This window comes from Zea mays, chromosome 10 (genome assembly GCF_902167145.1).
Source record: "Zea mays cultivar B73 chromosome 10, Zm-B73-REFERENCE-NAM-5.0, whole genome shotgun sequence".
In the NCBI taxonomy this organism is placed as follows: Eukaryota; Viridiplantae; Streptophyta; class Magnoliopsida; order Poales; family Poaceae; genus Zea; species Zea mays.
This window is the reverse complement of record NC_050105.1, coordinates 82,697,520-82,769,608: the sequence shown is the minus strand read 5'-3', so window position 1 is coordinate 82,769,608 and position 72,089 is coordinate 82,697,520. Positions and strand designations below refer to the sequence as shown.

Here is a 72,089-nt window from a genome sequence, read left to right as displayed (position 1 = left end):
TTATTCTCTAAGTTCTTTGTAAAGCTAGCAAGAAACACCTAAGTGTGTGGTGATCCTTGCAGGGTCTTAGTAACCCAAGTGATTAAGGAGAAACCTCGACCGGTCTAAGTGGCCGATTGAGAGAGGGAAATGGTTGGAATAGACCCGGCCTTTGTGGCCTCCTCAACAGGGACTAGGTTCTTTGGAACCGAACCTTAGTAAACAAATCACCGTGTTCACTTGTTGATCTTCAATTGATTTGTTTCCCCTCTTTCATCTCTCTAAAAGTTCCCTTGCTCATATTGATTTGAGTTTGCTCCCAAACGTTATCCGCATTGATTGAGTAACTCTAAGCAAGGAGAATTTTCTTCTGTGCTCTGATTTAATTCCAACACTAACCTCGAGCATAGTGCGTGTTTAAAGTTTGTAAATTTCAGGTTTCGCCTATTCACCGCCCTCTAGGCGACTTTCAATTGGTATCTGAGCACGGTGCTTCATAAAGAGTCTAACAACTTGAAGTGATGTCGAGAGATCACGTCAAGAGGGAGATAGTCACCGGCGACAAGGACGAAGGATCAAGAAGGAAGAACAATGAACGGACTCCGTCAAGAGAGTCCGACGACAAGTACAAAGAGGAATCTGCTTCCTCCATCAAGTCACATAGGAAGGGTGACAAGAAGAAAAAGAAAATGAAGAAAGTGGTCTACTACAAGACCGACTCTTCATCACCTTCCACATCCGGCACCAAGTCTACTATTTCGAAATGCCAAGAGCGTAAGAAGTATAGTAAGATGTCTCTTCACTATACTCGCATTTCAAAGTGTGCTCCTCTACTTTTCGTACCCCTAGGCAAACCACCATATTTTGATAGTGAAGACTATTGTATGTGGAGTGATAAAATGAGGCACCATCTAACCTCACTCCACGAAAGAATTTGGGATATTGTTGAGTTTGGAGCGTAGGCAACACAAGTGGGCAACAAGGACTACGACTCGGATGAGGCCACCCAAATTAGGCATTTTAATTCCCAAGCAACTTCTATACTCCTCGCTTCCTTATGTCGAAAGGAGTATAACAAGGTGCAAGGGTTGAAAAATGCCAAAGAAATTTAGGATGTCCTCAAAACGGCGCACGAAGGGGACGAGGTGACCAAGATCACCAAGCGCGAGACGATCGAAAGAGAGCTCGGTCGATTCATCCTCAACAAAGGAGAGGAGCTACAAGCAATGTAGAACCGGCTCAAAACAATGGTTAATCAAGTGCGCAACCTCGGGAGCACCAAGTGGGATGACCATGAAATGGTCAAGGTTATTCTTAGATCTCTTGTTTTTCGTAATCCCACTCAAGTGCAACTAATCTGTGGAGATCCTAGATATAAACAGATGTCTCTCAAGGAGGTTATTAGCAAGTTTGTGAGCTTTGAACTTATGATCAAAGACTCCAAACACATTGTCAACTTGGAGCAAGGCGCCACCTCCACACCTGAGGTGCAACTCATTGCATTCAAAGCAACGGAAGAGAAGAAGGACGAGTCTACAACAAGTAGACTCCCAATCAACGCCTCCAAGCTCGACAACGAGAAAATGGCTCTTATCATTAAGAGCTTTCGACAAATCCTCAAACAAAGGAATGGGAAGGACTACAAGCCCCGTTTCAAGAGGGTGTGCTACAGGTGTGGTAAGTCCAGTCACTTTATTGCTAAATGTCCATATACAAGTGACAGTGACAGGGACGACAACAAGAAAGGAAATAAGAAATTGGAGAAGAAAAGATATTACAAGAAGAAGGGTGGCGAAGCGCATATGGGGCGGGTATGGGACTCCGACGAGAGCTCCACCGACTCCTCCTCCAACGAGAATGCCGCCAAAATCGCCGTCAACAAAGGACTTCTCTTTCCCAACATCGGCCACAAATGCCTAATGGCTAAGGATGGCAAAAATAAGAAGGTACATTCTAGAGATACCTGTTGGGGGCCTTCGGCTTACGAAGGTCCTCAAAAACAGGATTTGACAGTATTTCTGGAGTATAATGTGTGAACAGGTATCTTCGGACTCAAGTCGGTATCACAGCGGACCAGAATAATACGAAGGTTGGTACAGCGCCGAAGGTGTGAGCAGGAAAGCTTCGGCGTGATAGCAAAAAATGAAACCGACTTAAAGATGAAAAGGCTATTCAGACCTCGATAGATTACTATAGAATTATTATCAAATGTAAAGGGCATAAATGTAATTTTGTATGGGCTGTGTCCTGTGCCTATAAATAGGTGAACAGTACCCCCGTACTGTTCACGCTGATCTGACAATCACTTTTGCGTCACGCTTGTACTTTCATCTCCTTCAAGCTGAAGGTACATTTGTAATTCGATGTTATTTCTGTTTTTACATAATAATAATGCAAAGATAAATTAATAATAATAATGTGTAATTGTCTATGATATTCTTTACATTCCTTATAATTCATCCTCTGTCATTGTATTTATAAAGGTACACCCTTCATGACCTTCGTCCAAAAATCATTATATCCTGAGAGGAATAATGCTTCGAAGGACGAAGGACTTTAACGATTAACATTTTTCTATGTTGCCTTGTTCTTAACTCATAGCATTTGAGAACAAGTCTCCAACATTGGCGCCCACCTCCGGTGAACTCACTTCCACTCTTTTGAGTTTTTGAACACCTTCGGCGATCATAAACCTTCGCTATGGCGCCGAAGAAAGCTTTAGCAACTGGGGCTGCAGCTCTGCAACCACTGGACCACAATCAGGAGACTGTCTCCCTTCGGGAGGCCCAAAGCCAGAAAAGGAAGGCTGTTAGCCCGACACCGCCAGAGGATGAGATAGACCAAGAAATCAGAGACATGGAGATACTTCATCAACAGGTGCAGAGGAAGAAGGAAAAGATGGCCAGGCTAGCTGAACTGCAAAGGCAGATAGACGAAGCCTCTGAAGAAGTTCGTCATCTTACTCAGGATGAGCAACACCGAAGGCCTCAACACCAAGACTTTCATCAGGAGGGTTTTCTCAACGAAGATGACTGGTATGACAATTTCCATCATGGAAATTTTGTTTTTGATGATGCTTCTCCTCTGTCCGCTGAGCTGCAGGCTACACCTTGGCCTCCGTCCTACAAGCCGCCTCAGCTTCCCATATTCGATGGTCATTCAGACCCGAAGCAGTTTTTGATGAGTTACGAAGCAACAGTATCTTCGTATGGTGGCAATGCTGCAGTCATGGCCAAATCTTTCGTTATGGCCGTCAGAAGTGTTGCTCAAACCTGGTATTCCTCTCTTCGACCAGGAACGATTACCTCATGGCAAAAGCTGAAGGACATGTTGTTAACCAGCTTCCAAGGGTTTCAGACGAAGCCGGTCACTGCTGAGGCCCTGTTCCAGTGCACACAAAATCACAAAGAATACCTTCAGGCGTATGTCCGGAGGTTCTTGCGTTTGAGGGCACAGGCGCCAACGGTGCCCAACGAAATTGTTATTGAGGCCATGATCAAGGGACTTCGGCCTGGACCTTCAGCTCAGTACTTTGCTAGGAAGCCTCCTCAAACTTTGGAGAAGCTGCTTCAGAAGATGGACGAGTATATCCGTGCCGACAATGATTTTCGCCAAAGAAGGGAGGAGGCTTTCAGGTTTTCTGAAATGACCAGGGGCTTCGGAGGGAGGTTTTATCCGAGGCACGTTAGATCAATTCATAACTCTACCCAAAATGATGATAGAGGGAGCCAGCAGCAAAGGCCACAGTGTTCCTCACAAGCTTCGGGGCAACAGCAAGGCTCTTTCCGACCACCAGCTCCGAGGGGCAGAGGCGCCAGGGGCTTCGGCGGAAGAATTGGTGATCAACCAAGAAGAATCTTTTGCTTATTCTGTGGTGAAAACAAGGGCCATACTACCAGGATGTGCCATGTTACCATCCAGAAGCAAAAGGAGATAGCCGAAGCTGCAGCACAACAAGCTCAGCCGAAGCAGGTCATGCATACTGCTTCGTACCATTCGCCTTACATCCCAGAATATGTAGGCAACCACCCTGCAGTTTCTGTTGCTTCGGCGAGTCAACCTCAAGCTTCCTGGCAACAGCCTCCACCACCGCTGCAACAAGGACAACAGCCAGAAGGGGGCCAATATGCTCCACATCAAAGGGACTTCAGAGAACAATCCGAAGCTCGCACAGTCAATAGCACTGTGCCAGAGTCGAAGCATATCTATTGACAAATATCCTACCTCGACAGCAGTCTTTTCTATTCAGTTTTATTTTCTGTGTAGTAAAGGACACTTTTTAAATTTCAAGTAATAAGTTTTGTTGTCTGCCGCAAGGAAAACATATCTTCTACACAGGCTTAAGTTGTCAAAGCTTGAGAATTTGCAATAGCAAAGAGGACCTTCGGATAATTAATTTACAATAGACACGGTATGAATTCTACGAAGCAATAAAAAGTCGTTCTAAAAAGAACGCAGTGTAAGTTTTTTGCTCCAAAGACGTTCCTAAGGGAATGCAGAGCTTACAGCGAAAAGTCAACGCTGATTCCGCCGAAAGTAAAAGGCGAAGAAGCTCCAAAGACGTTCCTAAGGGAATGTAGAGCTTACAGCGAAAAGTCAACGCTGATTCCGCCGAAAGTAAAAGGCGAAGAAGCTCCAAAGACGTTCCTAAGGGAATGCAGAGCTTACAGCGAAAAGTCAACGCTGATACAAAAAAGATTATGTATTTTATTGCAGGGATGTGTGTGTGAAGCTTCGGAACGAATACCTTTTTCTCATGGCATAACATCATCACATCATTTTGCATAGCATAAGCATCATACATCATTCATTCTACATAAGGCACAAAGAAGGGGATACAATATTGATTTTCGGAATGTAGCTTCGGAAAATTTTTTCACGAAGTTTGGATGATCTTCATCAGAACACTGGTATTGTTGCGATAAATGAAAATTCTTCTTCACGAAGCATGAAAAGAAGGGAAGGTGTTTTTTTTAGTCAAAGACTCAAAAACGGTATATATGTAAGATTTCATGCATCGTAAAGAATTAAATCATAAAAAACAAGTTTATTACATTCAACGTTACAAGATATTACATATATTACATTTCAGAAGTTTTTTACAGTGGCACTCAGTCTTCTCCAAGTACTACTTCTGCAGCTTCGTTCAGGAGTCGATCGACAACTTGATCCATGATAGCTTCAGCCATCTTTTTAATTTCATCGTCATCTTTCGGGGAAGGACCCGGAGATGCTTTAGTAGGATCTGAGGAAGGACAGGATATGACTACATTGCTATTACAAGTTGCGAACGAAGTTAAAAATTAAAAATTACAACATAATAAAAACCACTAGTTAATACCTATTTGCCCTTCGGGCTCTGCGCTCTTCTCAGCAACCTCTGCTACTCTTCTAGCGTCATGAATGCCCTTTTCGCTTCTTTGGATAATTTCTCGGGCCATTTCTCGACCACCGTTGTCCCAGATATCGGTGAAAAATTTTCCACCGGCCATGCTAGCTTCGGCCGAAGGATCCTTTGCATCTTCGGAGAGCAGGGTGGCTTCGGATCGCGCCAAAATCTTTACATGTTCACAGCCCTTTTTCTCCAAAATGGTAGCAATTCCCCTGGCACCCGAAAAAGCACATATATCTCCACGGCTATTTAAAATTTCTTCGAAGGCCTCAGCTTCGTGGCTAATCCATTCAATAGGGCCTTCGGGGTTGCCTCTCGTAAAGTTTTCTTCACTTGAAAATGTGCCAACACTGGCGAAGCTAGCTTTCAACTTCTTTACACACTCCATAGATTTATTATAACATCTTTTCTTGGACGAACGAAGCTCTTCAACAGTTCCCTCTAAATGATTTGCCCATTGGTCGCTAATTTCTCGTTTTGTTTCTTCAAGCATACGTTCCTCTTTGGCTCTGGCCAGTTGTCTTCGAAGATCTTCGATTTCAAGTTTCTGAGCTTCAGCTTGATTTTTGAAGGTAGCTTCGTCTTCTTTTATCCTATTTATCAATGAGTGTAATATTTTATCTTTTTCGAGACCTTCGTTCCTTAGCTCAATTACTTCGGAACGAAGGTTGCTCAGGGCTATAGCGCACCCTTCGTCTTCGGCATCTTTTTGGGCCCTGAGGGCATTGCTAAGTATAAGGCCCTGCAGAGAAAAATGCGTGTGCGTCAGTAGATTTAAGCAAACGGAAAAATTTTGGTCTCAACAAAAAATACGAAGGTCTAAAAAATTTTTGTACCTTTAAACTATTGTATGCCAAGCTGTCGGCCAACTCGTCTTTCGACAGCACCGAGAGCCCGTCTTCTAATGTTGGGAATCCGAAGCTCTTGCTTATCTCCCGACAGACAGAAATCTCCTTGTTGTCAGGGAGACAATACAAAAAGTCTTCTTCTCCACTGCCATTGAATATTAGCGCCCACTTTGGATACTTCAGTTTTTGCGCGTAGCGTTGGGCCTCTTGCTTTTCTTTTTCTGATAATTTTTTCCCCGAAGCATGACGAACAATATAATCAGAGTCTTTAGGGGATGCTTCGGGGGCAATGATACTGATTTCTTCAACAAAAGTTGGCTTTGTTATTTTTTCTTCCTCGGTTTCCAAGGATTTAATCTTCGTAGGCTCTGAGGACCCAGCTCCGGCTTCAGTTTCTTGCTCTGGAACTTTAATATCAGAAATTTCAGTTTTCGCTCCGGGAATGGCAATAGTTTTCTTCGGAGGAGTTCTTGAAGATTTAATTGTTTCCAGAACATCTAGCACATTAGCCATTCTCTTTCTCTTCGGAGTCACTGCTGGCACCTTTTGATTTTTTACTATCTCAACATTTGCTGAAGGGCTCAAAACTTCTGATGTTTTTTCCTCAGTTGGTTTTTTCACTTCTTCCATTTTTTCTGTGGATGGCGCTTCGGCCATCTCTTTTGTTTCTGGTAACAAAATCTTCGGTTCTTCTAATTCTATCCTTGTTGGCATTTCGGCCATTTCTGCGGCTTCTGGCAGAAAGGTCAGTTTGGTTGGCTTTTCAGCTTCGGTGGCCGAAGAAGTTTCTCCGGTGAACTCAGGCACCGAAGCTGGTTCAATATAGCGCGGCCGATGTGTAAGGACCTTTATCCTCTTTCTTTTCGGCTCGGGCTCGCTAGTAGCAGTTGCAGCTTCTTCTTTTGCAGAGGTTGTGTTTTTTCTTTTCTGCCCTCGAATGGGATAACGATAGTCAGGGTAGACGAACCCGATTGCATCAAACACCCGATTCAGCCTCTTCTTTTTTCGGCCTCCGAAGGCTGCTGACAGTGCAGTATCTTCGGCCTTCGAATAAGCCCCAAGCAGTTCATCACTTAAATTTTCAATACTTTTTAACCAGTCGTCATCTGGCTCAACGAATTTATCTCCGAACTTAAAAGTATATTTCAGCCTCATAAGTCCACCTTCGTCGGTTTCTTTTATGGTTTCTTGCGGCATTTCCCATTTCTCCGCGAGCGGCCATACCCTGAAGGCAATATGCTCTTGTACTAAATCTCTCGTCCCAATAAAAGAATAGATAACGCCGAAGGCTCTCTGCATTCTTCGGCAGCTTCATTCATTTCAACCTTCGGCCTCCGAAGGCCGAAGCTTTGCCAGATAGGGCGCATAATTATACCTTTGATATCTTCTCGTACTGTCAGGTCATTCTTCACATAAAACCATTCTGTCATCCAGTCGCCGGGCCACCTCTTCCGAAAGGTTGGCATGGGGCAACTTGACCCGGATCGAGAAACGAAACTGTAGCAGCCAAAATTATTATGGTACTGTTCTTTACCCCAAGGTTTTGTTTCGTATGATAATTCGTGTATATTGCAGAAACTTTTTGCATCAGGCTTCAGACCTTGGCTTCTCACGGCCCACACGAAGATATTCAGCCTTATGATTGCCTCGGGGGTAAGTTGGTGAAGATAGACTTCGAATATTTTCAGCACCTCTACAACAAACTCGCTCAGGGGAAATCGTAGTCCAGCTTTCAAAAAGCTTCGGTACACTACGACTTCATTCTCTTCAGGGTGTGGACAAGTTTTTCCCCTTCGTCGGCCCTCACAATGGACAAATCCCGGAAATACCTTCCTCTCATGTTAACAAGATGATTTTCTTTGATAACTGATTTGCCGAAAACCGCATGGCTTGGTCGCCAAGGGCGATCTTCGGAGTCTTCACCACCACTGTCCACATCATAACTGTCGCTGTCACCAGTATCTTCAGACAAACCTTCCAGAATCTCATTGGTGATTTTTTCTGTATTCGTCTTCGACATCGCTATAAGAAATCCCAAGTTCTTCTCTTCGTCGAGACTCAGCTTCATCTCAGCAGCAGCTTTCTTCTCTTCAGACATCTTCGGAAACGCTAAAAAACTGTTTTCAAAGCCGAAGCTTTAAAACTAAATGCTCAGCAAATTTTAGTGCGCAAGAGCTAAAAATTGAGTGAGCGGGAGCAGATGGCAAGAGAGCGTGCCAAATGAGTTTGCGGTATGACTGTATTTATACGCTCAGTGCGTTGAAAATTGAAAGGCCCCACTTGTCAGAGAATGTTGCTATTCTAGCAAAGGGAAGGTGTTTTTTCGGACCTTCGGCGTAAAGCCTTCGTCCATGTCGCAATCTAAATTTATTATTTTAAACAAATTAATATTGCGAGGGGCTACTGTTGGGGGCCTTCGGCTTACGAAGGTCCTCAAAAACAGGATTTGACAGTATTTCTGGAGTATAATGTGTGAACAGGTATCTTCGGACTCAAGTCGGTATCACAGCGGACCAGAATAATACGAAGGTTGGTACAGCGCCGAAGGTGTGAGCAGGAAAGCTTCGGCGTGATAGCAAAAAATGAAACCGACTTAAAGATGAAAAGGCTATTCAGACCTCGATAGATTACTATAGAATTATTATCAAATGTAAAGGGCATAAATGTAATTTTGTATGGGTTGTGTCCTATGCCTATAAATAGGTGAACAGTACCCCCGTACTGTTCACGCTGATCTGATAATCACTTTTGCGTCACGCTTGTACTTTCATCTCCTTCAAGCTGAAGGTACATTTGTAATTCGATGTTATTTCTGTTTTTGCATAATAATAATGCAAAGATAAATTAATAATAATAATGTGTAATTGCCTATGATATTCTTTACATTCCTTATAATTCATCCTCTGTCATTGTATTTATAAAGGTACACCCTTCATGACCTTCGTCCGAAAATCATTATATCCTGAGAGGAATAATGCTTCGAAGGACGAAGGACTTTAACGATTAACATTTTTCTATGTTGCCTTGTTCTTAACTCATAGCATTTGAGAACAAGTCTCCAACAATACCCCCAAATATACTACATCCAATGATGAGGGTAGCTCTAGTGATAATGAAGATGGTTTAACTTCTCTTTTTGCTAACCTTACCAAGGACCAAAAGAAAAAGATAAATGAATTGATAGAATCCATTAACGAGAAGGATGATCTCTTGGAATGCCAAGAGGACTTGCTCATGAAGGAAAATAAGAAATTTGTTAAATTGAAAAATGCTTATGCTCTAGAGGTAGAGAAATGTGAAAATTTATCCAAAGAGCTTAGTATGTGCAATGATTCAATTTATTGTCTTAAAATTGAGAATGATAATTTGATTGCTAAGATTGAAGAATTGAATGTTTGCAAATCATCTACATCTATTGTTGAGCATGTCCCCATTTGCACTAGATGTAGAGATGTTAATATTGATGCTATGAATGATCACATTGTTATGATTAAGGAACAAAATGATCACATAGCTAAATTAAATACTAAAATTACCGAGCATGAATTAGAAAATGAAAAATTTAAATTTTCTAGAAGCATGCTTTATAATGGGAGATACCCTGGCATTAAGGATGGCATTGGCTTCCTACAAGGGAGCCAAAGCAGCATCAAAATTAATGCCCCCAAGAACAAACTCTCAAATTTTGTTAAGGGTAAGGCTCCCATGGTTCAGGATAGAGAGTGTTACATTTTATATCCTGAAAACTAACATGAGCATAAGATTTGGAGAATTCATGCTAGAAAACCTCATAATGTTTCTCATCATGCTTTTATGTATAATAATGAGGCATCTAGCTCTAGGCATTCAACTCATAAAAAATGCCTAAAAAGAAAATTCCTAATGCATCAAATGAACATTGCATTTCATTTAAGACTTTTGATGCATCTTTTGTGCTAACTAACAAATCAGACAAAGTAGTTGCCAAATATGTTGGAGGCAAACACAAGAGTCCCAAGACTTGTGTTGGGGTACCCAAGGTGCTTATTTCTAATGTGAAAGGACCCAAAACCGTTTGGGTACCTAAGAAAAAGACCTAAATTTGTTTTGTAGGTTTATGCATCCGGCGGATCAAGTTAGATAATCGATAGCGGGTGCACAAATCACATGACAGGGGAGAAAAGAATGTTCTCCTCATATGAGAAAAATGAATATCCCCAAAGAGCTATCACATTCGGGGATGGAAATCAAGGTTTGGTCAAAGGTTTGGGTAAAATTGCTATATCTCTTGACCATTCCATTTCCAATGTTTTTCTTGTAGATTCTTTAGATTACAATTTGTTTTCAGTTTCTCAATTATGCAAAATGGGTTACAATTGTCTGTTTACTGATATTGGTGTTACTGTTTTTAGAAGAAGTGATGATTCAATAGCATTTAAGGGAGTGTTAGATGGTCAGCTATATTAGTTGATTTTAATGATAACAATGCTGAACTAGACACTTGCTTAATTGCTAAGACTAATATGGGTTGGCTCTGGCATCGCTGACTTGCTCATGTTGGGATGAAGAATCTTCACAATCTTCTAAAGGGAGAACACATTTTAGGACTAACAAATGTTCATTTTGATAAAGACATGATTTGTAGTGCATGTCAAGCAGGGAAGCAACTTGGAGTTCATCATCCACACAAGAACATCATGACGACCGACAGGCCACTTGAGCTACTCCACATGGATCTATTCGGCCCGATCGCTTATATAAGCATCGACAGGAGTAAGTATTGTCTTGTTATTGTGGATGATTATTCTCGCTTCACTTGGGTATTCTTTTTGCAGGAAAAATCTCAAACCCAAGAGACCCTAAAAAAATTCTTGAGACAAGCTCAAAATGAGTTCGGATTAAGAATCAAAAAGATTAGAAGTGACAATGGAACGGAGTTCAAGAACTCTCAAATTGAAGGATTCTTGAGGAGGAAGGCATCAAGCAAGAGTTCTCTTCCCCCTACACACCTCAAAATGGTGTAGTAGAGAGAAAGAATAGAATTCAATTGGACATGGCAAGAACCATGCTTGATGAGTACAAGACATCGGATCGGTTTTGGGCGGAGGCGATTAACACCGCTTGCTACTCCATCAACCAACTCTATCTTCACCGAATCCTCAAGAAAACATCATATGAATTCCTCACCAGTAAAAGCCCAATGTTTCTTATTTTAGAGTTTTTGGGAGCAAATGCTTTATTCTTATTAAAAGAGGTAGAAATTCTAAATATGCTCCTAAAGCAGTAGAAGGTTTTTTACTTGGTTATGACTCAAACACAAGGGCATATAGAGTCTTCAACAAGTCCATTGGATTTGTCAAAGTTTCTTGTGACATTATATTTGATGAGACTAATGGCTCCCAAGTGGATCGAGTTGATCTTGATGAATTAGATGATGAAGAGGCTCCGTGCATAGCGCTAAGGAACATGTCCATTGGGGATGTGTGTCCAAAAGAATACAAAGAGCCTCCACAAGCACAAGATCAACCATCATCTTCCATGCAAGCATCTCCACCAACTCAAGATGAGGATAAGGCTCAAGAAGAAGAGGATGAAGATCAAGACGATGAGCCACCTCAAGAGGAGGACATTGATCAAGGGGGAGATGAAGATGATCAATACAAGGAAGATGATCAAGAGATTCAAGATCAAAGACCGTGAAAGTCGCCTAGAGGGGGGTGAATAGGTGAAACCTAAAATTTATAAACTTAAATACACACTAAGGTCGGGGGTTAGCGTTAGAGTTAAATTCAAGACCGAAGAGAGGGGAAAACAAATCAAACAAGAATCAAGGCGAGTGAACACGATTATTTGTTTTACCGAGGTTCGGTTCCAAAGAACCTAGTCCCCGTTGAGGAGGTCACAAAGACCGGGTCTATTTCAACCCTTCCCTCTCTCAAACGGTCACTTAGACCGAGTGAGCCTTCTTCTTAATAAATCGGGTCACTAAGACCCCGCAAGGACCAACACACACTTAGGTGTCTCTTGCTTTTATTACAAGTCACTTGAGAACAAGAATGAGAAAGGAAGAAAGGAAATCCAAGAAACAAGAACGCAAAAGAACATGAACACACTCTCTCTCAAGTCACTAAATGGTTGAGATGAATTCTAGACTTGGAGAGGGTTTGATCTTTGTAAATGTGTCTTGGAGTGAATGCACTAGCTCTTGTATTGAATGTGATCTCTGAAAAACTTGGATGCCAAAGGTTGTGGTGGTTGGGGGGTATTTATAGCCCCCAACCACTTTGTAGTCGTTGGCCAAGGTTGCTGGCGATGGGCACACCGGACAGTCCGGTGCGCCACCGGATAGGTACTATGCATTGTCCGGTGCGCCACCACGTCAGCCAACTGTTAGGGTTCGGAGCTGGTCGACCGTTGGAGACTTTGTCTTCTTGCGGCACCGGACAGTCCGGTGCCACACCGGACAGTCCAGTGCCCTCTGACTTTGCTGCTCTGACTCTACCGCGCACTGTTCACCGTGGCAGGCGCTTTTGCAGTCGACCGTTGGCGCTGGATAGCCGTTGCTCTGCTAGCTCACTGGACAGTCCGGTGAATTATAGCGGAGCGAGCCCTGGAATTCCCGAGAGTGGCTGATTCGAAGTTGTACGGTCCTGGTGCATTCTCAGTTGTACTTTTTAATCTTAGAAATTAAATTAGCATTCTTAGTTCTAAGACTAGAAATTGAATCATGACAAATGCTAAGCTCCTTAGTTAAGTTTTCACATTTTTCTACTTCCTGAGCATAAGCATTTTTCAACTTAACAAATTTTTTGTTCTCTTTAATGAGGAATACCTCCTGGCTTTCCAAGAGATCATCTTTTTCATTAATGGCTTCTATTAATTCATTTATTTTTTTCTTTTGGTCCATGCTAAGGTTGGCAAAGAGAGACATTAAATCATCTTCCTTATCGCTAGAGCTACCCTTATCACTAGATGTTGTATATTTGGGGTGGGCTCTAGAGTGTACCTTCTTCTTTGTTGCTGTCCTTAGCCATGAGACACTTGGGCCGACGTTAGGGAAAAGGAGGCCCTTGTTGATGGTGATGTTGCTGGCGTCCTCGTCGGAGGAGGAGTCGGTGGAGCTCTCATCGGAGTCCCATTCCCGGCATATGTGGGCATCGCCGCCCTTCTTCTTGTAGTATCTCTTCTTCTTCTTCTTCCCCTTCTTGTCCTTGTCTCTGTCACTTTCACTAGACATTGGACATTTAGCAATAAAGTGATCGGACTTACCACACCGGTAGCACACCTTCTTGGAGCGGGACTTGTAGTCCTTCTCTCTCCTATGCTTGAGGATTTGGTGGAAGTTCCTGATGATGAGCGACATTTCCTCTTTGTCGAGCTTGGAGGCATCGACTGGAAGCCTACTTGGTGTAGACTCCTTCTCTTCTTCCGTCGCTTTGAATGAGACGGGTTGCACCTCGGGTGTGGAGGTGGCGCCTTGCTCCAAGTTGAACAATGTGTTTGGAGTCTTTGATCATTAGTTCAAAGCTAATAAACTTGACAATAACTTCCTTGGGTGACATTAGTTTGTATCTAGGATCTCCACATATTAATTGAACTTGAGTAGGATTACAAAATTCGAGAGATCTTAGAATAACCTTGACCATTTCATGGTCATCCCACTTTATGCTCCCGAGGTTGCGCACTTGGTTCACCATAGTATTGAGCTGGTTGTACATGACTTGCGGCTCTTCTCCTTTGTTGAGGACGAATCGACTGAGCTCCCTCTCGATCGTCTCCCGCTTGGTGATCTTGGTCACCTGGTCTCCTTCGTGCGCGGTTTTGAGGATGTCCCAAATTTCTTTGGCGCTCTTTAACCCTTGCACCTTGTTATATTCCTCTCGACACAAGGAGGTGAGGAGTATAGACCTGGCTTGAGAGTTGAAGTGCCTAATTTGGGTGGCCTCGTCCGAGTCGTAGTCTTTATCTCCCACCTTTGGTACCTGCGCTCCAAACTCAACAATATCCCAAATGCTTTCGTGGAGTGAGGTTAGATGGTGCCTCATTTTATCACTCCACATACAATAATCCTCACCATCAAAATATGGTGGTTTGCCTAATGGTACAAAAAGTAATGGAGAACGCTTTGAAATACGGGGATAGCGTAGGGGCATCTTACTATACTTCTTTCACTCATGGCACTTATAAGTAGTGGATGACTCGGAGCTTGATGTGGAGGGTGACGAAGAGTCAGTCTCGTAGTAGACCACCTTCTTCATCTTCTTCTTGTCACCTCTCCGATGCGACTTGATGGAGGAAGAGGATTCCTCCTTGTGTTTGTTGCCGGACTCCCTTGAGAGAGTCCTCTCCGAGCTTGCGGCCTTTTTGCCAGTCATGATCTCCCTCTTGGCGTGATCTCCAGACATCACTTCGAGTTGATTAGACTCTTAATGAAGCACTGGCTCTGATACCAATTGAAAGTCGCCTAGAGGGGGTGAATAGGCGAAACCTGAAATTTATAAACTTAAATACACACTAAGGTCGGGGGTTAGTGAAAGGGATATAGGCTTACACCTATTTCCTAATTGATTTTGGTGGTTGAACTGTCCAACACAAATAATTGGACTAACTAGTTTGCTCTAGTCTATAAGTTCTACAGGTGCCAAAGGTTCACAAAAAGCCAATAAAAAGACCAAGAAAAGGGTTTAACAAAAAGATCAAGGGATAACCGAAGTGTGCCCTGGTCTGACGCACCGGACTGTCCGGTGTGCCACCGGACAGTGTCCGGTGCTCCACCGGACAATGTCCGGTGCTCCAGGGAACTCCAAGCTGAACTCAACACCTTTGGGAATTCTCAGAGGCGCTCCGCTATAATTCACCGGATTGTCCGGTGTACCACCGGACAGTGTCCGGTGCCCCAAGGGAGAGCAACTCTAAACTCGCCAGCTACGGGAATCCGCTCCGCTAAAATTCACCGAACTGTCCGGTGAGTCACCAGATAGTGTCCGGTGCACACCGGACTGTCCGGTGTGACAGTGGAGCAACGGCTACTTTGCGCACAACGGTCGACTGCAACGCCTTAAATGCACGCCTCCGCGCGCAGAGGAGCAGTGCACGCACGGGTGGCACACCGGACAGCCTACAGGGCCTGTCCGGTGCACCACCGGACAGCCAGGCGGGCCCACAAGTCAGAGCTTCAACGGTTAGAACCCAACGGCCTGGTGACGTGGCTGGCGCACCAGACAGTGTCCGGTGGCGCACCGGACTGTCCGGTGCGCCCGTCGACAGCAGCCTCCACCAACGGTCAAGTTTGGTGGTTGGGCTATAAATACCCCAACCACCCCCACATTCAAGTCATCCAAGTTTTCCACTCTTCTACACATTACAAGAGCTAGCATTCAATACAAGACACACCAAAGAGATCAAATCCTCTCCCAACTCCACACAAAGCTTTAGTGATTAGAGAGAGTGATTTGTCGTGTTCATTTGAGCTCTTGCGCTTGGATTGCTTTTTTTCTTTCTCATTTTTCTTGCGATCAAACTCATTTGTAATCAAGGCAAGAGACACCAATTGTGTGGTGGTCCTTGTGGGAACTTTGTGTTCCGATTGATTGAGGAGAGAAGCTCACTCGGTCTAGGTGACCGTTTGAGAGAGGGAAAGGGTTGAAAGAAACCCGGTCTTTGTGACCACCTCAACGGGGAGTAGGTTTGCAAGAACCGAACCTCGGTAAAACAAATCATCGTGTCTCGCTCTTTATTCGCTCACGATTTGTTTTGCGCCCTCTCTCTCGGACCCGTTTATATTTCTAACGCTAACCCAGCTTGTAGTTGTGATTAAGTTTGTAAATTTTAGATTCGCCCTATTCACCCCCCCCCCCCTCTAGGCGACTTTCAATTGGTATCAGAGCCACGGTGCTTCATTAGAGCCTAACCGCTCGAAGTGATGTCGGGAGATCACGCCAAGAAGGAAATGGTGACCGGCGAGAAGCCCGCTACAAGCCACGGGAAGGCTCCATCGGGAGAATCCTACAACAAAGGGAAGGGGAAGGAAAAGGAATCCCTTTCACACAAGTCACGTCGGAGCGGTGACAAGAAAAAGAAGATGAGGAAGGTGGTCTACTATGAGACCGACACCTCATCGCCATCCACCTCCAGCTCCAACACACCGTCCGTCACTTCTAAGCGCCATGAGCGCAAGAAGTTTAGTAAGATCCCCCTACGCTACCCTCGCATTTCTAAACATACACCTTTACTTTCCGTCCCATTAGGCAAACCACCAACATTTGATGGTGAAGATTATGCTAGGTGGAGTGATTTAATGCGATTTCACCTAACGTCACTCCACAAAAGTATATGGGATGTTGTTGAGTTTGGTGTACAGGTACCATCCGTAGGGGATGAAGATTATGATGAGGACGAAGTGGCCCAAATCCAACACTTCAACTCCCAAGCCTCAACTATACTCCTCGCCTCTCTAAGTCGAGAGGAGTATAATAAGGTGCAAGGGTTGAAAGGTGCTAAGGAGATTTGGGACACGCTAAAGACCGCGCACGAAGGAGACAAGGTGACCAAAATCACCAAGCGGGAAACGATCGAGAAGGAGCTCGGTCGCTTCCGACTTCTCTAAGGGGAGGAGCCACAAGACATGTACAACCGGCTCAAAACCTTGGTGAACCAAGTGCGCAACCTCGGGAGCAAGAAATGGGATGACCATGAAATGGTCAAGGTTATTCTAAGATCCCTTGTTTTTCTTAACCCTACGCAAGTTCAATTAATTCGAGGAAATCCTAGATATACACTAATGTCTCCCGAGGAGGTAATTGGGAATTTTGTGAGCTTTGAATTGATGATCAAAGGCTCAAAGAAGATCAACGAGCTTGATGGCCCCTCCACGTCCGAAGCACAACCGGTCGCATTTAAGGCGACGGAGGAGAAGGAGGAGGAGTCTACATTGAGTAGAACACCCATCGACGCCTCCAAGCTCAACAACGAGGAAATGGCGCTCATCATCAAGAGCTTCCGCCAAATCCTCAAGCAAAGGAGGGGGAAAGATTACAGGCCCTGCTCCAAGAAAGTTTGCTACAAATGTGGTAAGCCCGGTCATTTTATTGCAAAATGTCCACTATCTAGTGACAGTGACAGGGGCGACGACAAGAAGGGGAGAAGAAAGGAGAAGAAGAGATACTACAAGAAGAAGGGTGGCAATGGCCATGTTTGCCGGGAATGGGACTCCGACGAGAGCTCCACCGACTCCTCCTCCGATGAGGACGCCGCAAACATCGCCGTCACCAAGGGTCTTCTCTTCCCCAACGTCGGCCACAAGTGCCTCATGGCAAAGGACGGCAAAAGGAAGAAGGTAAAATCAAGATCCTCCACTAAATATGAAACCTCTAGTGACGAGGATAATGCTAGCAATGAGGAGGATAACTTACACATTCTTTTTGCCAACCTAAACATGCAACAAAAGGAAAAATTAAATGAATTAATTAGTGCTATTCATGAGAAGGATGATCTCTTAGACACCCAAGAGGACTTCCTTATCAAAGAAAACAAAAAACATGTTAAGGTTAAAAATGCTTACGCTCTAGAAGTAGAAAAATGTGAAAAACTATCTAGTGAGCTAAGCACTTGCCATGAGACTATTGACAACCTTAGAAATGAGAATGCTAGTTTGTTAGCTAAGGTTGATTCAAATGTTTGTGATGTTTCAATTCCAAATCTTAGAAATGATAATGTTGATTTGCTTGCTAAGATTGAAGAATTGAACATTTCTCTTGCTAGCCTTAGAAATGAAAATGAAAAATTGCTTGCTAAGGCTAAAGAATTAGATGTTTGCAATGCTTCCATTTCCGACCTTAGAAGTAAAAATGATATATTACATGCTAAGGTTGTAGAATTAAAATCTTGCAAGCCCTCTACATCTACCGTTGAACATACTACTATTTGCACTAGATGTAGAGATGTTAACATTGATGCTATTCATGATCACATGACTTTAATTAAACAACAAAATGATCATATAGCAAAATTAGATGCTAAAATTGCCGAGCATGACTTAGAAAACGAAAAATTTAAATTTGCTAGAAGCATCCTCTATAGAGGGAGACGCCCTGGCATCAAGGATGGCATTGGCTTCCAAAGGGGAGACAATGTCAAACTTAATGCCCCTCCTAAAAGATTGTCAAATTTTGTTAAGGGCAAAGCTCCCATGCCTCAGGATAACGAGGGTTACATTTTGTACCCTGGCGGTTATCCCGAGAGCAAAATTAGGAGAATTCACTCTAGAAAGTCTCACTCTGGCCCTAATCATGCTTTTATGTATAAGGGTGAGACATCTAGCTCTAGGCAATCAACCCATGCTAAATTGCCTAAGAAGAAAACTCCTAGTGCATCAAATGATCATAACATTTCATTTAAAACTTTTGATGCATCTTATGTTTTAACTAACAAATCCGGCAAAGTAGTTGCCAAGTATGTTGGAGGCAAACACAAGGGATCAAAAACTTGTGTTTGGGTACCCAAAGTTCTTGTGTCTAATGCCAAAGGACCCAAAACCATTTGGGTACCTAAAGTCAAGAACTAAAATTATTTTGTAGGTTTATGCATCCGGGGGCTCAAGTTGGATCATCGATAGCGGGTGCACAAACCACATGACATGGGAGAAGAAGATGTTCTCCTCCTACAAGAAAAACCAAGATCCCCAATGAGCTATTACATTCGGGGATGGAAATCAAGGTTTGGTCAAAGGATTGGGTAAAATTGCTATATCTCCTGACCATTCAATTTCCAATGTTTTTCTTGTAGATTCTTTAGATTACAACTTGCTTTCAGTTTCTCAATTATGCAAAATGGGCTACAATTGTCTTTTCACAGATGTAGGTGTTACTGTCTTTAGAAGGAGTGATGATTCAATACCATTTAAAGGAGTGTTAGAGGGTCAGCTATACTTAGTAGATTTTGATAGAGCTGAACTCGACACTTGCTTAATTGCTAATACTAACATGGGCTGGCTCTGGCATCGCCGACTGGCACATGTTGGAATGAAGAATCTTCACAAACTTCTAAAGGGAGAGCACATTTTGGGACTAACAAGTGTTCATTTTGAGAAAGACAGGATTTGTAGCGCATGTCAGGCAGGGAAGCAAGTTGGTGCTCATCATCCACATAAGAACATCATGATGACTGACAGGCCACTCGAGCTCCTACACATGGACCTATTCGGCCCGATAGCTTACATAAGCATCGGCGGGAGTAAGTACTGTCTAGTTATTGTGGATGACTATACTCGCTTCGCTTGGGTATTCTTTTTGCAGGAAAAATCTCATACCCAAGAAACCTTAAAGGGATTCTTGAGACGGGCTCAAAATGAGTTCGGCTTAAGGATCAAGAAAATAAGAAGCGACAACGGGACGGAGTTCAAGAACTCTCAAATTGAAGGCTTCCTTGAGGAGGAGGGGATCAAGCATGAGTTCTCTTCTCCCTACACCCCACAATAAAATGGTGTAGTGTAGAGGAAGAATAGAACTCTATTGGACATGGCAAGAACCATGCTTGATGAGTACAAGACTTCGGATCGGTTTTGGGTCGAGGCGGTCAACACCGCCTGCTACGCCATCAACCGGTTGTATCTACACCGAATCCTCAAGAAGACATCATACAAACTCCTAACCGGTAAAAAGCCTAATATTTCATATTTTATAGTCTTTGGTAGCAAATGCTTTATTCTTGTTAAAAGAGGTAGAAAATCTAAATTTGCTCCTAAGACTGTAGAAGGCTTTTTATAAGGATATGATTCAAACACAAGGGCATATAGAGTCTTTAACAAGTCCTCTGGACAAGTTGAAGTTTCTTGTGACATTGTGTTTGATGAGACTAACGGCTCTCAAGTAGAGCAAGTGGATCTTGATGAGATAGGTGATGAAGAGGCTCTGTGCATCGCTCTAAGGAACATGTCCATTGGGGATGTGTGTCCTAAGGAATCCAAAGAGCCTCCAAATGCACAAGATCAACCATCCTCCTCCACGCAAGCAGCTCCACCAACTCAAAATGAGGATGAGGCTCAAGTTGATGAAGGAGAAGATCAAAGAGATGAGCCACCTCAAGATGACGGCAATGATCAAGGGGGAGATGCAAATGATCAAGACAAGGAGGATGAAGAACCTAGACCGCCACACCCAAGAGTCCACCAAGCAATCCAACGAGATCACCCCGTCGACACCATCCTCGGCGACATTCATAAGGGGGTAACCACTAGATCTCGTGTTGCACATTTTTGTGAACATTACTCTTTTGTTTCCTCTATTGAGCCACACAGGGTAGAGGAAGCACTTCAAGATTTGGATTGGGTGGTGGCGATGCAAGAGGAGCTCAACAACTTCACTAGGAACAAGGTATGGCATTTGGTTCCACGTCCTAATCAAAATGTTGTAGGAACCAAGTGGGTTTTCCGCAACAAGCAAGATGAGCATGGTGTGGTGACAAGGAACAAAGCCCGACTTGTGGCCAAAGGATACTCTCAAGTCGAAGGTTTGGATTTCGGTGAAACCTATGCACCCGTAGCTAGGCTTGAGTCAATTCGTATATTACTTTCCTATGCTACTTACCATGGCTTTAAGCTTTACCAAATGGACGTGAAAAGTGCCTTCCTCAATGGACCAATCAAGGAAGAGGTCTATGTTGAGCAACCTCCCTGCTTTGAAGATAGTGAGTATCCTAACCATGTTTACAAACTCTCTAAGGCGCTTTATGGGCTCAAGCAAGCCCCACGAGCATGGTATGAATGCCTAAGAGATTTTCTTATCACTAATGGTTTCAAAGTCAGAAAAGCCGATCCTACTTTATTTACTAAAACTCTTAACAATGATTTGTTTGTATGCCAAATTTATGTTGATGATATTATATTTGGGTCTACTAACAAATCTACTTGTGAGGAATTTAGTAGGATCATGACACAAACGTTTGAGATGTCTATGATGGGGGAGTTGAAGTATTTCTTGGGATTTCAAGTAAAGCAACTCCAAGAGGGCACCTTCATTAGCCAAACGAAGTATATTCAAGACATTCTAACCAAGTTTGGGATGAAGGATGCCAAGCCCATCAAGACACCCATGGGAACCAATGGGCATCTCGACCTCGACACGGGAGGTAAATCCGTCGATCAAAAGGTATATCGATCGATGATAGGCTCTTTACTCTATCTATGTGCATCTCGACCGGATATTATGCTTTCCGTATGCATATGTGCAAGATTCCAAGCTGACCCTAAGGAAGCTCACCTTACGGCCGTAAAACGAATCTTGAGATATTTAGTTTATACTCCTAAGTTTGGGCTTTGGTACCCTCGGGGATCCACATTTGATTTAATTGGATATTCGGATGCCGATTGGGCGGGGTGTAAAAATAATAGAAAGAGCACATCAGGGACTTGCCAGTTCTTGGGAAGATCCTTGGTGTCTTGGGCTTCAAAGAAGCAAAATTCCATCGCTCTTTCTACCGCCGAAGTCGAGTACATTGCCGCAGGCCATTGTTGCGCGCAACTACTTTGGATGAGGCAAACCCTTAGGGACTATGGTTACAAATTAACCAAAGTTCCTCTTCTATGTGATAATGAGAGTGCAATCCGCATGGCGGATAATCCCGTTGAGCATAGCCGCACTAAACACATAGCCATTCGGTATCATTTCTTAAGGGATCACCAATAAAAGGGAGATATCGAGATTGCATATATTAACACTAAAGATCAATTAGCCGATATCTTTACCAAGCCACTAGATGAACAATCCTTTAACAAACTTAGGCATGAGCTAAATATTCTTGATTCTAGGAATTTCTTTTGATATCTTGCATACAAAGCTCATAACTATATACCTTTGATCATGTCTCTTTCATATGCTATGACTAATGTGTTTTTCAAGTGAATTTCAAACCAAGTCATAGGGGTATTGAAAGGGAATTGGAGTCTTCGGCGAAGACAAAGGCTTCCACTCCACTCCATAACTCATCCTTCGCCGTCGCTCCGAGCAACTCTCCATCTTTGGTATAATCTTCACTCATGTTTTATTTGCCAAAGGGGAGAAAGTAGTTCCAAAGGGCTCTAATGATTCCGTTTTTGGCGATTTATGCCAAAGGGGGAGAGAGCATGAGCCCAAAGCAAAAGGACCGCACCACCACCAATTTCAAAATTTTAGTCTTTCAATTTGGTTTTAAAGAAGGATTTTCAAATTGGTATCTTATTTGTGATGTAATTTCAAAGTGGTATACCCTCTTGAACACTAAGAGGAGGATCTCATTAAGGGGGAGTTTTGTTTAAAATCAAAGGAAAAGCATTTGAAACAGGGGGAGAAAACTTCAAAACTTGAAAATGCTTCTCAAAATCTTATTCATTTACCTTTGACTATTTGCAAAAGAACTTTGAAAAGAATTTACAAAAGACTTTGCAAAAACAAAACAAGTGGTGCAAGCATGGTCCAAAATGATGAAAATAAAGAAACAATCCATGTATATCTTATGAGAATTTATATTGGCTCAATTCTAAGTAACCTCTGCACTTACAATTATGCAAACTAGTTCAATTATGCACTTTTATATTTGCTTTGGTTTTGTGTTGGCATCAATCACCAAAAAGGGGGAGATTGAAAGGGAATTAGGCTTTCCTAATTGATTTTGGTGGTTGAATTGTCCAACACAAATAATTGGACTAACTAGTTTGCTCTAGTCTATAAGTTCTACAGGTGCTAAAGATTCACAAAAAGCCAATAAAAAGACCAAGAAAAGGGTTCAACAAAAAGAGCAAGGGATAACCGAAGTGTGCCCTGGTCTGGCGCACCGGACAGTGTCCGGTGCACCAGGGAACTCCAAGCTGAACTCAACACCTTCGGGAATTCTCAGAGGCGCTCCGCTATAATTCATCGGACTGTCCGGTGTACCACCGGACAGTGTCCGGTGCCCGAAGGGAGAGCAACTCCGAACTCGCCAGCTTCGGGAATTCGCTCCGCTAAAATTCACCGGACTGTCCGGTGAGTCACCGGACTGTCCGGTGCACACCGGACTGTCCGGTGTGACAGCGGATGTTGGGTCTATGCTTCGTCGCCGAAGGTCTTATAAAAGGAAGTGATCCTCGGATGAAGCTGTTTGTATAAGATAGCCGAAGGTTCCTAAAAGCTTCGGCATTGCAAACCGACTTAAAGATAGAATGACCTTTTAGTCCATAAAGGTCTGAGTCAATGTTGTAAGTTTTTATAAGGGGCATACTTGTAATTCCTCACAGGCTGCGTCCTGTGCCTATAAATAGTGAACAGTATTCCGTTTCTGTTCACGCATTCTGGTATATGCAATCGCATCTCTCGGAATACAATCTTTGTCAAGGCATAGGTATCATTGTATTTAATGATTCAATATATTAAGTGAATATAATATGATACATCTGTGATTCATTCATCTATTTTGTACCTTTTATTCTACATTATTTTACAATGGTTATTGAAAGTTTATTACGAAGGTTCAACTTCGTAATAATACTCTCATCAACCTTCGTCCAAGACCCATTATCCTCAAAGGAATAATGCTTCACGGACGAAGAACAGCATCATTTAACATTTTATGTTGCCTTGTTCTTAATTCATAGCATTTGAGAGCAAGTCCCCAACAGCGGAGCAACGGCTACTTTGCGCACAACGGTCGACTACAATGCCTTAAATGCGCGCATGCGCGCGCAGAGGAGCAGTGCACGCGCGGGTGGCACACCGGACAGCCAGGCGGGCCCACAAGTCAGAGCTCCAACGGTCAGAACCCAACGGCCTGGTGACGTGGCTGGCGCACCGGACAGTGTCCGGTGGCGCACCGGACTGTCCGGTGCGCCCGTCGACAGCAACCTCCACCAACAGTCAAGTTTGGTGGTTGGGGCTATAAATACCCCAACCACCCCCACATTCAAGTCATCCAAGTTTTCCACTCTTCTACACATTACAAGAGCTAGCATTTAATACAAGACACACCAAAGAGATCAAATCCTCTCCCAACTCCACACAAATCTTTAGTGATTAGAGAGAGTGATTTGTTGTGTTCATTTGAGCTCTTGCGCTTGGATTGCTTTTTTTCTTTCTCATTCTTCTTGCGATCAAACTCATTTGTAATCAAGGCAAGAGACACCAATTGTGTGGTGGTCCTTGCGGGAACTTTGTGTTCCGATTGATTGAGGAGAGAAGCTCACTCGGTCTAGGTGACCGTTTGAGAGAGGGAAAGGGTTGAAAGAAACCCGGTCTTTGTGACCACCTCAACGGGGAGTAGGTTTGCAAGAACCGAACCTCGGTAAAACAAATCATCGTGTCTCGCTCTTTATTCGCTCACGATTTGTTTTGCGCCCTCTCTCTCGGACCCGTTTATATTTCTAACGCTAACCTAGCTTGTAGTTGTGATTAAGTTTGTAAATTTCAGATTCGCCCTATTCACCCCCCCCCCCTCTAGGCGAATTTCAGTTAGCGATTGAGAGAGGGAAAGGGTTGGAATAGACCCGGCCTTTGTGGCCTCCTCAACGGGGACTAGGTTCTTTGGAACCGAACCTCGGTAAACAAATCACCGTGTTCACTTGTTGATCTTCACTTGATTTGTTTCCCCTCTTTCTCTCTCTCTCTAAAAGTTCCCTTGCTCATATTGATTTGAGTTTGCTCCTAAACGTTATCCGCATTGATTGAGCAACTCTAAGCAAGGAGAACTTTCTTCTGTACTCCGATTTAACTCCAACACTAACCCCGAGCATAGTGCATGTTTAAATTTTGTAAATTTCAGGTTTCGCCTATTCACCCCCCCTATAGGCGACTTTCAGTTTGGGTACCTGCTCCATGCGCCTAGAGGTCCCTTTTATAACCCTAAGGAGCCTAGGAGCCATTAGTTCTTCATTTGGCTACTCTAGATTGCCTTGTGTCCGTGGGTGCACCAGACCATCCGGTGCACATCGGACATTGAACAGTCAGCAATTTGTTTCCTTCTACTGCCAAGCCGACCATTGCACGCCTTCAGCCGCCTAGCACACCGGACAGTCTGGTGGCACATCGGATAGTTCGATGCAGCATTGAAAGGGAAATGTGCCCTTAGGCCATTTATATAAATGTTTTGGTGATTAGATGCCCAACACATATTGTTTTGGTTGATATGTGCTAAGTGTTAAAGAGATGCAAATCAAGAATCAAGGTATGACTCTAGCCTTAGTGAATTGTTTTTGGGACTAATATATTCCTCTAAGTGCTAGGAACCTTGTCAAATCAAATGAGATTGGATTGGAGAAGTTTGGCTAAGTCCAGCCTGACTTGCACCAGCCTACGTTGCACCGGACTATCTGGTGTGCACTGGACAGTGTCTGGTGCCTAGGCTGGCTCAGCGACGAACTCGTTGCTCTCCGGAATCGCCAAGGACTCTACGGCTAAAATTCGTCGGACTGTCCGGCGAGCCAACAGCGCCCGCGCCAACGGTCGGCAGCGCGATCAACGGGCGACGTGTGGCCAGAGCCAACAGTCACTAGGCCACGCTGGACAGTGTCCGGTGCGCCAAGTGGACCGAGGGTTCAACGGTCGGCTTCGCCAAAGAAGGAAAGAAATCGTGCACTGTTCATGTCCGGTGCGCCAATGGACAGAAGGCAAGAATTTCCTACCAAATGGAGATCCAACGGCTCCTAGCTACCTTGGGGCTATAAAAGGGACCCCTAGGCGTATGGAGCAGAACACCAAGCCTTCATTGAACATCCTAAGACGCCTAGACTCTGCAAGCACGCATCCGTATCATTGTGATTAAGATTTGAGTACTTGTTGAGTTGTGAACTCGCTGCGCTGTGTTTGTGTGCTCGTTTCCTGACTTGTGTGTGTGTGTCGTTGCTGCGATTCTAGATTTTGCGTGTGTTTCTATTCCCTCCCTTACTCTTGTGGTTTTCATTGTGATCAATATTGTAAGGGTGAGAGGCTCCAACTTGTGAAGATTCCTCACAAAGGGAACATCTTCTATAAGGAAGAAAACCGTGGTATTCAAGTGGATCATTGGATCGCTTGAAAGGGGTTGAGTGCAACCCTCGTCCATTGGGACGCCACGACGTGGAAGTAGGCAAGTGCTCTACTTGGCCGAACCACAGGATAAAAAGCGTTGTGTCATCAGTTGTTATTCGTGTGCAATCCTCTCTGCTTCTACTCACTTGATAATTGCTCTAAGTTTAAATACTCACCTTGTGAAGAGCAATTAAGTGAAGAAGTCATCTCTTTCTCTCTAGACATAGCACCTTGGTTTTGATTCTACTAACATTTCATAAACCAAGTTTTGTGCCATTTAGTGTTGATTTTTATAGGATCACCTATTCACCCCCCCCCCCCTCTAGGTGCTCTCCAGCATGGCATCCGTTGCTGAGTTGACGTGGCCAGCGCTGATAACGTGGCCTACCATTGCACGAAGGGTAGTCGTTGGTGGCCTGGCACACAGAACATTGTCTGGTGCACACCGAATAGTCTGGTGATTTTTAGCCAAGGTGTCAGATCGATTTCCCGAGAGCAGCCTTTTCGGCTGTCGTCTAGCGTGGTTACAAGACACTGTCCGTTGCACACTGGACAGTCCGGTGAGGCCCAGACTGGCCCATGTTTGGTTAGATTTAGTCAAACTCCTTTCCTTCAATTTGTCTCGACTTGAAGAGTTTCCTAGCACTTAGATGAACATTTTTAGACACTAAAACAATTGACTAAGTGCTAGAATCATACCTTTGTTCCTCTGTTTCAATAGTATTTGCAATGTATGAAAACTCAAGCCCAACGAGTGTTCTTTTGGACTTGACATCTTCAATTTGCTTGATCACAGCCTGTGCTTATGCTCAAACCGAGAGGGTTAGTTCATAGTAATGTATTGAGCATTTAATCACCAAAATATCTAGAAATGGCCCACGGGCACATTTCCCTTTCACTAATGCAAATGTGTGCACAAACAATAGCACAAGACTTCAAAAAATAGCCTCAAATAATTTAGAAACCACGATGAACCAAATGATTCAATTGAGAAATCACCACAAACTATGTAGAATTAGGAGTATTATATAACCAAAATACTACAAATATTGGCATTGATTCCGTATTTAGGATCATTGTTGCAATTAATTAGGATCCTCAGCCAAAGCCATGATAGAGTGCCAGAAGCGCTCAAATTGGGTCAAATAAAACAAAGTAATAAAATGGAATTGTGCCCACTTTCAAAGAGGAAAGTGTTTGGTCCTATGGCCCATACCCGTAGAGTTACCCTAATCAAGTTTAATTGGGTGCTCATCTGAAAATGTGATGCAAAAAATGTGGTGGTAAGATACAAAGCGAGGTTTATAGCACAAGGGTTCATGTGGAGACCAGACATCAAGTACAATGAAACTTACTCCTTGGTTATGACTGGCATAACATTATGATACTCATATTGTTGGTAGCATGTTTAAACTTAAAAATGCAGATGATGAATGTAGTGATTGCATACTCAAATGGGGTTTTAGATTTGGAAATCTACATAAAGGTTCCAAGTGAGCTAAGAATTCTAGATTCTAAGTCAAATCGCAACATGTACAACGTTAAGTTATATAGAGCATTGTATGGGCTTAAACAATCTGGGTGGATTGGTACAATTAGCTTAGTGAAATTCTCGTGTAGAAGGGATACACGAATAATCTAGATTCTTTGTTTGTTCATTAGAAAATCTAATAAGGGTTTATGTATCATTTCAATCTATGATGATGACCTAAATATCATAGGATATACGGAGGATATAGAGGAGGCTAGCATCTATCTCAAGATAGAGTTTGGAATGAAAGAGTTAGTAGAAAGCAGGTTTTACTTAGGCCTATAGATCGAACATTTTTCATAAGGAATATTTGTACACCGGTCAATCTAAGTAGGAAGGTCCTTGATAGATTGAATATGACCAAAGCTCACCCTTTAAAGACCCTAATGGTTGTGAGATCCATTAAGAGGGATATTGACCCATTTAGACCAATTAATACAATGCTCGTGCATTGCGACGGCACACAATCATATTTGATATCTATACAAAACAAATTTAATATTAAAGTGGACATATGATCCACGTATCATATATTAAACTTAGCCAAAAGGCTAAGAAAGTTATGAGTTGAAAAAGCCCGACTCGCTTTTTTATAGCTCGCTCAGCGGCTCAATCGTTCGTCCCCCTTTAGCGGGCTTGGATAGTTTCTCACGACCCATCTATGGTGTAACGGCCCATCTATAGGTGAGAAGCGGGGGGAGAAGAATAGACCTACACACTTAGTACATGACGCACGACGCACGAAACTTGTACTTTAAAGTAGTAGATAAGAGCGATGATGACGTATCACTAGGACATGGAGTTTCTTTAGCGTCATTGGAGCACTGGTGCATCTTGCCGATCGCACCAGGCCTAATATTGCATATTCGTAGTAAGTTTTCTAGCTAGACACAATACTAACTCAACCAAAAGATATTGGACAAGTGATAATATTATACTAAGATACCTCATACCTCAAAGGCACTCAAGATCTTGGACTATTTTCCCTGAAGAATCAGGACCAAACTTTTGTGGGCTATAAATATGTTGGTTATGTATCAGATCATCATAATGCTTGTTGGAATGGGAAACCATGGGCCCAAGCACTCAGAAGTGGGTGACAGATGGCACGACAAGACGGATGGCTGAGAGCGCAAATGTCGTGTAAAGCATGTCTCGTCCTGCAATAGGATGTTTGTATTTATAGAGCAACCGGGGACTGATGTCCTATGTACATATGTGCCCATGGTTACTTGCTACATTCCTAGAATATGTTGTACAACGGGGTAATTATAGAACGGAACACACTTTGTCCTAGTTACACCATATTTTCCACCCTACAATGGGGCTGATAGGTGGGCCTCCCTCAACTTGGCTATTGACATTGCTCCTAAGGGCCCGCTCCTAACGTCGAGGGAGCGGAGTCATCGAACCCTTCGTTGGGACCAAGTGTCATGGTCTTCGCCTGGCGCAACCTTCACGATTGACTTGTGTTTCCCTGCCTGGTACAAGAGTGGGCATGCTAGTCCTCCGCGAGGCCTTCGCTACCATGCCTCGGGGTCTTCGCTTTGCAAGGGCTTAGCTTCCGTGTGTGCCTTTGGTTTCCCCCTCGACTTTCTCCCCTGCATCAAGCACTTCTACTGTTGGTTAGATGCAAAGAGTGATTGTGCTAGATCTCATACTAGCTTTGTGTTTTTCTGCGGCGGTACTATCATATCCTAGAGACAAAGCAAATAGACACTAGTAGCGATGCCTACTAACCACTCAAAGATTACCACATTATATGAAGTCGCACATGAATGTGTTTGGTTATAGCTAATGACTAACCACGTCTAGAAATCATGTGGTTTTGACACCGCAAATAACCCCATAATTATCTATAAAGATAATGTGGCATATGTTGCACAGATAAAAAAGCTACATTAAGATTAATATGACTAAGTATATTTCTACTATTTTTTCTGTTCTCACAAACTCCAGAATCATTGAGGTGAAAATCCTGCTAGTCAAGTGATAATCTGATTGATTGCTTCAATAAATTCTTGCATGTGGTCTTATCCAAAAAAAATGTGTTTAAGATATAAGAACATCCTTGAATATTCGATCATGAAGATCATACGCTTTAAACCTTGAAGGTTATAGGTCCTACAAACAACCTTTGTACTCTTTTCGTATTGTGACTTTTTTGAAGTTTCTTACCGATAGTTTTTAACGACACAAGAAGTGAAATACATGGAACGATACTACTCTGTCTATATTTTCCCAAAATGTTTTTCGGAGTTTTAAGTTTCTAACGTTCAGAGAGTGTTAAAAGACACTAAGAAAGGTTATGGCATAATTCCAAACTTACCTTTAAAGTGCTCTACTTTTCTATATAATAAACATGTAAACCCTTATAAAGAATAATAAAAAATAATTCCTTCACTATTATGTCTCTCTTCGGCGAGTTGAGTAATCTGCATAACTGTGCACGCTTCTAAAATCCAAGAACACAACGATAGCCACAGTACCAAGGTTCTGATCACAACAAATACTATCAAATATGAGCCCGACCGATTCGTGCGATACTGTGGCCGGGAGGGAATCCCTTTCATACACCTGAACCCTGCATTGTTCGTCGTCAGTTGGTACCCTATTAATCAGAAATGCAGGGGACCATGAGCAATTCATTTCGAGTTCTACAGTTTTATTTGATGCTCAAGGCTGGATCATAAGGGCCTTACGTGACATTTTGCATAGCAAATTAACAGCAGGAATCACCCAAGTCATCTTCCTTGCTTGCACATGACAACCATTCTGTCTAGTAGCTAAGTAGCACACACGCCTAAGATTTACATGCTAAACTTCTTTTTAACAACTCAACCATGAGTTAGCCAGCCCACTAGACAGACATTATATGCATCCGTGCTTCCTTGTAACCTTCGGTTTTCTGTCAGTATTGGTCGTTGTCGTGTACCTCCGTGTCCTCGGTCTTAATGATGCCCTGCAGCAATTGCAGAAAAAACCATACTTGCTTCTTATCTTACTTACAAAACAGGGGGGAAAAAATATGGTGCCGTGCTCTTTTTCAAGGACTGAAATCCAAAACTTTCAAGAATTGACATTGCTGATTAAGGGCCTGTTTGGAACCACCCAGTTTTTAAGAAACTGGTTTATGGAAACTGAGGTGGTTCCAAACATACCAATTTATGCCTCAGTTTATAAAAATTTGATTCACAATTTCTTAAAAACCAATAAGCTAGCTTCTCCTAGCTAAAAAATAAAATCTGGTTTTTTAAAAACTGGGTTGCTTCCAAACATGCCCTAAGTTTATCATACCCAGACAGGTACGCTTTGGTCGCTGTCCTGTGATCGACAAACACATTCCCCTTTTTTCAGAAAGACAGTTGCAAGATCAAAGAGCTAGACAGGTGACAGAAAACTGAAACCCTAGCACATAGGGAAAACATGTTGCCACTTGCCAGAGGTAACCAAACTAACCTTCACATTTAGGGTAGATGCTGCTGGTTCTTCCATGCCTTGAGCTGAGCAGCAAGCTGACCGCACTTCTTTTTTGTTTCCTCCAGCTCAAGCTCCAGGTCTCCAATCTACAAAGAAGCCGCATTCAGCTCTGAACAGAAAGATGATATTTTTTTTACTTCGCTTTTTAATGGCTCAGCATGATATCCATACCGTCTGCTTCAGTTGTGTATCTCGTTGTCGAAGCTCTTCACGCCTGTAAAAAATATTTTTCAGTTTCAGGGTGCGATGAACCAGGGCAGGATGAGTTTAACAATACCTCGCAGAACCCAACAGAAAGTAGAGATTGCGTATAATGTGTGTGATGATATTGCATTGAGCCTCTAGGGAGAATATATATGAGTACATGACTTGGAGGATAAGAAGCTTATCCTAGAGATAAGAAAGATTATCCTAGATACAAGGAAGGTTATCCTAGGATTACAATCAATCATAAACCAACCATATTAGGAGTTGCCTGATATACTTTAACATGCCTAATATACTCTAACACCCATGAACTGAAAAATGTTGTTTAGCAAAAGGGTGTTTATGAGCACATATGTATAATGTAACTGGAATAGTACCGCAGCTACTCAGGAGTTCACTAAACTAAGATTAGCTGCAACTTTCTTTACCAACATCAGACAACTAAACTTCTACATGTCTGCTTAGCTAGCTTGAAGTTACTACGCAGCGAATATGCAGAGAAGTTTATAATTTCCTTGAAAGAGCAATGAATATTTTGAGTTAATAGTGTCCCAAGCCAAGTAAATACATCCTCACCTCATGTGTGTTCGCAAGGCAGGTATGGACCTTGATTTTCCAGAAATTTAAACTTTATAAGGCAAGGGCGACATAATCTACTAGTTGCTTGTAAGGCTGGTGCTATCGTACTTTAAAAAGTGTTCCAAAGGAGATGCACAAAGGACTTAATTCCCTGATCATCCTTGTTGCTTGGGAGCCCTGGAAGCTCGCCCAGATGTTCAGACCCTTTTATACAATGTAGTTGAGGAGGGCAGGTTGTGGTGTCTGGCTGGTTCTACGGTCCTCCAGGAGCTCCTCATAAGGTCGCTCTCCCATGACATTTAGGATCTAGGTAGGTTGTGCAGGTCACAGTCGTCTCCCTTGTTCAAGGGCTATTGAGGCAGGGTGTGTGTTGGGTTTTTGTAGGGGGAAGCCTCTTGACTCCTTGCCCGTTTTTCCATAAATTTTGTATGTCTCTTTCTCTTTCTTAACGAAATGACACATAGTTCTTCTGTGTGTCCGAGAAAAAAAAATAGTACTCCATCGGTTGCCCTGTCTTTGGCTGAGGGCAACTTTAGTTGTTCAACAACTTCACTGCAAGTCGGTTAAGTGTGGCTTGCCACATGAGCTGTGGCAGCTTTGTTGATAAAAAGGCTAAATTATGATCGGGCCTATTTGTTTCAGCTTTTTTCTTACGAACTTTTCTGAGAATCTGGCTACGGGTAGAATCTGAGTATCGTGGGTCTTATGTGCGGATGAAGATTAGGGGTCTATAGAGTTTAGGATCTAGAAAGTGACGGATTCCTACTATCGCGACGACTTGACTGATTTTGTGTTTACATTGATTTTAGACGGTTTTCATCAAAGCAATTCTTATAGAAGCAGGCTGAAAAAATGGGCATTTAACAGTCTGCAGCAGCTTCTGGTGGCCAGAAACTGAAAAAAAAACTAAAACAAACAGGACCCATTGTCTGGGTTAGGCACTAACAAAGGTATAGCATGCTACAGTTACTGTGAAGTTTAGGGTTAAGCGCAAACCCTACACGCCGTAATTTATGTAGTAGCATGCCAGTCATACATGTAACATTAAGTGACACATACTCTGTCCATGGCATTTATAAAGATTACTGAGGATTTTATAGGGATGATTATTGATAAGAAACATGATGCAGAAATAAATGGTGGTAGTATATCTAAAATGGACAAGGCATAATGCTATGATGCATCTATTAACAAAACCATGTTCAAACTTTCAATTAACAAAATCAGTAATTTAAAATCCATGCAGAAACTCTTCAACGACTTTAGTAACCATGCATAAAGACTACCTTTCCAAAACTCACCAAGATACAACATGAAAGCAATAGTAAAAGCAATTTTACCTTGAAAACAGAGCGATGTTTTCTTCACTCAGCTTCTCAATAAAACTAGGATCTAGGACACCAGAGGAGCCAATCTCCACCAGATCCTGAACGAGGCAAAAAAAAAATGTTAGGTGCAGCTAGCAATTTTACTTGGCGGAATGCTATGATTGATTTGCAAAGATTGTGTTACAAAATAAAAATAACCCAGTAGTAAAGATTATCACAACACTGGCCAGTCGCTGAACTTTATTATCTATGTACTGGTTGTGAACTTGTGTGGTCCACTATTCTAGCATTTAATTTTTTATTATAATATATATTTGTGTGTCGCCATATCGGTGTTTTTTTTAGAAATAGCACTCTGACGGAGACTGTCTACTGCAGACAGCCCACCGGCTTCGTCGACTCCGCTCGTCCGGATCTGGTCTGCCGACTGAACCGCTCCATGTACGGTCTCAAGCAGGCGCCGCGAGCCTGGTACAGTCGCTTCGCCACCTACTTGGTTTTCATCGGCTTCGTCGAGGCCAAGTCGAACACGTCCTTGTTCATCTATCGGCGCGGCGACGAAACCGTCTACCTCCTTCTCTACGGCGAAGGCATTGTGCTCACTTCATCCACCGCCAACCTTCTACAGCGCACGATCGGCGCCCTTCAGCGGGAGTTCACGGTGAAGGACTTGGGGCCTCTTCACCACTTTCTCGGCATCACCGCCGAGCACCGACCTCAGGGTCTCTTCCTCCACCAGGGCCAGTACGCCATCGACATCCTAGAACGGGCTGCCATGTCAGATTGCAAGCCTTGCTCCACACCTGTCGACACTCAGGCGAAGCTCTCTGAGGACGACGGGCCCTCGGTCGCCGACATGACGTCCTACCGGAGCCTGACCGGCGCCCTCTAGTACCTGACCTTCTCTAGGCCCAACATCGCCTACGTCGTCCAGCAGGTGTGACTGCACATGCACACCCCACAGGAACCCCATCTCACCGCTCTCAAGCGGATCCTACGCTACGTCCGCGGCTCCCTCGACTATTGTCTTCTACTCCAACCCTCCCCGACGTCGGAGCACATGGTCTACACCGACCCTAACTGGGCTAGCTATCCCAACACGCGTCGGTCCACTTTCGGTTACACCGTGTTCTTGGGCGCCAACCTCGTCTCCTAGGCCACCAAGCGACAGCCTGTCATCTCCCGCTCCAGCGCAGAGGCCGAGTATCGCGTGGAGGCCAACGGCGTGGCAGAGGCCTCCTGGCTGTGCCAGCTCCTCCAGGAGCTCCACAGCCCTCTTCAGTGCACCACCCTCGTCTACTGCGACAACGTCAGCGCGGTCTACCTCTCCACCAATCTCGTGCAACATCAACGCACGAAGCACGTGTAGATCGACCTACACTTCGTCCGCGAGGTGTGACTGCACATACACATCTTCACCAAGGGGCTATCGTCAAGTGTATTCGCCGATTTTCGATCCAGTCTCAACATTTGTACAGGATAGAGTTGAAACTGCGGCGGGGGTGTTAGAGTACGCGTTTATGGTTTTGGGGTTAGCCCCTTGTAATTACTGTCATACCCCTGTGTAATAGGCCAGGCCTAATAACCTTGGTCTATTAATACAACTCCCAACCCTAAGTTAGGGTTTCCCATTTCAACTTAGACAGATGGTGGATCTGGAAACAACAGAACAGGAGTTTCTGATGGAGTGTCTCCATGGGTCAATGTGTGTCACGAAAAAAATGAGGCCAAGCTATTGTGTCTTTTATGAGCAAAAGAACTCAGCATATTATGGAGTGGTGGTATTTTTATTAAAGGTCTTGTGTGCGTGAATTTGTGTGTCGCTTCTTAGGAGAATACATCCGTACTTGCACCATTTCCTCTCTTTAATAGAAAGATATTATTCCTGCTCTGGCCAATTGAATGTCTAAGTCTAACATGTATGATTAGCTTCTGTGTTACTGCAAAAGAAAGGAAGTGACAGACATGCGACCTAAGGTGTGCTTGGAATGGCTAACTAATAAACAAAGTAACAAGTGTTCCCTAACAACATTAGTGGTAACTAACTATTTTTCACATGAGTTATGATGGGGAAATGGGAGGATAAAAACGCCTAACTAGGAACAAAACATAACTGAAAGCCTAAAAAGTGCAAACCTCATCCAAAACTTCTGAGTCCATATTGTTCTCTTGTGCTTGATCAGACGATTGCAAATGAGAACCTGGCCAAAACAGAACAAAGAAAGAACATTAGTTATATGACAAAACCTATAAGCTATCATAGATTCTCTTGTAGAAAGATGCTTAAGATACAAGGAAATCAGGATCTAAATCACCAGTCTATAATAAATAAAACCCACCATTCCAAGTGCAAGAATTTAGATCAACAAAGCAGAGAATGGATGTCACCGACAGTATCTCATGCAACAGCAGCTACAATAAATTTTCCTATGTCCCTAGGGCATGAAATTTTCTCCATAAATGTGTTTTGTTCCAAACGTTATTAATTTGAAAACTATTAGATGAAGCACCCTTACGCCAAGCACCGGATGTGCCCATATTGCCAAGGCCAAGGTTCAATAGAACTTTTCATATATATGAATTTGACATTAATCAGAGAAAAATGTATGCCTTTGACATTGTTGTTTATTATGACAAGCTGACACCAGTGGATATTCAAGCTTGCAGCATATAGTCACGTTTGTGTTTTCAGTATTTTTTTTATCAAACGTGCACATCTTTATATAATTTAGGAAACGAACAAAAGGGTTTACCAAGCAAGGAACCTGCTAAAACTAAGCTAAGACCAAAGCCGAATCAGAGGGAGAGCTAGATAGCAATGGAACCGGCTTCATTCAAGGTCCTTGCTAAGCCTAAAGATCCCAGACTCTTAGCACCAGCCATTAGCCAACACAATAATTCATCAAGGAAGCTCCTCTGAAGTCTTCCCAAGGGGAATCCCCATCAAAGACCACCCTGTTATGATGAAGCCATAAACACCACGCCCCGATGTGTTTTCAGTATTTACCCCATTATTTAGTCAGCTAATGAGCTTCAACAGAAGCAGCACCAAAAAAGCCACATGTAAGCATTACACATCTCTTAATGCAATGACAAGCATGTTTGAGGGAAAATATCGCATCATTTCTTGACATAGAAGTTTTGCAGAATGCAGACTCAGTTACACACATTCATAAAGCACTGAAAAATATTTTATTATATAATAATTAAACCACCACAAAATATAAAATTACTAATACGAACAAATAACAGGGTAGTATTGAGCACCATTATTTGCTAACCCAACAGTTGTTATGTCGTCATATGTCTCTGGTAGTAAATTTGACGAAAGCCCTCCAGTTCTTCGGACACTGGAAGCTTTATGGTGAACTGGAGCAGGACCAACCGATTCTTTGAGGGTGGCCTTATACTGGGATCTTAAATGTGGATCCATTGGCTGGTAACCAATCAAATGGCACCTTTCTTTCCTGCAAAGACAGAACCACTCAAATTTGATCACCAAGAGATAAGCAAACATTTTTAATTTATGCAAGTACTACAATGGTTAATCCTTAGTAAGATATAGTACAAGTTGCAAACACCTAATACGATAGTGTTCAGTCCCCAATAGTGTTGCAGATAGTGCCAGAATAACTTGGGTAGTTGCAAGGGCTTTTTTTCTTCTGCTACATATTCAATGTGGTATAGGAATAGTTGTGTATTTGCCTAGAATATTGAGGTGCACAAGGAAAGATCTGGGCGAAGCACTTACCAGAAATCAATAATAATTTGTCTAAGTCTTGTTTCTAGCCGAATAAACAATGGTGTCCTCTCAAAATCTTGTTTGTCATGTGCTGGTTCAATAAAATTTGCTTCAAGTACACCTAAATTGTGACAATTGTCATCACAGGGAGAGATAACATGATAACAATAGATGCAGTACTGAATATATGAAACTCACCAACCACACTTCTCCCTCTGCTAGATCCTTCTTGAAGGACCTTCCAGAAAGGCTATAAAGAGGAAGGTAGCAGAACCTCAGTTCCAATAAAAAATAGATATAATATTTGAATCTCTAGAACTGCATTCGCAAAAAAAAAGGTCCCTAAAATTATGCATTTAATATTATCTCAGCTCAGAACCATATAATTAGAAACATATCGGATTAATGAGCATTTAGATAACTCTCACCATGCTAAGAAAAACAGCAAGATTATTGCAAAAAGTGTACAAATGCCAGAAGATACAAAAAAGTTGCTAGAAAACTTGATACACCCTGACATAACAGGTTTAGATACCATTTGAAAGAATGGAGATTCTATTTCTCTAGGACTAAAGGCATGAGATAATGATTGGACATCAGCAAACATTAAAATCACATAATTGTGATGTCCATTATGTGATCAGGATCAGGAAACCTTAAATCATATGCTGCTGGGCTGCGTTTTTGCTAGAGAATTTTGGTTCAAGCTGCTTCTTCTTGTAAATCTACAACACTTGGCCCATCAGTCCTGTGAAGGGGTTTTTATGGATTGGTGGCAAGACTTGAGCACCAAGATTCCTGGGATTGCAAGAAATGGTCTTAATTCTCTTGTCATTCTTGGTGTTTGGACCCTTTGGAAACATCGCAATGGCTGCGTTTTTGACAATAAGAGTCCTAGTGTGGCTGTTGCTATTAGAAGTGTTGGTTTGGAGATTGATCTTTGGGTTATGGCTGGTGCAAAGAAGCTGTCCTTGCTTACTGCCCCCATCCCAGGTCTACATGTTAGCTAGATAGCTGTAGTGCTGTTTTGGTAGCAGTGTTTTTGTCATGGATGGTTTCATTTATGCTTGTTATTGGCCGCCGTAGGGCGGCCTTATCTGTATCTTGGGGTCCTTTTTTGGACCTTTTTCCCCTTCTTAATATATTTTCGCGCAGCTCTCTTGCGCTTTCGAGAAAAAAAATCACATAATTGTCACATTGATTATTAAATGTCTTGAAGATGAAGCTAAAGATTTCTACACGAGTAAGAAGACATCAACCGGGATCACAAACGCAAGTAAGCACCAACTACAATTATTGCAAAAGATACAATTTCAAATAATTATAAAACAAATGGGCACTAAGTCTATCTTTGTGGTAGAATGGGGAGAAGTAACCAGATGTTTGCTGGCAGGTGGGAAAAGATGTTACCATTATAAGTCGATCTTTGTGGTAGACATTCATCCCAAAAATGCCCAAAATAGGGGCCTCCTTTGCAAAACCAATATCAATTTTTACCGAGGCCTGTACAGATAAATCAAAACATAGTAGTAAACCAACGTAAACAGATAATACTATAGACAAAAGAAATGTAGCTGTAAAGAAAAACTGAAGGGACCAATTTTCATGACGAAAGAAAAGTTAGATAATGGCTAATCAAAAACTGGAAAATTTTACTGTTTTTGTAACTTCTGGCAAATTCATTCAGCCAAACAGGAACCATCGATGAAACTCAAGCGCATTATTACCAGTTGTTCAGATTAGAGAACTAAGAAACAACAAACAGGATTGGAAATTGCACAAATTTACTTACCACTTGGGAATCATGTGCTGCTTGAGGTCTGTAAGTAACGACTTTCTTAAATTTTAGTTCATCAGTGATAAATATCTGCTCAACAGGTTTTCCTCTTAATATAATTTGGAAATTATCAAACTTCCTGAGGTAAAGGATGGAGGTATAAGCCTGCGTAAGGAGAAACACATATTACCAACCAGATAAAGAATTAGGAAGAACAAAAGAAAATCAAGAATAATTACTAAAACCTACTCGCAATGAAAATCTGAGCCTGTGGGATATGTGTTGCTTAACAATTTCTTTCTGACTCTTTGAGAACCCCCCACTTGCGCTACCTTGATCTCTAAGTAATATGTCCTGAAAATGAGCATAAGATAAGGACATGAATAGTCCAGTGTTAAAAACAAATGCCCCCATGCTGGATGATAACAGCAAAGAACTGAATGAGGCTGTGCAATGCACGAACTTAAGAAGTTTGGAATCAGTGTCAAACATTATTCAGTTTCTTAATTCTCATGTGTGACATTTAAAAACTCGCAAATATCCTGCTCTGCAGCACTATACAACATAGTGACCTCTGTTTCCAACAGTTCACAAAACTAAACTAAAAGTGTACCTTGGTATTTAATTTCAGATTCCTACAGAGCATTAATGCCATGGAGAACATAGTTCACCAAGTATACATATTAACCCTAGGACAATTATACCAACTATTTTCCTTGAGAGAAGTCAAATAGAACTGTTAAGAGTATATTAGGCATGTTAGAGTATATTAGGCAGCTCCTGATATGGTTGGTTTAGGATTGATTTTAATCCGGGATAACCTTGTATCTAGGATAACCTTCCTTATCTCTAGGATAGGCTTCTTGCCCTAAGTCATGTACTCATATATATTCTCCCTGAAGACTCAAAACAATACATCCCACAAATTATACGCAATCTCTCATTCCTACATGGTACCACGAGTTTAGGTTACATCTGATCTGCTGCGTCCGTCGTTGCGTCGTTAAGCACAACAGATTGGGAACTCACCCTCTGTGTCATGGTGGATGTGGCCTTCTCCGTCGACCAAGTCCTGAGCTTCGAGCGGTCGCGCATCTCCCTCCACTCGCTGTCAAGGTGACGGCTTGTAGACAGACTACTGCGACGTAGCTCCTTTTGCATGCTGTCGTGGTGACGGCTACGTGTGGGCTGCTCGCACTTGGATCCACTGGCACCTCTTCATATCGACCCTGCGCGTTGCCCTACGGATGGCCCTTCGCACCACGGTCGGGTCTAGTGGTCACGAGCCACAGGTGCCCTTTGTGCCGCCCGGATCTGGTGGCCGAGGCCCCCCTCTGCCTAGGACGTGTCGGGCTTCACCAGACTCACGTCGCGTAGATCTCGATCGGGGTCGTGTCGCACGCTGGCCTTCGTCGGGATGACGTCGTCGCGCGCCGACCTCTGTCGGGGTCGCATCAGGCAGCGCCGCCTCCGTCGTCATTGATCTGTCTAGGATGCGTCGCGCCATCCTCCGCCGGGTCGGTGATGTACCAGATCTGTTGATGTTGCATCTTTTGTGTTTTCCCGGTCAGTGATCAGGTTTGCATCTCCATCGTCCAACGCCAATCGGCTCGCATGTCCTCGACATCGGCTTCAACAACACCGACTTCTTCATCTTCTTTGATGGTGCAACTGGCGTGGCCTACGGCGTAACCAGAACGCCTGCCTATGTCGCGCCTCTTCATCTGCACGTCCATCTATGTCGGCTCGTCGTCGCCACCACCGATCGGGAGGCTCCACCATCGTCATCTCCGCCCCGCACGTCATCAGTCTGATCAACCAATCGCTAGCGAACCACCCTCCCGAGACGTTTGTCGTCCATCGCGCGATGATTCGCCAAAAAAGAGGGTCGTCGCTGCGTCGCCTCCTCGGGCAGCAACATCGTCGTCTGTCGTCATCCTCGTCGTTACATCTACACGTTGTCGACTCCATTAGTGCGCGTCTCCTACACACAGTCTGCGAGCTGTTCGACACTTGCAAACTACATCGACATACCCGTCGTTGGTCTGTACCACGTTCGTCCTCGAGTTCTTTGCCGACAAGTACCGTCGTCACGCTCCACTGGCGTCGTCGAGTCTCTTCTTCCTGTGTGTCGTAGCTCTCGCCGCTGCGACTCGAGGATCCTTGATGTGTCGCCACGCCTGCCTCTTCGCCTTCGTCCAGCATATCCTTGTTGCCAGCATCGTCGTCTCATCCTCGACTACTTCGTCTACTCCGCTCTGACAATTGTGAGTTGTGACGACACTCCCGCCATACCGCACTACAATTGTCGTAGAGGTCTTCTCTGTTGGTCCCTTCAGACACTGACACTTGGTTAGGGCCTTCTACCTAGTATGTGCGGTACTGGCAACACCGACACATGCTTTCGTCTATGACGCGTTTCCAGGCGTGGCAAACCTGGAGCACGCCTCGTCCATGGCGGTTTGACAACATCGTCCTCGGCATCGGCTTCTTCCTCTACGACTGCCTCGACTGCGTCGCCGTCTTCGTCTATGGCGCCCTCCTTCTGTGCCATTGTCACCCTGGCGCGTCGAGGGCCTTCCCGCATGCTGCGCCTGCGCCCGCGACTTGTGCGGCTTATCTTCTTCGGCTTCCTCGACAGCTACCTGACGCACGGCACCTCGACAACGGCTCGGCGCCCTTGCACTCGGCTATCTCGACATAATTGACACAAAGGGCTATAATCTGCATGGGCTACTCCAGTCACAGCACCGGTGTTCCGACTGTGGGGGGTATCTCCATTATTCTCCAGTCTGTCCGCCAGGCCCACCACGGTGTCGCCAACCAGCTCCTCTAGTAGCCGGTGTTGCATGTAGCCATGAAGTTCCAGGCGTCCAGAACAGACAGTGAATCACCCAACTACTCATGCTCTTGATATTGATGAGTTGGATGATATTGATCCTAGGTGCAAGTTGTAACTTGCATGTTGCATAGACTTGTGTAGTTGAATTTGATATGTTTCCTTTTATGCTACTTGTTTTGTGAACTCAAGTACTCAACTTATGTATGAACATATTCTATATTTGAAATTTCAAGTCAAATCTAAAAAGACGTTTCAATGTTCGTTTAAATCTTAAAAAGGCGGTTCATATTTCATAATGTTTTAAGGTTTTAATAACCATGGCCGCTGGCGCAGACGAGGGAGCCCGCCCGCCGTCGCCCCAAGGAGCTGCCCCGCCCCAAGCAGAGGAGCACGTCGCCCCCGACCAAGACAGAGTCGGAGCTATCGTCCCCCCCCCACACACACACAACAACCTTCCAAGCGCCCTACCGGCGTACCCTAACCCTGTGCAGCACTCCTCAAATGTAAATTATATATATTATATCCTATATAAGTATATATATGTCCAGAAACATATGGACGACTAGCTCGACTAGGGTAGATTAGTTGACCTGATCGACGACTAATCGCAACTAAATTATACGACTAGGTTCGACTAGACGACTTGAAAACATTGTAAGGCAATACTCCATAACATCTCTAACAAGTTTTATAACAATATTTAACATATCTAATCTACCTAACCTATGTTCCTATGTGCAAATAATTTGTTTGGTTCCCAGGAATTGAGAGAAATTGGAAAGTAATTTAATAATAAAATGAGAAGCACTTCCTAGATATTGGTTTGAATTCATGGGATCCAAACAGGCCCTTTGAAGAAAAAACACAATCGAGAAAAAAATACAATAACATGTAGTTGTTGCTGCCTTAAAGATGCTTTCATTAGACAAGGGAAGTCACTCTTCACAGTCCACATACATTGTATAACATTTCTTACATTATATGAATTCTGATAGTATAAACGGAACCAAAAAAATGAACAGCATGCAGAGGTTTTGCAATGAAGATTATATGAACACACCTCATCATCATCCTCAAAGTCAAGTTCCAAAAGGCCATCATCATTCATCCATAAATTGTACACTACCACTTTAGTTCCATGACTACCAACATCCTGAAACTGAATGCATATGAACACTATCAATATAAAAATAAACTGAAAATTCAGTTGCTCATCAGCAAGGACATAACCGACCAACTTGCTTATTGAATAGCTTCAGAAAAATAAGATAGTCAGTTTAGCTTGTCATAAAAGGATTACAGCCATGTAAAAAGCATACATGCCTCAATGCATAGAAAATAGTACCGATAAAAAATCTGGATGTCGCTTTGGGAGAGGACAAAAGAAATTATGAGCAAGGGAGTAAGGGCAAACCAAAAAGATAACAAACATACTTCTACCCACTTCTTGGTCATGGAATAAAGGCACACACAGTGTGTTTCTCAATGTATGTATATACAATTCTACCCCTAAATGTATCATCCAGTAGAATGCATTCATTGAAGTTACTTCAGTTCTAGATTTAAGGCTTGTTTGGCATGGCTTTGCTCTACTTCAGAGTAGCTTTGCTCCAAAACTCTGGGTGGAGTAGCTCTACTCTAGAGTTTATAGATTTCTCATAACCAGTGGCAGTGGCGGGTAAATAACTCCAAACTTCATGTCTATGTTGCTTTTTTAGAGATTTCAAAAAGCAAAAGAGATACTCCAAAAATTTGTATTGCGGCTCTAAAAACTCCATGGAGTTTGGAACTCTGGAGTTAGGGTGTTTGGCACGCTGCTAGGCTCTATCTAGCTCCTCCTTGGAGTTTTGCTCTGGAGTCATGTCAAACACGCCCTTAATATGCATATACTCCCTCGTTTTCGCAACAAGAGGTTCGAGGATGAAGAATACCTATCAGTAGAATAAGCCTGGTTATATATTAGGCATATTTAGCAATTAAAATTAAGATTAGTTCAATATGATACTCTTAACTAATGAATAATATTATCCCTTCCCCCAGACCCCACTCATGTGGGAGCCTCCAGCACTGGGTCTGCCCTTTTTTGAGTAATGAATAACATATTATATAGCTAATTCTAGTCCAAGGAGATTGATTTATGAGAACAAATAATTTCATTTGCAACAAAGAATGTGCCTCACCTGCTGCAGAAGTTCTTCCTTCGAAGAAAAAGGGGACCAATCAAGTACTATCTTCAGACTACTATCCCAATCACCCTGTGAACCATACACCAACGGTACAATGTCCCCATCTTGGATCTTAAAATCAAGCTGCAATAGTAATGAAAAAGTGAAAGATCTAGACAGACAAAACATTGACACAAACACAAACAGCTTGTAAGATTCACATACCATTGGAACAACTATGTCATCCTTCAATGTCTTTCTCAAAAAAGTGTAGGAGAGCAAACCTATACTCAATGTAACATTACTGCAAGAGAATGGATATGAAAATCATTGATCATTACAGATTAAGATTCAGTAAGTACCATTAATTCTTTCAAAACAAATCGAATCTAAATTCCATTAACAATATTTACCCTCCTCGGATAGCACGAGTAAAAACAATTGCATCTGCACCAAGTCTCATTGTGCTTGTCTTAAAGCCATTTCCATCTGCGCAGTAGAAGAAGGTAAGAAAGTAACAAGAGACAGCAATACCAAGAGTTTTATACATGCTATTATAAAGAAGCTAGATACTAAATAAAAAATTATACAATTGTTTGAACAAAAATATCATCATTAGCTAGGACAAAGAAGTCTTTTCTTTGAATGTAGGATGTATATAAGTTACAGTAAACAATCAGAGCTATTTGAGATTTGATGATTCATAATGACAACATTGCAACTCAAATGGAAGAATAAGTTGTTTAATACCAATCTTGCAATGGACATACATGTAAATATCAAATATGTTTTTTGGTGAGAAACCAAGCTTATCGACTGTAACAGTGTGGCATTTGAAGGTCTACAAAATCAATTTACAACTTAACAAACATATATACCTAAAATTTAGGGGTGCTCACATGATGGTGATTTCTTTAGAAAATATTATTATTATTTATTAGTTCAAACTTGGATTATATTTGTAGCCAAAATTCCAAATCCCCACTTATCCTATCACGTTACAGACTCTATTTGGCACAAGTGAGAACTGGGGAGGTCCACCTAGATTAGAAAGAGTAGCCCACGATGTTAGGAGAGACAGTCGGTACGTTATTTTTTTTCTCGAAATCGCAGGAGAACTATGCATCGTTATATTAAGAAGGAAAAAACAGTCGGTACGTTATGAAAGAGGGATTTCCAAATTATGTTCAGTTGAGTAAAAGTTAGAAAAAACATTTTTCAATTGTAAATAGTTTATAATTATGTTATGAAAGAGGGATTTCCAAATTATGTTCAGTTGAGTAAAACTGTAAAAGTTAGAAAAAACATTTTTCAATTGTAAATAGTTTATAATTATGTTATAAAAGAGGGATTTCCAAATTATGTTCAAAAAGTCAGTACGTTATGAAAGAGGGACTGCTCCAGGTTCCAGCTTCGGCGTGGAGCTATAGTTTATAATATAAATATAAATATAAATAGTTTAAAAATAATTTTAATTTAAATAATAAATAAAATAACTTATTTAAATGTCTTCCAAAGGTTCACAACTCTAGCTCCACAATTTTCTGGAACTCCTAATGACCTGCTCCACAACTCTACGAAATTTTCAAGAGCTGGAGCAGTCTCAAACGTCCCCTTAAATATAAGTTAGCTCATCACAGTCAGCTTCTGACACTGTCCCCTCTTACTCCAATCCAAGACACAATGTCTGGCCTGCCTTTGTATGATATCAATGCATCCAACTAGGACCATGGACTATTTTTGAATTGCAACTCAGACTTGACCAAAAAATAACTAGTAATGCTACCCTCCATCCTATAAGGATTATATACTAAATATATGCTCAAAACTCTATTATGCTGTGAATCTATGAACGAAAAACTCCCTTGCCCTATTTTTTTTTCAATTTCTCATCTAGCAGTATTCCTCCAGAAATTTGAGTGCACAAGCCTAATCAAGATTATATCATTTGAAAGTTCAATCATGTTAGTCATGGTCATAAAACCATCCAGTTCAAACAAAATAATACATACACTGGCCAATAGTGGTCTTAGATTTCTTGGTTGAGAATCCTAAACTCATGCATCGACGGACACCTTCAGGATCCATGCCGCCTCCATCATCTGTGAAAATCCATGTACAGAAATCAATATAGGACAAACACTGATCTAGCCCAACTTGTTCAACTAATTAGATTACAATCTCGTGTTTTATACCTTGGAAAACTAGCATTGAGCTATTGTCTTTCAAATTGATGCTTTTATCAACTTTTATGAACGTGGCACCATTGCTTATCTGAGACAATATCAGAGGACAATTACAGCTATTTGCAACATATACCAAAAACAAACTGAGAAAATTCAGCTAGTTTGAAGACAAATGCATGGAAGTTTTAGATGAATAGTACAAACCTCATCCACTGCATTGTCAAGAAGTTCAGCTATAGCTGCAACAAAAAAGAAGGAACAGAATGTAAGGGAATATTGACCAGACACAGATATCTTGAACATGAACGATGAAGAACAGATGCCATTCCCATCATAATATCAATCATCTCAACATAACTATTGTTGCAATGGAATATTATTTAGGGATGATAGGAAGTTGCTAAATTGTGAGAGCTCAAGTAGAAGTACAAACAATGATTTTTTTTCTCGAACGACGCAGGAGAGCTGCGTGTCATTTCATTAAGAAAGAAAGATAACAATACATCACATGAGGGGAGGCATGTGGATTGCCCCTCACCACACCAACACTCTAGAGTACAAGTGCGCCACACATAATGACAAACAAACGACCCTACATGACAAACTTAGGTGTCCAGCCTACGCGCCCCACTGAGCAGCTCATTGAGTGTCGTGTTACCAGCAAGACAACAGAGCTCGGTCTCCTTACCAACTTCTTGGCAGACTAGGGACACTAGGATTAAGACCCTCAAACACACACGCATTCCTATGCTTCCAAAGAGTCCAGGCCACAAGGATAACTAGGGAATTAAACCCTTTCGTCTTCTCCTTTGGCAAACTGCTGGCTGCCCAACACCACCAGGCAGAGAAAGTTCGCACATCAGGTTGAGGAGCAACTGCCTGCAGACCAACACACATAAGGATTTTGGTCCAAACCTCCCGGGAGAAGACACAAGACACAAGAATGTGTTGTATATTCTCCACATCTTGATCACAGAGGAGGCAAAGACAGTGGTGCGGCAGCCCATGTTTTGATAGGCGATCTGCTGTCCAACACATGTTCTTGATTGCTAACCAAATGAAGAACTTGCATCAAAGAGGGCCCCATGTTTTCCAAATCCTTCTCCAAGGTGCAAACTTAACTGAACCCAGAAAGAAGGCGTTGTAAGCAGAGAGAGACTGATTGGCATCATCTATCACTTCCAGCACAATTAATACACACCGAACTATGAAAAAGTTCCACACTTAGGGACACTCAAACAAAAAGTTTATTCCATATCCAAAACTTAATCAGAAACAATGAAACTAACAAGAACCACTGTATTGTAAGCATTGTTTTCAGATCATCCGACTAATCGCGATTAGTCGGGCTGATTGATTAGGGTGTTCGACTCGATTAGTGTTACTAATCGTCCATATCGTCCGATTAGGCGACAATATGGAACGATTAATCGCCTAGGAGCCAATCAGTCGCGATTAATAGAGGTAGTCCAACAGTCTAGACTGGCCCCAACAATCTAGTATGTGCTCGGGTAGTCCAACAGTCTAGAGTGGCCCCAACAATCTAGTATGTGCTCGGGTAGTCCAACAGTCTAGACACAGCACATGATTAATAGAGGTAGCTCCGCTAGCTATACTTGTCTTTTCAGCTTCCCTGACGGCTGGGAGAAAATCAGAAAACACCCTTCTCTCTTCCCAGCTCCCTTCCCTCTCCCTTCTTCACCCTTCTCTCTCCCTCCAAGGCTCCAATACGGCAACACCTTTCTCTCTACATCGGCTGGGAGAAAAGAGAACACAGGGACTGGAGATGAGCTCCTCATCTGAAGCCTTCTTGGACATGGTCTAGTAAGTTGTAGACTTGCAGTTTCATATAAACTTGTTGTTGCTGTGCTAATATTAACTATTTATACTGCTGCAAGTATTAAATATTGGACTATTTATACTGTTGCAAGTCTCTATAGTCTATACTATATAAGTATATATCTATATATAGTGTTATATATATATATATATATATATATATATATATATATATATATATATATATATATATATATATCCTGGAATACACAGGACGGCTAGGGGGACGATTAGGGTCGATCAAGGGCGACTAATCGCCCTGACCCATTCACATCAATCAAGGGACTACCCTTTCAATTACTACAAGATCTTTTTTTCCTTTTTTAGATTAAGGAAACAAAGTTCTAGCCTCCCCATTCGCGAAAAAATGGGTACACAACCACATAGGACCTTTTCTCTTTGCCCTGATAAACTTGGTTTTATCTCATCCAACATAACCGACACAGCACACTACTAAGTACCACAGTTAGACAACCAGCTATTTTTACCTTCCATCACTTATCAAATGCGATTAGAAGTGCAGCAGCAATAGTATCATATAGAACCCATTTATTTACATCAATTAGAGGATGGATCTCTTTTTATGGATGTAGTGCTAGTTGATGAAAGTCGAGCAGAAGTAAACAGGAAACTAGAGTTGTGGTGGATCTCTTTTAGTCTCAGTAGAACTAAACCGAATATATGAGATGTGACTTCACACTTCGACGCTACTACACATAAGGAAGCAGATATTAGTTTGGAAGGTCAAGTGGTGAGCAGGAAGGATATCTTTCGATATTTAGGATCAATGCTATACAAATACGAGGATATTGATGAAGATGCTAGCCATAGAATCAAAGCAAGGTGGATGAAGCTGTTGCATATAACCTGCTCGCAATCTGATCCAGTGATCCCTATCATAGTTCTGACTCTGACTCACTTTTATCAACAGATCATGCCCTTCCAAAGCTATTTCATTCCAAACATTCCCATAGCATCTTCTTTCCCTTGCCAATACAACTAGAGAATTGTAGGCCTCACAAGGTTTTAAAGTCGGGCGACTAGTCACTAGTCGACGACTAGTCAAGAAGTCAGTGCAGAGGTGATAGTCGATCAGAACGACTCGACTTTCTCTACTAGTTGATCGACTCATTGACTAGTCACGACTAGTCGCAGCGTTGAGTTGGCGGCTTATTTGGGCCCAGATATAAAAATGTGAAAGACAAGGGTTGAAAGCTCTCTTTGTTAGTGATGAATGGTGTGAGAGCAAATTGAAGAACACTAAAGTAGGAAATGCACATATTGTTTGTCATTCTGTTGCATTTTGGCAAGCAGTAGAAGATTGCATCAGCGCTTCACAACCTATTCTAATATTCTTGAGGATAGGTGATGGTGATGAGAGACCAGCATGGCTGAAATGTAGTCTGCCATGGACCATGCAAAAAAGAGCATCAAAAAAGCTTTGGAGCACAAAGAACCAATAATAGATGAGGTAATTCTATTGTTGATAAGACGTAGGACAATCAGATGGATTACAATCTATATAGAGCAACTTTGTTTTTGAATCCAAACAAGTTCTTTGAAACCAGAGAGAACAATAGAAGACTTGCTACAAGACTATATTCAATATTTAATGATATATGGTAGAAGATGGAGATGGATGAAAATATACTAAACAAGGTGTTTTTTAGTGTTCCAACATGTTTTTAGTCTTAGCATATATAGAAAGATATAAAAATATAATCACTGACTTATGTTCGGCTAGTCTCGACTAGTCTACTAGTCAGGAGCTGCACGACTCGGCTCGACTTCTCGACTCGAAAAAATTGAGGCCTCGTACATGTGTATTGGTTTCTAGCGCAAGGAAGCATATGAACTGTACCAGCAAACCCATCTCCTACAATGCTCTTATCTTTTGTCCAAATTTCATTGATGTGCAAAAGCACAGGGTGATGCATACAAGATGCTTTGCCTAAGAGCTTATCCGTGTCAATATCCCTAGCTATCCATATGCCTCCTCTCTTAAACCAAGGCATACAAGAGGGTACCACATAAGCTAAAAAAACAAAATTTATAGGGTGGCGATTAGACCTGCTATGTTGTATGGTATAGAATGTTGGCCTAAAAAGACGACATGTTATAAGTGCTGCACAAATGTGTATGTTATGTTGGACCTTGCGGTAGCTTTTGACCTGTTGATAGCTAACACCTTTTTTTAGAAAGAGATACTCCCATTTGTGACCTATAGTGGTGGCCAGCACTCTAGTCAGATTGACTGTCCTCACAATAGAGGATAAACAAGTATGCTTGGATTGTAAAGTGATATACCAAGGAGTTATGTGTTGTCTCTCAACATAAGCTTGTGGAAGCGGTCTTTTGTTTTTAGGTGTGTGCCTATAGGGATAAAGAAGCCAAGATTGTGAGAACAAAGTGGTGAAAATTGAAGGACACTTGGAAGGAAGATGACGAAAACAACATGTGGAGAAGATGGCAACCTGCATTCAAAAGGTGGCCTCAGAGGTGTGTAGAGTAACTAAAGGGAGTGGAGGTGAAGCTAAAGATACTTGGTGATGGAATGAGGAGGCCCAAAGGAATATTAAGGAAAAGAAAGAATGCTACAAATGTTTGTACCATAACAGGAGTGTGGACAACATAGAGTAGTACAAGGTAGCAAAGAAGACTGCAAAGGGTAAGACATATGAGGATCTTACCAATACCAACACTTGAGTAAGGAGAGAAGGACATATATAGGATGGCTAAGGTTCGCGAGAGGAAGACAAGGGACTTCAACCAAGTTAAGTGCATCAAGGATGAAATAGAACACCTCTTGGTGAAGGAGGATGAGGTCAGACATAGATGACAAGAGCATTTTGACAAATTGTTCAATAAAGAGACTGGGGATACGACCTTCTAGTTGGATGACTTTTTATGGTACCAATAGACACTTTGTGCAAAGGATCCAAGAATCTAAGCTTAGGGAAGCGTTGAAAAGGATCAAGGGGGTAAGGCAATGGGCCCTGATTGTATCCCAATTGAGGCAATGGAGATGCCTCGAGGACATAGTTATAGTATGGCTAGCCCAGTGTTATTAAAAAGGCGCTTAAGCGCTAAAGCGCTACTGAGGTGGTAAAGTGTTGTAAGGTTTCACGAATCGACGTAAAGCGCTCGTTTTAAGCGCTAAAGCGCCACTTTTTAGCGTTAAAACGCTATGGGCCGTAAGAAGGCCACGTTTTGTCGCTTTTCAGATTTCCAGCACAGCTCATTTCTCCTAACCTAAAACAGGGACGTCCTTCTCCTTTGTCCCTGCTCAGCGCTCGTGCTCGCCACTCCAGTGCTCCAGCTCGTTGTCCCTGTTCGCTGTCCCCTTGCTGCTCACGCTCGCCACTGCCTCCCTTTGCTGCCCCTGCCCCTACTCTCATCCTTCTCCCCTTCCCTACTGATCTGCTCACATTTTCCTCTGATTTTGGTTATGATGATGAAGCAACAAACAATAGTGCTGACTATGGTGATGAGCAAGACAAAGACAAGAATGATGGTGGTATAGATGATTTGGATGATGGTTATTGAGATAGGATAGAGGGAGATTGAGTAATGTGCTTGCAGTTGTGGACATTGCATTCCACTTTAGTTGCTTTTGTGCTATGTTTCTGTCTTTATGGTTGTGGACATTGCATTCCACTTTAGTTGCTTTTGTGCTATGTTTCTGTCTGTGGTTGTGGACATTGCATTCCACTTTAGTTGCTTTTGTGATATGCTTGTGATTGTGGACTATTGCACATTTCATTCCACTTTGTTTGTGGTTGTCTACTTGCTAGTTGCTATTAGTTGAACACTTGAACTTGTGTTATTGTGGATTTGTGTTAGTGTGGTTATGGATATGTTACATTATTATGTGAAATTATGTTATATTCATATGTTGTCCATGTTGTTTAAAAAGACGTTTTAAAGCTCGCTTAAACGTTTTAAAGTTAAAAGTTCTCATGAGCGCTTCAGCGTTTTATCGCTTTAATAACCTTGGGCTAACCAAGTTGTTCAACCATATCTTCCAGTCGAATAGATGTCGAACGAGTGGAGAAGTATACTGGTACCGATCTACAAAAATAAGAGAGATATTTAAAGTTGTACTAACTAGTGAGAAATTAAGTTAGGGCTAGTTTGGAAACCCCGTGTTCCCAAGGGATTTTCATTTTTTCAAGGGAAATTAGTTTATTTTCCCTTAGGAAAATGGAGTTCCAAAACTAGCCCTTAATGATCCATACTATAAAGCTATGGAAGGGAAGCATCATCTGAGAGGAATAATGAAGATCTCTTTGAACCAATTTGGTTTCATGCATGAAAGATCAACCATAAAAACCATATTTTAATAAGATAAGTGATGGAGCAGTATAGAGAATAGAAGAAGGATCTTCACATATTTTTTATTGGCTTGGAGAAACCTTATGACAAAATATCAAAGAATGTTATGTAGTGGACTTTGGACAAAAATAAAGTTCGAATGAAGTACATTGGACTACATGTATATGACTCATTAAGGACATGTATAACAATGTTGTGACTAGTGTGGAACACACAAGCTAAAAGGATCTCTCTTTCTCTTCTTTGCCCTAACAGTTGCCCTAATAAGGTAACACCAATAAGATTGAACCATCCGAAGGCATCACGAACCTCCGAAAGCCCACTTGTGGGAGGTGGCGTTGGTGTGGAGGAACTTGGGGTGCACGCGCGCGCGGTCGAAGTCCCCCGTCTCAAGAGCATCTGCGGCCACAATACAGCACCGTCAGCGAGCGGCGACGCGGGAGGAGGGCGGAATTCGAGGAGGCGATGGACCTTGGAACTCCCTGGTCGGAGCAGTGGGGGCCTCGTACGCGCCGGCCTTCCAGAAGCTGCGACAATCGAGAGCTCGTCCGCTACCATCCATCGCCAGCGGCAATTGGTGCAGCAGGGGGAGGTTAATTAGGATCTGCAGGAGTTCGGCGGAGAGGTTTTCGTATACCCCTACGAATTTCTCAACAAGTCACAATGCCCTAAAAATCGACACCGCTGCTCGCCGTCGCATCCTCGCACGTGCTATGCCGATGGATGTATATAATGGCGTAATAAGTGGGCCGGAGTTGCCTGGGCTTTCAGTTATGTTCGGAGTCTGGCAGTATTCGTATGGTTTGTTACGTTAGTTAGCGATTCTTTCTGTTTCAGTTATGTTCAACAATTAAATCGGAATCGACCAATATCCAGAAGAAGGTTTGTTTACTTATGATACAATTATTTGTACGAATATACCATCTGTTGTTTCATATTTGTCGTATCTATTTTGTCAATCACGCTTTACTAAGGGTTTTTTAGCAGCAAACTGGTTTCTATCATTAATTTTTATAAATTGGTTTATAAAAAAACTACATCGTTCTTTTTTTATCGTGTTTTAGTTAAGAATGCACTAGCAAGCGACAAATATTCGAGAACGAAGTTAATAGTTTCTAGCTTTTCGATAAAACAAGTCTACTCTTAGGGTATATTTGGTATAATTCCCCTCCACTTCAGAAAAGCTCTACTCTAAGGCCCTATATACGATAGCTTCAGCTCTAGAAAATTTGGTGGAGCAGGCCATTAAATGCTCTAGAAAATCGTGAAGCTAGAGTCGTAAGCCTTTAGAAGACATTTAGATAAGTCATTTTTTATTATTTAGATTGAAAATATTTTTAAAACTATTTAAATTGGTATTATAAAGTACAACTCTATACTGGAGCTGGAACCTGGAGTCATCCCAAACACACCCTTAAAACTATGTGATGGTGTAGCTCTGGTCTAAAGTTTAGAATAGGGGTGAAAACGGTTCGGGTATACTCGTCGTGTACCGGATACGGATAGTACAAATACCCGTTTTTTCGGATACGAATTCGGATATTTTTATATTTGGGACGGATACGGGTAATACCCAGATAGTGCATCTTCGGATTCGGGTCGGATACGAAGCGAGTACTACCCGATAAATACCCGGATATTCGGGTCGGATACGGGTACCTAGAATCCGGGTACCTGTTTTTCTTTTTCTGCATAATAATATAATTATAAAATCATAGCTTTTACATATGAAATCGAATGAAGATAAAGTTTATATAAAAATTGTAGAGCTCGAAGAGATCTATAACTTTGTAGTACATCACATTTTTGTTTAAACATATCTTTAGGCCAAAATCATTGAAATAATGTCTAAATTTATATCAAAATAATAGACTTTATCATTCTCATGTGGGGACTTAAGATTATCTCCATATGGGAACTTAATATTATCTTTTTATAAACTATTTATTAATATTGGTAACTTATTTGCAATTTTCGGTCGACACTACAATATTTTTATGAATTTAATTGTATTTTGATGATTTTCTACAACAAGAAATTAATAATACACCAAATAGCTTAAAAATCATGAGTTTTTACGGGGACGCAACATATATCCACATATAGTTCTCAAAAATATTTAGACTATAAAATCCACAAGATGTTGATGTTTCTTCCATTCCACTCCCACTTATTGCGTGAATTACACGTGAAATCATTTTATGTATCGATATTTCACTTTACCATTTTTATGTGGGAACTTGAGATTATCTTCTATTAAATGTTTATTAGTATTGATAATTTACTTGCAATTTCGTGGTCGAACAAGAATATTTTATGATAACCAATTAATGCATTATCCGACAAGTATTCGATATCCGATCAAATAATATATGTATCCGTCACTTATCCGCTCGGATAAATATCCGGTCCCTGTATCCATATCCGTCCCGTTTCTAACTGATAGTCGCCTAGAGGGGGGGTGGATAGGCGAAACCTGAAAATTAAAACTTTATCCCCCAACTAGATCCTTTGATTAGTGGTTAGAACAAGATGAACAATTATCGGAGTATAAAAACTAAGTTCTTGCTAGTAAAGAGTATAGCTTTCAAATAATGCGGAAGTGATAAATCAATACAACTAATAATTCTATGATAACAAAGCAAGAAAGCTTAGATGAAAAAGAGCACTAACTCAAGTTCTTTTCTTGCGGAGTGTTGCTTCACTTAAATGAGATTTTAACTTGAAGCAACACCAAATGATATGAGCAAAGAATAGTGCAAGAGAACTTAGAGTAAGGGAAAGCAAACAAATCACAAACAAAAGCACAATGAACACGGGTGATTTGTTTTACCGAGGTTCGGCCCTCGAAGGCCTAGTCCCCGTTGAGGAGTCCACTTAAGGACGGGTCTTTTTCAACCCTTTCCCTCTCTCCCGATCACACAAGGATCGGCGAGCTCTTCTTCTTCTCAAGGATCACTCTCGATCCCACAAGGACCACCACAATCTTTGGTGTCTCTTGCTAGCTTTTACAAGCCTCCAACACTTTGGAGGAAGTTCGAATGGGAGTCAAAAACTCCACGCGCAAATGAACACAAAGATGTAGCACACACTATCTCTCAATGAATCTCACAAGGCGCTAGGGCTAAACTCAATTGAGTAGCTCTCAATTGCTTGCTCTCTCTTTTGTGGCACTTGTGTTGGTTGTAGTGGACTAAATCTTGTGTATAGGATGGATCAATGAATATAGGTGGTTGGGAGGGCTTGAGTATGTCAACTAGATGACTTGGAATGTTGCTTGGACTCCCACACCTTGAAGTGGCCGGTTGGGGTGGTATTTATAGCCACCATCCAATTTTGTAGCCGTTGGAGAAGCTGCTGGCGATGGGCGCACCGGACAGTCCGGTGCACACCGGACATGTCCGGTGCGCCAGCCACGTCATCCTAGCCGTTGAGATTGGAGCTGGTCGACCGTTGGAGGCTTTGTCCTCATGTGGCACCGGACAGTCCGGTGCAGCACCGGACAGTCCGGTGCCCCTCTGACTTCTGCTCTGACATTCTGAATTCAACTGTACACTTTGCAGAGTCGACCGTTGCGCGCAGATGACCGTTGCTCCGCTGGCACACCGGACAGTCCGGTGCACACCGGACAGTCCGGTGAATTTTAGCGGAGCAGTCTTCGTGAAATCCCGAGGCTGCCGAGTTCCTGAGGCCGACCTCCCTTGGCGCACCGGACACTGTCCGGTGTACACCGGACAGTCCGGTGAATTATAGCCGAGTCGCCCTGGAAATTCCCGAAGGTGGCGAGTTTGAGTCTTAGTCCCCTGGTGCACCGGACAGGTACTGTTCACTGTCCGGTGGCACACCGGACAGTCCGGTGCGCCAGACCAGGAGTGCCTTCGGTTGCCCCTTTGCTCCTTTCTCTTGACCCTTGTCTTGTTCTTTCTATTGGTTTTATGTTGAATCTTTGACACCTGTAGAATATATGATCTAGAGCAAACTAGTTAGTCCAATTAGTTATGTTGGTCATTCAACCACCAAAATCATTTAGGAAAAGGTTTAAAGCCTATTTCCCTTTCAATCTCCCCCTTTTTGGTGATTGATGCCAACACAAACCAAAGCAAAAATATAAGAGCATAATTGAACTAGTTTGCCTACGGTAGGTGCAAAGATTGCTTGGAATTAAACCAATATTGATTTCATAAGATATGCATGAATGGTTTTCTTTGTTTTTAACATTTTGGACCACACTTGCACCACATGTTTTGTTTTTGCAAAATCTTTTGTAAATTTTTTCAAATTTCTTTTGCGAATAGTCAAAGGTAAATGAATAAGAGTTTACAAAGCATTTTCAAGATTTGAAATTTTCTCCCCCTGTTTCAAATGCTTTTCCTTTGGCTTAACAAAACTCCCCCTAAATGAGATCCACCTCTTAGTGTTCAAGAGGGTTTTGATATATCATTTTTGAAATTACTACTTTCTCCCCCTTCTTGAACATAATAGGATACCAATTGAAAATTTCTCTTTGAAAGACTAAGTTTTTGAAATTGGGCGGTGGTGCGGTCCTTTTGCTTTGGGCTAATACTCTCTCCCCCTTTGGCATGAATCGCCAAAAACGGAGTCAGCAGAGCCCATTGATAACTTTTTTTTCTCTCTCCCTTTGGCAAAAATATATGAGTGAAGATTATACCATAATTGGAGAGCTAGTGTGGAGTGATGGCGAAGGGTAGATAATACCGATAGAGTTTAGTGGAAGCCTTGACTTCGCCGAAGACTCCATTTCCCTTTCAATCTACGACTTAATTAGAGAGATCACTTGAAAGCACATTAGTCGTAGACATAAAGAGATATGATCAGAAGATATATTAAATTAAGCATGATCATAGTTCTATACAACATAGATTGTTCCCCCTAAATATGTGCATGGAGAGAAAGAACACATGTTTTGGCCTAAAATGCCAATTGCACATAATTAGGTTAATGAGAACAAGTCTATATCATAGAGAAAGTGAAGTGCATTGTGTCATAGGATAAGTGTGATGCTCATGACAGTTTATGCACTACTGAAAGCATGTTACAAATATTTTAAGCATTTTCCCTTAAGGATTTCAAAGAGGCTTAAGGACCATCCACCTTTGAGACAAAGGCAGCTTATCCTCATTACAAGGTCAAGCTTTAAGCTCTTTTGACAAGTAAATTACTTCATCTAGTTTCAACAAGGGTGCATTAAAGCATGAATGAATTTTTTGAGAAGTTAAACTAGATATGAAGCAGGGATATGCATGGACATGCTTTCTCTTCCTTTTATACAAGATATGTAAGGAAAGTATAGAAAAAGGAAGATTTAGGTACAAGTTTGAATGAAAGAAAGTGGTTTTACCCTTTTGTACCTTCACATAGAGACGCTCTCTTCATTGTGCTTTGTCCTTAGTCTTAGTTGCTTAAGACCTATACTTAATGACAATATGTGGAAATACTTTGCACAAGAGAGAGTTCTACAACTAGTGATCTTTTTCAAGTTATTGTAAGCATATATCAAATGGATCACAAGTTGCATAAATGAATCATGAATTCTCCTTTTTCCTTAGTGCATACCAATTGAAATCAAATTCAAATTACATGAGGCACTAAGAAGCATAAGTGATAATTGAAGTTGTTCAATGATCAACCAATATGCGATCAAGAAAACAACAAAGGCATTAAATTTTCAATCAAGCTTAAAAATAGGAGAATCCAATAAGCATGCTACTTTTAGAAATGAAAGCAACAATCCTTGATAAAAGCGATATTACTTTAACAAGTTTGATTGATGTGAAGTAGCATACTATATGAGAAACATTATTCTCATGCAAGAGACTATATGAAATTACTAAGACAAAGCAATAGTCTCAACATAATCAAAATATAATAATGGACTCCCCCTAAAGATATGCATCAAGTAATTGAAAGAATTGATTTCGATGCATTCACTTTTAAGAACATAAAGGGAGAAGCATTATACATTTTGATCAAGGCTCATAAATTTAGCAATAAACAACTTAAGCCTTGTAACCTCATAATGAAAAAGGATTTAGAATGCTTACAACCACACCATTGATTGTTGTGAAAACCTTATTGTCCAAGTAGGTGTTGTTGTTCTTGATGTTCTTTTTTTTTCATTTGAGTGTCCTCCCTTTATATTTGTCTCTTTTTCCTTCCAAACTTTATTGAAAATACTCAAGAGACATGTTAATAGCGCAAGGGAGTATATGGTGAAGGATGATTACTTTAGATAATTAGCATACAAAATTCATCATCCACAAGTCACACAGACATGAAGTAAAATCCTTAACATTAGTGCATTTCATTTGAGAAAAATGAGTGAGCACCTTTTAAGCATTTTAATAATCATTGGAGATTTTACTTTATCATATTGAAGTTAGTTAATCATCACTTGGAAGCAAATCAATATGATAACATATATATAAATATCGCAAAGGCATTAAATAGATTCTAATGGACATGAGCATTAAGAAAATGATATTTGAATGCACACTTAGTTAATTTCGGTCCAATAGCGAATCTATTCCTCACAAGGGTAGAATATGATAATTTAGATTAAATACTTATTGAGATGGGAACTAAACTTAATTAAGAAGATGAGTTCCCATACCTTTGCTTTTACCTTTCTTCTTTTGGGTGAAGATCAACCCATGAGGCTTGTGTACTTTTCCTTCTATGCATATTTATAAGTAAGCTCAAGAGATACGTTAGCAACACAAGCACTAGTTTCCATTTAGTAATCATTTTGATAGGGAATGAAAAGGTGAGTTACTAAAGTATGGAAACTTTATAATATGAACTAGATTATTCCATGAAGTATGCCTAGTTTTAAACTCATAAAACAAGCATGGTTAAATTCTTGAGACTTAAGGGAATAAATCTAATTCATTACATGGAGAGCGATAAATGTAGAAGAATCATATCCAATTAAGCAATAAGAGATACAACATGAATTATTGGATAGAATTTCCTAGACATGATGAGATACGCATTTCCATAGAGAAACTTATTCTCTACAAGTGAGACTACTTAAATTACTTAGATAAAAACATTAGTCTCACTATTCTAGTTATAGAGAGAGTTTTTCCTTTTACAAGTGTCCTAAGTATTTGAATTCCTTACATGACACCTCATTCTCTTAAGAACATGAAATATCTCTCTATATCTAGAATCATGGCAATAATAGAATAACTAGGCGAAAAACATGCCATGTGATACTTCCAACAATTTAAAATAACCTTGGGTCAATCTTGAATATGTAGATCATTTGAAGACTGATAGCTTGAGTTGATAAGAATTGAATTGACTCCCTCAAGCACTCCAAAGGTTCATACCATCTCCTTCTCCTATAAATCTTGTCAATCACATTTTGGTACCCATCGCTTGATGGGTCCATTAAGGTTAGTAAACAAAGATCTAGGAACCCAAGTGTCCTTTGTGCTAGCGCTTGGTAAACTTGCTACCTTTCTAGCACAAGTTGCAATCTTGGGTTGCCTAGTTATATATGAATCAAATGACAAGTTAGGAGTGAAATTGTTACCAATGGGACAATCCTTGCATTGATGTCCCTTTTCCCGGCATGTGTAGCATAGGCGTTTTCCAAGTTTTGAAACTTTCTTCCTTCCTTGTTTGTTGCTTGCTACATGGTTAGTAAAAATTTTCTTTTCTAACCCTATGCCTCTTTGTTTTAAATGGGGACAAGATCTAAGTGAGTGTCCCTTCTTGGTGCAAGTAAAACAAAGTCTATCATCCTTGTTAACAATCAAGCCATTAATATAGGGGCATGACCTAATCAAGTGCCCCTCTTCAAAGCATTCACTACTCCTCTTAATGTGAAGTGTGGCTTGATCATTACCTTGGATGTTACCTTTTGTGGAGGCGTGGTTGAGGCTTTTGGAGGAGGTGTTGAATTTCATATTTTGTTCCCTCCTCATTGCAATCCTCAAATCCTTGACATTTTCTTCAAGGGATGTAGTGCATGCCACGGTTGTTCCTGTCTCAAGCTTCTTCACCATGTGATCACGGTTATCTTGAGAAGGTTGGGCAATGCATTTCCCTTTTTGTTGTGTCAAGCTCTTCTTTAGCCTCTCATTTTCTTCTTTGAGCTTTTGATATGAATCATCATTTGTTCCTGCAAATTCTAGCTCAAAGGAAGATTTGCTTGTTGACAAACAACAAGCATTAGCACATGGTAATATAGTATCAATTTGAATACATGTGCACGAATGAGGTTGTTGGGATTTTAAGTTCTCTATCACAACCTCATGAGCAATGTTTAATATGATATGATTATCCATAAGATTTTCATGAGAACATAGAAGCATATCATATTTATCTTGAAAAGCTAGATTTTCAGCTTTTAGCTTTTCTACTTGGTCCTTGAGCAAGGTATTCCTATTTACTAATTGAGCGATACAATGTGAAGCGTTATCTTGCTCAATTGAAATAGTTTCATACCTTTGGACCAAATCAACATGAGAGCACTTTAGCTCCTCATGTTCTTTAGTCAACTCGTCAAAGCATTGCATCTTCATGGAGAGAATACTTTCTAGCCTTTGACGAGCTTCACCTTGCTCTCTCGCTCTTTCTAGCAGTTTGAGCATGACCGCCTTATCTTCTTGGCTTAGGCGAGCGTAGAGTTGCACAAAGCTTCTTTCTTCCTCCTCATCCTCATTTGTGCTTCCACTATCATTTGTGTTAGCCACACAACACATGTGGGAATTAAAATGGGAAGACAAATCTTTTGGAGAGGTGGATTCATCGTTTGGTCTCCACCGTCCATTCTCCTCTTCTTCCTTGCAAGGGTTAGTATCACAAATACCAAGGGAAGTAGAAGTATAAAATGAACTATCATGTTTGGATTTATTAAATTTGCTTTTAATTCTAATCCAAATATCATGCACATCACAAATGGGTTTATCATATTTTATTATGAAGGCATGATAATCTTCTTTGCTAAGGGATTTACTTAAGATGTCATAAGCTAGATAGTTTAAGCGTATACATCTTAAGTCTTCTTCGGAGGCATTTTCCCTAGCATAGTTAGGAGGAATAATACTCTTGTCTAAATTTTGTTCTAATTGTGGGTCTACCGCTCTAAAGGCATTTATCACTCTAGTAGACCAAGAAACATAATTAGAACAATCGGAAAGTAATATCTCAAGAGTTACCTCCTTGTTCTCCTGGGTCTTCTTGTTCTTTTGGGATCTTCTACGAGCCATCACTTCGAGTTGTCAGACTCAAGATGAAGTGCCTAGCTTTGATACCAATTGATAGTCGCCTAGAGGGGGGGTGGATAGGCGAAACATGAAAATTAAAACTTTATCCCCCAACTAGATCCTTTGATTAGTGGTTAGAACAAGATGAACAATTATCGGAGTATAAAAACTAAGTTCTTGCTAGTAAAGAGTATAGCTTTCAAATAATGCGGAAGTGATAAATCAATACAACTAATAATTCTATGATAACAAAGCAAGAAAGCTTAGATGAAAAAGAGCACTAACTCAAGTTCTTTTCTTGCGGAGTGTTGCTTCACTTAAATGAGATTTTAACTTGAAGCAACACCAAATGATATGAGCAAAGAATAGTGCAAGAGAACTTAGAGTAAGGGAAAGCAAACAAATCACAAACAAAAGCACAATGAACACGGGTGATTTGTTTTACCGAGGTTCGGCCCTCGAAGGCCTAGTCCCCGTTGAGGAGTCCACTTAAGGACGGGTCTTTTTCAACCCTTTCCCTCTCTCCCGATCACACAAGGATCGGCGAGCTCTTCTTCTTCTCAAGGATCACTCTCGATCCCACAAGGACCACCACAATCTTTGGTGTCTCTTGCTAGCTTTTACAAGCCTCCAACACTTTGGAGGAAGTTCGAATGGGAGTCAAAAACTCCACGCGCAAATGAACACAAAGATGTAGCACACACTATCTCTCAATGAATCTCACAAGGCGCTAGGGCTAAACTCAATTGAGTAGCTCTCAATTGCTTGCTCTCTCTTTTGTGGCACTTGTGTTGGTTGTAGTGGACTAAATCTTGTGTATAGGATGGATCAATGAATATAGGTGGTTGGGAGGGCTTGAGTATGTCAACTAGATGACTTGGAATGTTGCTTGGACTCCCACACCTTGAAGTGGCCGGTTGGGGTGGTATTTATAGCCACCATCCAATTTTGTAGCCGTTGGAGAAGCTGCTGGCGATGGGCGCACCGGACAGTCCGGTGCACACCGGACATGTCCGGTGCGCCAGCCACGTCATTCTAGCCGTTGAGATTGGAGCTGGTCGACCGTTGGAGGCTTTGTCCTCATGTGGCACCGGACAGTCCGGTGCAGCACCGGACAGTCCGGTGCCCCTCTGACTTCTGCTCTGACATTCTGAATTCAACTGTACACTTTGCAGAGTCGACCGTTGCGCGCAGATGACCGTTGCTCCGCTGGCACACCGGACAGTCCGGTGCACACCGGACAGTCCGGTGAATTTTAGCGGAGCAGTCTTCGTGAAATCCCGAGGCTGCCGAGTTCCTGAGGCCGACCTCACTTGGCGCACCGGACACTGTCCGGTGTACACCGGACAGTCCGGTGAATTATAGCCGAGTCGCCCTGGAAATTCCCGAAGGTGGCGAGTTTGAGTCTTAGTCCCCTGGTGCACCGGACAGGTACTGTTCACTGTCCGGTGGCACACCGGACAGTCCGGTGCGCCAGACCAGGAGTGCCTTCGGTTGCCCCTTTGCTCCTTTCTCTTGACCCTTGTCTTGTTCTTTCTATTGGTTTTATGTTGAATCTTTGACACCTGTAGAATATATGATCTAGAGCAAACTAGTTAGTCCAATTAGTTATGTTGGTCATTCAACCACCAAAATCATTTAGGAAAAGGTTTAAAGCCTATTTCCCTTTCACTAACTATCTGTATCCGACCCCGAATCCGTTTTAAATACATTAGGGTAGGATACAGGATGAGCTATTATCCGTCTGTATCCGCTCGTTTTCACCTCTAGTTTAGAATGCTTTTTTACAACCAATGCCAGTGGCAAGTAAATAACTTCAAACTCCGTGACTATACTCCGGAGTGCCCAAAATTTGTATTATAGCTCCAAAAAATTCATGTAGTTTACAACTCTGGAGTTAGGGTATTTAGAATAATCTGACCACCTCCTTCTTGGAGTTTTAATCTGGAGTCATGTCAAACACGCTCTTACTCTATTTTAAAAGTAATGTAATTATTTCTTTCATTTTTCCTTTGTTGTCAAATTTATTTTAAATATTGATTAAACTTATATTTTTTAATTTAATTTTTTTAAAATAATAATTAAATATTCAAATCAGGTTGAGCATGCATTAAGGAATCTCATATATAGACCCGAGAGCGATGACAATCACTATAATTTCTATGAAACCAACTAAGAGCAATATGTAATTTGTTGGACAATATAAAACCAACTAAGAGCAGTACGTAATTTGTTGAACAATAGTAGTTTTAACTAAGGAAGGATAACTTATTACTTTCTTAGAAACTGGGAATCTGGTTTTAAAAACTGAAGCATAAACCATTACTAGGTGAGTACCCGTGCGTTGCAACGGAAACATATAATACCACGATAACTTATATACAAAATGTGTCTTATATTGTTATAAGAAAATATTTTATAATCTATTTGTGATCCTAGCCATACATAAATATTGTTATTTTAATTTAGCTGTTTCACTACTACATTGCAACCATCAGTGTCATGCAGACTTCGATATATGTCACGATTTGCATAGTCTCATCATTAGTGAGCACGTGCCACACCTGTTGGTAAAAGTTTCGTCATACATCGTTAGTCATCAGGCACGCACCACCATACACGCTTGCTTAAACAAAAAGACAAGTGTGTGTTTGCGAAGAGAATTAAAGGCAGGCCGGCACAAAAGCTACCCCGATGATGGCGAGTGATCATTGTTGTCGGTCCTCCTCTGCGTCACCTCTGGCGCCGAGATGACGCCATAATCCTTGATATAGTAGTCGTCGAACGCGCGCGACATGGTGAGTATCGATGACTCTTGGTTGGGCTGCCAAATAAAGTGCACCTCGGGCTCATCAGCGAGGTAGTACACCTGGTCGTTGCACCACCGGATGTGCTACTCCAAAACATACATCTTGTTCGAGGATACTCACACAACAGCAGCAATGGCCATCATCCCAGCGCACAAGAATTCATGGCCGGTCAGTAGCGACTTTCGTGGCAGTTTGGGCTTCAAGTGGATGATGAGCTGGACGGCGTGATGGCGCCGTCGTCGGTTGCGATGCCCAAAACAACCCGAGAGTCGTCGGCATTGGCAACGACCATGAGGTCCCCCTGTTTGACGATGGACAGCGTGGTGCAGCCGCTTTGGACCGCGTCCAAGCGGCGGCTGCGCCGGAGCTTTCCGTACATAGCGGCGCATGCGGCCACGTAGGACTGCTTCCAGAGGTCGAACTGGCAGTCGACAAGCTTCTTCTCGTCGTCGATGAGCGACGCCAACGCGAGCGCCTCGTGCTAGTGGTGTTTGTTCGGGTTTTCCAAGTAAGAAACATGAATTCATCTTTGGTATTGGTTTATGAAAATGACTCATAAGTCAGATACATGGAAAAATATTACGGAGAATAAATGTCACACATGCAAAAAATGGAATTTAAGTTGAAAACATTATTCAAACAAAAGAAATTGCATGCAAGGCTCTTCTTTAAATACTACTCCCTCAATCTAAAAATATAATTTAATAATCTCGGTGATACTTATCTACTACTACACATTGTGCAAGGCTAGCAGGTGCGCTTCGGGAGAGATGTAGTATATGTTTTTACTATAATAGATGTAGACACGAACACACGTGTGGTGTAGTGATAGTTACGAGTACATTTGCTTGAGGGGTCACGAGTTCGAATCCCCTTGGGGCCATTTGTGTTTTTTTTTAATTTAATTTTAGCTAGGCGTGGGATGTACGTGGGAATGGGAATGAGCTTTGTGGGAAGGGGATGAGAAAGGAAACAACACGGAATGACAGCCTACCTGTTACTGCCTTAATAAGTAGTAGAGATATTTGGAAGCATCCAATTTTCTATAAATCAGATTTTACTAGCTGGGTGCCCGTGCGTTGCAACGGGAATATATAATACCAGTATACTACGATAACTTATATACAAAATATGTGTTATATTGTTATGAGAAAAATGTTTCATAATCAATTTGTGATCCTAGCCATACATAAATTTTGTTATTTTAATCTAGTTGTTTCACCACTACATTGCAATCATCAGTATCATGCAGACTTCGATATATGCCACGATTTCTATGGTCTCATCATTGGAGAGCACGTTCCACACATGCCGGAAGAAATTCCCTCGTACATCGTTAGTTATCATACGGTGGCGAGGATGACGAACTGGTCACTGTTGTCGATCCTCCTCTGTGTTGCCTCTGGCGCCAAGATGATGCCACAATTCTCGATATAGTAGTCGTCGAATGCGCACGACATGACGAGTACTGATGACTCTTGGTTGGGCTGTCAAACGAAGTGCACCCCGGGCTCATCAGTGAGGTAGTATCCCTGGCTGTTGCACCACCGGATGCGCTACTCCACTACATAAATCATGTTCGAGGACACTCACACAACGTCAGCAACGTCCATTGTCCCAACGCACAAGAATTCATGTTCGGTCAGTAGCGACTTACGTGGCAGGTTGGGCTTAAGGTGGACGATGAGCTGGACGGCGTGATGGCGTCGTCGACGTTGGCGACAACCATGAGGCCCCCCTGCTTAACGATGGACAGCGCGGTGCAGCTGCTCTAAACCGCGTCCAAGCGACGGCTTCGTGGGAGCTTGTCGTACACAGCGGCGCATGCGACCATGTAGGACTGCTTCTAGAGGTCGAACTGACAGTCGCCAAGCTTCTTCTCGTCATCGATGAGCGACGCCAACGCGAGTGCCTTCTGCTCATGGTGTTTGTTCGGAGTTTCAAGTAAGAAACATGGATTAATGCTTGACGTTGGTTTATGAAAATGACTCACAAGTCTGATCCATAGAAAAAATATTACGAAGAAAAAATGTCACACATGCAAAAAAGGGAATTTAAGTATAATACATTATTCAAACAAAATAAATTGCATGCAAAGTTCTTCTTTAAATAATATTACCTCCATCCAAAAATATAATTCAGGAATCTCGGTGATACTTATCTACTACTACGCATTGTGCAAGGGTAGCAAGTGAGCTTGGTGAGAGATGTAGTAGATGTGTTTCCTGTCATAGATGTAGACATAAACACATATGTGATGTAGCGGTAGTTACTCTTTGTCTTTGCTTGAGAGGTCACGGGTTCAAATCCCCTTAAGAACATGTGTGCTTTTTTTAATTTTAGCTAGACGTGGGATGTACGAGGGAATGAGAATGAGTTTTGCGGGGAGGGGGAATGAGAAAGACAGAACAAAGAATGCGAATGAGAGAACATAGAATGATGGCAGAACATGGAAATGAGAAACGCATAACAAGGAATGAGAATGATGGCAGAACGGGAATGGCAGAACAGGAAGGCATGTTTAGATCGCAGCCTCACTTGCCACACTTTGGCTAACTTTTCTGTCTAAGGTTAGTTCTTCAATTCGAACGACTAACCTTAAGCAAAGTGTGACATAGTTAGCCACGAACCAAACAGGCCCTTAATAAGTAGTAGAGATAAAACTAGGTGCTCCAAACAGTTCATCTTTACGCGCTTCTATAAACCAGATTTTATAAAACTAGGTGCTCCAAACAGTTCATCTTTACGCGCAAGGAACGCTCGTGTTGCCTGTGCACACTCATTTGTCTCTCCTGGATATTGGCTTCGTTTATCTTTTATCCAAACCAACTCAATTTTGTTTGGATTGAGTATCATGATGCACATAAGTAAACTTCTTACATATATAGGGGTGTTTGAATACACCAGAGCTAATAGTTAGCCTAAAATTAGTTGAGACATCCAAACACCATAGCTAACAGTTCGACTATTAGTTATTTTTAGTAAATTAATTAATAGTTGGATAGTTATTTGTTAGCTAGCTAATTTTACTAACAATTTTTAGTCAACTAAGAGCATCTTCAAGAGACTCTTCATTTTTAGCTCTCTATTTTACTATCTATTTACCTTTTCATAAAGATTACTGTCGGAGAGGAAATCTCCGGCCGGGTGGAAAATGCACCCGCCCTAAATCCTAAGATGAGGAGGGGCCTAAACGTTTTGTGTGTCTACTAAACGATGAACGAACACAAGAACACACAAGAGTTTAGAGTGGTTCGAGCCGCCAGAGCGTAATACCCTACTCCACTGTGTGATGTATTGAGCTTGTATGGACTTGTGAGCCTGAGCTGGGTCTAAGTGTGTCTGAGTCTCGTATCGCTATGTGCCTCCCCTTTTATAGCTCAAGGGGGGCACGTACAAGAGTGCTGAGCCTCGACATGCGGGCCCAGGAACATAACGGATGTAATACTTGGAGCAACTAATGTCCGTCGCCAGTGCAATCTCCTTGCGCCCTGATATCCGTAGTCTGCATAGTATTGGCGTGCAGCGGAAGCTCCACCGACAACGTACAGGTGATGATGAGCACAGTGTACTCCGCAGCACGGGCGTACTGTCTGCCAACGGAATGGACAGGCACACCGCCTGCGGGACGGCCTGGTCGCCGCCTGCCAGCGGAGTGGATAGGGCACATTAAATGCCGAGGCGGCACATCCCTGCCAGTGGAATGGACAGGGCTCATTAAATGTTGAGGCGGCACATCGCTTGTCAGCGGGATGAACAGGCGGCGCGCCTTATCCGCAATAAATGCAGCGCCGCGCGGCCCAGGGGCCTTACGTCAGGCTCCGCCCGTTGGCTCACGTCACGGGCAGTAGGCCACGTAGCAGCACCGGGTCTCCGCCTAGGCGGGGAGCAGAAGCGCACATGGTATGGCCCGGACACGTGTAGGCTCCGGGCCTCCGACTGGCCTTGATTAAGGCCTGGGTATTTGTTGGAACTTGCTCTCAGCAGCAAGGAGGCCAACAAGGGTGAAAGGTGGCGACAACAGGGTTACGTGCTCGGGGGCAATAGCTCTGTTAATCTAGCCTCTCACGGGCACTGTGCGGGGGTATTTATAGGTATCTGAGTGCCCAGCGTCTTGTGTTAAGGACGCATGTGCCCTCAGACACCTATTTTATCCCCAGAATATTCCCATAAAGCAGGGTTACAAACTGTAATTACAAGTATTCCTTTACAAGTTAGGCCCGTAATACAGAGGCGGCCACGCGGGGCCCGTTACAATGGGCCAGATCCCACGTGGGCCTTGGGACTGAACGAGGACGCGCCGTGGGAGGACGTCGCCGCAGGCCTTCGTCAAAGTGCCGAGTCCTGCGAAGGGTGTCCCTGCCCGCTTTGTCTCTGTCGGACCAGCGGCTGCAGCGAAGGCCTCGAGCGAAGGGTGGCGTCTTTGCCTTCGCCCCAACATTTGCCCTCCGAGGGACCAGTTCGACAAAGTCACCTGGTGCCGAAGACGTCGCTAGATGGCGGAGACGCTGCCCTCGCTCGAAGTGGTTCCGCGAGGGTTTTTGATGTGACCGTTGATGGACGGCGTACTGTTGGATTGCGGGTTTCCCGAAGCGTCGCGGCCTGTCGGATTGCGGGTTTCCCGAAGAGCCGCGCCCTGCCTATAAAAGGGGGCGGGGGCGGCACTGTTTGAACTCTGCCTTCCGCGCTCCGTAAAACCCTAGCCGCCCGCCGTCTTGCTGCTCCTTTTCCTCCGCTGCTCCCTTTGCTCGCCGGCGTTCTAGCTCGAGTGAAGCAGACCGCCCGCCGCCGCCGACGGTACGTAGCCATGCCATCCTCTTCTTCTTCCGCCGACGCCACGCCGCCGGCCGCCGCCTCGTCTGAGGAGACGTTGAGTAACGTGATGGTGGAGGAGTTGCGCGCCGGCGACTCTGTTGAATTTGGTGTGTCACGGATGACGTCAGCCCGTATTGAAGATATGCAGCGGTTGGGCTACTTTGGCGGCGGAGTCGCTCGTGCTCCGGGGACGGAGGAAGTCCCTGAGCCGGAGGGCGAGTTGGTTGTTTTCGAGGCGTTCTTCGTCGCCGGACTCCGCTTGCCTGCGCACTGGTTTGTCGGCGAAGTCCTGCGTAGATTCAGCGTTCAAATACATCAGCTGACACCGAACGCCATAGTGGCGCTGGCGAAGTATGTCTGGGCGACGACTTCGTACGGCGGACAGCCGTCAGTTGAAGTTTTTGCGAAGAATTATTGTTTGCATTGGCAGAAAAGGATGGTTGAGGACGGAGTTGCCCAGTTCGGGTCATGCACATTCACGCCGAAGACCGGCAAGACCACAATGCCAGTAGTGGAGTTGGTCCCGTGCGCCCGCAACAAGTGGGGCAATTGGAATGAATTTTGGTTTTATGTTGCTGAGGCTACTGTCGAAGGCCATGAAGGGCTCCCCGTGTCCGAAATGTGCTCTCACTATTACTCTGCGTATCCGCCTTTTGAAGTGGCAGAAGAGGATGCAGACGAAGGGGCCCTTCGGTGCGCCGCCGGTCAGAGCAGCGGTCGAGATTTAGTTGAAGAGTTTGTGGCGTACGGGGTCTAGCCCTTGGCGCACGGCTGGGCGCTGGGCGAAGTATGCCCTCGCCAGATGCCCTTTCACGGAGGAAGGGTGGTGCGAAGTCCTGCCTTCGCACTGAATTTGCGAAACCGTGACCCGGCCGCCTTTGTGCGTGATGCGGAGGACTTGGCGGTGCGGCTCGTGGGGCGTTACGTGCCGAGGACGGAAGGCCAGCGCAGCTTTGACATCCGCGGGTCAAATGAACGTTTGAACAGGGTCTTCGAATTAAATCAACTGCCGTACGACGGCTACCCTGGTCAAGACGAAGCGGACCGCCGTGGGAAGAAACCGGCGGTGGAGACTGGAGGCGACCCTGCGCTGGTGGCCGCCGCCTCCTCGAAAAAGAGAAAACTAGGTACTGCGATGGGAAGACTTGGGGTGTCTGATAGTTTCGCTAGAGAGTTAATGAGGACGTGTGCGGCCCCGGGGGAGAGGATGTCTTCGCCCGAGCTCCGGGAGTCTTCGGCTCGGATGCTGAGGGTTACCGGGGGTTGTTGGCCTAAAGACATTCCTATCCCCTGCGCGGCTGAGGAGGACTGTTTTACATCTCGTATGGTTCATCGGTGGAGAGTTTTTCCTTATGGGCGAAATATCGGTCATGTTGTGTGGGCAGTGATGGACAAGGATCGCCAAGGGGCGGCGCGAAAACGCCAGGCGACTGTGAGGGTTCACGAAGCCCGGCCGAAAAGGCAGCGGGGAACGGCGAAGGCTGAGGCCTCCGGCGGAGGCAAGCCGCCGCTGCCGGCGAAGGTGGGCGCCTCTGCGCCTGGCAAGGCGCCTGAGGTGACGGTGGGCGCCGGAGGCCCCAAGCTGACGAAGGTGGTGCCGTCTGTCAGCGGAGTGGCGGAGGCTGCGAAGGCGGCCCGAACGTTACCGCCGCCCGGCAAACGCGTTGCCGACTTCGGCACCGAGATTAATGTGGAGGATTATCTTGGGGGTAAGTCTATATAAATATATATACATTTTTTTTAATTTGTTGACGCGTTGCAGGGTCGGACGAGGGCCCGCTTGCTCTAGTTGTGCCTGGCGCGGCGATCGCGACGGCTGCGCCAGCGCCGAAGGCGGGGGGAGAGACCCTTGACGCCGGAGGCGAGGTGTCTGCCCTCGCGCTGGTCAGGGACGAGGCGGGCGTGGCGACCCGCCGGCTGAAGGGAGCGACGGAGGCGTTGAGTCGAGCGACGGAGGCGCTGAGTCAGGTCCGCCGAGCTATGCCCTCTCCGCCCCCCTCTTTTTTTTTACGCAACGGCCTTACGTGTGTTCTGCAGGTGGCTGACTTCACCAGCCGCACCGCGTCGGGGGCCCTTACGGCAGCTTTGTCTGCCGAGGTCGAGAGACTTCGGACGCAACATGCTGACGCTGTCCGTGAGAAGTCGGCCTCCGACAGCAAGTGCCGCAAACTGGCGGAGAAGGTGGCCGCCCTGGAGAAGGAAAAGGCTGACCTCCGGCGCCAGCTGGCGGGGGAGAGGAGGGAGGCCAACGAAGCCATCGCCAAAGAGCAGGCTGCTCAGGCGGAGGCCAGGCTGGCGCGGGCGGAAGGCAATATCGCCAAGGAGCTCGCCGGAGAGCTGCAGCGGCGGCTTACTGCCCTGGAGAGCCGCGCGGAGGGGGCCGAGGCCGCGATGCGAGCGGAGGCCGAACGGACGCGCACGCAGCTCATGACTGCATATCGCGAGCTGGGTGTGCGGACGGGTGACTTCGAGGTGCCGGAGCGAGAGGCCGGACTTCGCTGTCTGGAATGGGTGCAGGAGGAACTGCAGGAGCTCCCCACTGTCTTGGCGGGGTTGATGTCGTTCACCTCCCTGGTCACCTGCGAGGCAGCGATGAACGCGCTCTCTCGCGAAGGCTGCCGACACTTTGAGGCCCTCGACCAGGCAGATGAGGATTTTGGGCGAGATATCTTTGAGGTCGAAGACCCCATGGTGAAGGAATCCGCCGGGGCCCTCTATGACCGGATGTGGGGTTCATACGGTTGTGAGGTGGTCCGGGCGCGGGCCGAGGCTGCGAGGGCTCAGGTAACGTTGTCGTTTGCTCGGCGTTTACTGGATGCGGTCTGTGCGTGTGTTTGCTGAATTTTTGTGCGTTTTGTCTTAGGCGGAGCGCGGCGAGCGGGTGGACGACTTCGGGGCGCTGAACAGCGCGCTGCCTGACCCGGAGACGACCCCTGCGGAGGCCGCGACTGGAGTCGCCCCGGGACCGACCCCGGAGACTGCGGAAGATGCACCAGGCGCCCCTGCACCT

General features: G+C 43.2%; 1 protein-coding gene across 1 annotated transcript; it reads right to left on the bottom strand.

The window, feature by feature from the left end:
• Positions 1-30,418: 30,418 nt before the first annotated feature.
• On the bottom strand, positions 30,419-52,845 carry LOC100217197 (uncharacterized). Its single transcript, NM_001328018.1, is given in 20 exon segments — positions 30,419-30,697; positions 31,195-31,301; positions 31,387-31,429; positions 33,342-33,427; positions 35,466-35,530; positions 36,597-36,796; positions 37,081-37,192; positions 37,270-37,321; positions 38,482-38,574; positions 38,864-39,013; positions 39,098-39,202; positions 42,751-42,849; positions 43,871-43,999; positions 44,081-44,159; positions 44,269-44,344; positions 45,868-45,957; positions 46,051-46,129; positions 46,246-46,280; positions 52,525-52,614; positions 52,687-52,845. Coding segments are annotated over 19 exon segments (1,773 nt in total). The 5' UTR covers positions 52,778-52,845; the 3' UTR covers positions 30,419-30,697; positions 31,195-31,202.
• Positions 52,846-72,089: the final 19,244 nt, after the last annotated feature.